At 34.5% G+C, this 72,089-nt stretch overlaps 1 protein-coding gene across 1 annotated transcript; it reads right to left on the bottom strand.

Annotated features, from left to right (window-relative positions):
• Positions 1-21,145: 21,145 nt before the first annotated feature.
• On the bottom strand, positions 21,146-51,837 carry LOC149566635 (leucine aminopeptidase 1-like). Its single transcript, XM_089819939.1, has 10 exons — positions 51,459-51,837; positions 50,708-51,113; positions 50,233-50,427; positions 49,430-49,655; positions 37,006-37,132; positions 36,631-36,726; positions 31,985-32,062; positions 31,651-31,711; positions 24,895-25,082; positions 21,146-21,600 (listed from the first exon to the last, which is right to left on the bottom strand). Exons 1-10 carry the CDS (start codon positions 51,780-51,782, stop codon positions 21,472-21,474), a joined length of 1,830 nt encoding a protein of 609 aa, XP_089676065.1. The 5' UTR covers positions 51,783-51,837; the 3' UTR covers positions 21,146-21,471.
• Between the last annotated feature and the right edge of the window lie 20,252 nt (positions 51,838-72,089).

Genomic DNA, 72,089 nt, shown 5'->3' with positions numbered 1-72,089 from the left:
ATCCCCCCTCTCTCTCCCTCTCCCACTCCCTCTGCCATTGCCTACTCTCTTTCTCTCCCATCCCCTACTCTCTCTATCTCTCTCTCCCCTCTCGCATTCCCTACTCTCTCTTTCACACACACACCCATCATCCCTCTCTCCTCTCCCATCCCCTCCTTTTTCTCTCACTCTTTGTCCCTCTCCCACTGCCTACTCTCTCTCTCACTCTCACTCTCACTCTCTCTAACTCTCACTCTCACTCTCACTCTCACACTCTCTCTCACTCTCACTCTCTCCCTCTCTACTCTCTCTCTACTACCCCCTACTCTCTCTCACATTTTCACACTCTTTCCTATCCCCTACTCTCTCTCTCTCTCTTTCTCTCTTACACATATTTCCATCCCCCCTCTCTCTCCCTCTCCCATCACCTACTGTATCTTTCATCTCCTACTCTCTCTTGAGCTACACTATCTTCCCCCTCTCCCATTCCCTACTCTCTCTTTCACACACATGCACTCCCATCCTCCTCTCTCTCGCTCTTCCTCTCCCACTCTGTCTTCCACCACCTACTCTCTCTCTCCCCCATCCCCTACTCTCAATCTCTCTCTCCCAACATGTACTCCCTCTCACACTTCCTCTCTCTCCCATCCCCTACTTTCAATCTCTCTCCCCCATCCCTTACTCTCTCTTTTCCACCTCTACTCTCTCTCACACTTCCTCTTTCTCTCATCTTGTACTCTCTCTACCACCCCTACTCTCCCATCTTGTACTTTCTACCCTCTCCCATCCCCTACTTTCTCTCTCTCACACACACACACATAACCATTCCCTCACCCCCCCCGCCACCCCACCTCCCACCTAGCTCTCTCTTGCTCTTGGGTTGCAATTTAGGTCTCAATACTGCGTGCGCACTATAGCAAGCATGCGTTATTGAGAATTTAAATGCTTCTAATAGCGTGTGCGTGCTATAGGGCACATGCACTATTGAAAGCTTTGTATTAAAACCAAGCCTAAGGCTTGGTTTTTCCTTGGAGATCCAACCCAAAGGTTTGGAGTTTATAAACAAGTCTGAGACGTGTTTTCCAGCAAACATACCAAAAATGATTGATTGTTCTTGTGTGCTGCCCTTCAAGATTCCTCGTGGTTGGGTATCGATAAGATTAGGTTACATAGCATTATAGGTCTTTGTGTTAGCTATCTAACCATATAATTTATTTTCAATTTGAACTATTTCAAGCCTTTCATCTATAATTTCTTTTGAATGTATGTTCATTTTTTGTCAAAAACCACCATGTACTAATTGGGCTATAGATTTTAGCTCGTTCATCGAATTTTGCAACAACTTAGTTTTTTAGAAACTAGACTCCATTCTACACACTTTGAAAAAAAAAAAATTGATTTTAGATTAGTTTTCAATTATTTCTAGGGAGAGCACACAGATATTTCATATTTTTGGGATGTTTCTAGTTAAAAAATTCATTAAAACAAAAATACACATTATTAAATTACTCGAAAAATCTGGGATAAACTACATAGTGTTAAGTAACTTTTGACAAGAGTGATTAAAGAATTTCAAAAAAAAGTTAAAATTTTAGGGGGGGCACACTTTGTACTGTGTTATGTTTTTTTGGAATAAATAGTACAACTTTTTGTAGCCCCCTTTTTTGAGGACCTAAAACTAAACCATTTTGCAAAAAAATTAGTAGTTTAGAAACTAGATTCAAAGGACTACGACTTTTGTTTTTGTCATATTTTAAAATTTTGAGCGTAACTATCTTCAAATTCTTGTTGAAGTTCAAAATTTGTAGATTTCGGGAAAAAGGTGTTCACTTATACCCCCCTTTTGGCACCACAACTTGGTGCACTTACCCATATGTTCTTCTTGGATCAACTCCACCTAGCCACATAGGTCTGAATTGGCCGTAAAAATCCTTGAATAATTGTTGATTCAAATATGACACCATGATTCACATAAGAAACCTTATGGCCATAAAATCTTGTTAGGGAAGTTAGTTTGCCTCAGTAGGGATTGTTCAAATCTTTGTTTTGTTATGCTTAAGTGGTGTTAATTGGTGACAACCTAATTATGATACATTATGTATTCCTAATCTTTATGGATTTGTATAAGAGTTAGTAGACCAATATTCTAGATATAATTTTATGTTGTTGGTATGTGTATATAGGCATATATGGGTGCACAAATATATGCCTATAGGTATACATATTTGAATGTGACTGGAAATAAATACGTGTAATTAATATGCAACCAATACTAAAGAATAAAAACATATAAAGAAAAAATAAATAAATGTATAAATAGACTAAATAAATTATAAAAGAAATTAATTAAATTATTGATCTAGCTAAATGAAATCAGAAAAAAAAAAAAAAATAGAACCATAGGAATTAAATAAGTTTGATTTAATAAATAGATTTATTTACTAAATCAAACATTCCCAACTTTATGGTTAGACAATTGCCTTTCATGATGCAACTTTTCCAACCATTTGAAGAAGAATTTAGGAATGAGCAATAGGGGGAGATGGGACAAGGGAAGACGAGGATCAATTTTGGCAAGACGAGAACTTATGTGTTAAGTCTTGAAATTGGGACAAGTGAATCTCCATCAAAAAAGTACCAAAGACAAAATAAAGTCAATTTTATTTTTTCCAGATTCACAAAAATGGAGTGATTTTTTTCCAATTTTTTTGTTGTTTTCAACTACAAACTATTCAGTTCATGAAGATCAAATGCTGAAATTTTCAAAAAAATCCATGCTATTTTCAATCTTTTGAAAATTGGTCAACTATACAATTTTGATGGAGGGTAGTTGTGTCCCTTGAAATCCAATTTTAACTCCTAGTGAACTGATGAGATAGAAAATTGAAATTTTCATTTTGGAAAGCTTTGTTGGAGAGGGAGTCATGTAGAAGATCTCCTCAAACATCATGTCTACAAGCTTCCTCAAGCCTTCTCATTACATCCAAGAAGGGCTTGGAGCCTTGAAAACATACTTTCATTGTTTGTTGCATAAGTGTATTGAATTTAAATTTAAAAATATACAATGATCTGGAAATGATTAAGCAATAGTAATTCTTTGTGAAGCAACAATATTTTATTCACACTTGCATGCTACCTAAGAAATCCATCCCTTCGAAATATTCTACTAGTTACCTTTGGATTCAATCAATCCTCATGCAGTTCGTATGTGTGTAGATAGGTCAAAAGCATAACAAATTTAGGTAAATAACCACTAATGTAGTCCAAGTTTTGAGATTAAATTTTGCTTTTGGGTTAGTAATAATATTAAATTAATAATATACAAAAATGTTTTAATTAAAATTCAAAAAGGCCATATCTATAGCGCCTTGCCAAAAAACATCTCATCCTAATCACATCGATACATAAAAACTACTAAGCCCACCATCCAACTATTCATACATGCATCAACCTTTCTCGAGGCATTACATTAGACTATATGTCACATATTTAACGTTTCACATCAGTTACATCTAAGAAAACCAAAAAAAACTTTCTTCAACTTTGGGTCTTGTCCTATCATCAAACACCAAGACATAATTGTTTTTCATCATTAACAAGAAAACCTTCACCTTCATAGTTTTTTAATTTTATATATATATATATATATATATATATATATATATATATAAGGGGCTATATTGATTATTTATTTAAATGATAAATTTAATTTAATTTAATTTAAAATAAGAAAAATATTTCTTATATTTACAATTAGGTAACTTTTGAATTCCCTCTTTTATAATTCACTCTTAACTTTTAATGATTCATAGGAATAAGGAGAAAGATTTCTTGTAATTTAGAATTAGGTAATTTTTTATTTTCTCTTTTATAATTTCTTTTAACTTTTAGTAGTTCCTAGGAATAAGAAAAAGATTCATATTATTTATTTTTTGATTAATAGTCATTTTTCTAATAATTTTAAATGAAAGTTACATACTTTCAAAAAAGGGGTTGGGGGATAAAAGATCACCCCATGAGAGTACACACAACAAGGTCGGATAAACTATAAACTATTAACCAAAAAATACTATAAACTACCTTAAACTACAAGAGAATCCAACCGAGGGTTAGGTAACCAAAGGATCATATGTATTTAATTGGTTAGTCGTGCTTATCATTGCATTTGCTGTGATGAATATTTCTTACAATGTCTTTTGTAAATCCTAGATGGTAGGGTTAGGGTTTAGGACTGTCTTATGGGTATGAGACCCAGGAGTGCTTCCTAAACCCATGATTGAGTGTTTTCTATTTTGTGATGAGTAGGGTTATTTAGGTTCCTTACGTGAGTAACTCACACTAAGTGCAAGCACCCAAAATGGTCACTGGAGGATCTTATGGACTAGAAGACTGGGGCCTTGAGAAGGTTGGCTTCTACATGTGAGGTTGTAAACAAGTGAAAACATTAATAAATGAAAGGGGTTTGGGTTATCATATTAATAAAGATAAAGATGTTTAAAAGGTTGTATATACCCTATTGGAGTATTGGCACCATGTGTCACTTTGTATGGTGGAGTGAGAGTGGTTCAAGAGGTTGATCCCAACATTTGATGGGTATGCATTGATACTCACCTAATCAATACTCTAGAACCCCCACTCTTGTTATTAATGCTTCTAGTTGTCCTATGTAGATGTTTAATCTTTTGTATTGCAATTTTTTTGCGAAGGGGAACCTTAACCCTAGATTTCCTTAGAACTTATGTGGATCATGGTCTTATCTCCTAGCTCGAGGGAGTGGACCATATGTGGTTTTAGGTGGTTGGGTGACATAATATTTCAAGGTATTATGTGTCGTTTAAGTTAAGCTTTTGAATGAAAATGAAGATTCCTTTCTATTTCACCATTTATTTGATGTGAAGTGAAATATAGTTATGTAAACCATAAAGGGGTATATTTGAGGCATATGTAACTCAATGAAAATCTATATAATTTGGGAAGGTAGTTTAGAGAAAATGGTATGAAGGGAAATTGCATTAGATATTCTTAAAAGTTGTAATGGAAAAGAATTATCTTATCTCGCTTTCATGTATCAAAAGTTTTCATGAAAAGTAAATGGTGTTTTACTTACTTAATGTAAACACACTATATAATGAAAGTTATTTTTATGGGTTTCAATTACAATTGATAAAAGCAAAGGAAAGGAATTTATAATATGTCAAAGTATACAGTGTTAAATCTCTATCATAATTTATATTATTCAATTCTTAAAAGGGAAAGAAAAAGTTAAGGTACTAAATATAAGGAATGTATAATATGTTAAAGTATATAGTGTTAATCTCTATCCTAATTTATACTATTCAATTCATAAAAAGGAAAGGAAAAGTTAAGTTACTAAATATAGCAGATGTATGTTATGTACTATTGAAAAATATCCTTTGCTTTTAAGTTATAGATAAAGAATAGTTAGCAAACCCAAACACGTTATTTTGAATGTATATCCCCCTTACATAGAGTGAATAAATGAACTAATGTAGTTTAAATGTTAGGGAACCTAAAGGGACTTGATAGTTTAATGTTATGAAAACAATGTGAACTAGGTCATTTCAACAAAAAAGAACCTCAATTTGGTCTTGTCCTTCCAAGTCCCCTATAGGGATATGACATATGGCATTAAAGCCCTAGTTTTCTACATTGGGAACTCTAGGAGTCATAGTTGTCCTATACATCAAACCTAATGTTTTAAGATGCCTCATTTTGATGATTTGAATCCTAGACTAAAATCTATGTTCTTTGTATTTATAAATACACATGTTCTTTGAATTATTGATCTTATATAAATTCCTTGTGGTTTTGCATTTTGTGATCTTTTACAAGATGTCTTTTTAAGGTAGCAATAAAAGTCTTAAAACTTGAGTTTCATTTTCTTACTCACATTTATAGAATAACTTTGAAGTACCAAGGAAATTTGTACCATATTAGTTAACCCTATTTCTTAACCTTGACTTATTGATTTTTTAAGACATCTTTCAAATAATATATGCTCTATTTTCCTTTAAAGACTAAGTTGACTTCATGATTGTGGTTTTACAAGTGTTTTGTACCCCAAATGGGAATAAAATATTAATGTAGGAGATTATGCCCTGATAAGGCTTAAAAGGGTCACATTGTTATAAAATATGTGTAGGAGATTCATATAGGAATTAGGATCTTGTATCTCTTCCCTAGGAACTTGAGATTGCAAAGATGGTGTACCATATTTTAAATTTTGAGAGTTACATAACTGATTAATGATAACATTTTGTTTTTCTCATTTATCTTTAAAAAAATGAAAATTCAAATAAAACAAAAAAGATCGTGTCTTACCTCTTAAAATTGTAAAAGGGCTAAATGAATATAGGTAAAATCATGATATGATGAATGACCATTATGGAAAAGAACAAATATTTTGATTCTTATATGAAAGGTATAACTATCACTTTAGTAGTAAGTTAACTATAATAGTATTTAAGGGGGACAATTAATAAATAAAATATTTGGGAAAGCTACATGGAATATACTTTAGTTAGAGTTGTAGTTGTTTAAAAGGAAAAGTTAGAAGAATATTGATAAGTATATGTTGAAAGAAATGAAGTGGAATTCCTACCTCTATTAGCGTGCTTAATGAATTATTGGTAATAAGGGTGATTTATCTTTAAGATAGTTAGAGGGAGTACACATATTAGGATTATCTTGAAAGGTAGATTTAGTTAATTAGGTTATGATCATTTAAATAGAAACAATTGTAGGAAATCTTTCATTTTTTTTGAAGAATTGATTAAAGCTAGGCATGGTATGAAACTTAACTTGAGGATTAATAGTTACATTTGTTTAAAGTTTTTACGCATGAATATTGTATCTAAATACTAACAACTATGACATGAGATGTCCTAGGTTACTTTTCTTCAAAGATGTGTGTATCACTTATAATGGTAGGGAGTAATCATTAATAATTAAAGCCTTCTAAAAATATTGCCTCAAGAAGCATGTTTTGAATACCTACTATGTTTTAAATTCACGATTCCAAGAGAATATGATGTCTGTGTTTTATACCTATATGGTATTTACCACATAGAGACTTAGAAGAAGAATCTTCAGAAGATACCCTATATATATGTATGCATGTATGTATGTATGTATGCATGCATGCATGGATGTATATATGTATGTATGTATGTATGTATGTATGTATATGTTGTGTCTTTTATTATTTTATGGCATCCTAGTTTAAATTAGAAATGTTCATATTGTAAAAGGGGTATCAATTTACCTAGTATGTGAAATATACACTTATGAGTTCTCTTACCCGCGTTTCATAAACTAAGCCAACAAGTCAAAGTTTGGATCTCTTATGTTAAGTGTAAGATACAAGACATTGAAATTTAATAAAGTATCCATTTTAATCTATTAATAAAGATATCTTAGACTTGTGTTATTAGGAATATCTATGTAAACGATAGAAAAATAGAATCATACACTATTTTTAGGTGCTTTGATTGATTAACCAATTTTTTAGAGTATAGAAATTATAAATTTGGTCCTTGCATTTACAGTATTCTTTTGAAACATTGCTATGTTCATGTATGTGTAATAAGTTGAGTTTCACCAAAGTCACTTATAATATGACCTTGAGTTGTAATAACTAAAATTTTGTACAAGTCTAGAACTTTATGATTTTCAAGAGTAAGTCAAAACTAGGGGGAGGATGTAATCCCCCTCTAACTTTGACAAATATTTTGAGTAACTAGGAGATATTGTAGGGAACCCTAGTGTGTGGATTAGATTGGGATGTTTAATTAGATTCAATATGTTCTAGCCATGATTTAGTTATGACAATATATTTTGGATTTCTATTTAATGAAGAACTCTTCGAGTGTGTTTGGATAACATGTTAGTATGTCATGACTGATTATTGTTTAAAAAATATTTAGATAGTGTTTTGGTTCATAAGTATATATCTTCATTAGTAATAATAATGTTTCCTTTCTTCTATGATTATGATACTGGTTTTATGAGGTAATAATACTAACCCCTAATTATTTGATTTATTAACTGACATGCTTGTGAAATAAGGGGATTCAGTCATAGTCACTCCTACAAGAGATCAAAATAATGGTGCGCTCTAAATCCCTTGTTTATTAGTATATGGATATTAATGTGTGTGTTCTTGTTGGATCAATGATACGAGTTTACAAGTACCATACATTGACTCCATTTGGCTACATAGGCCTCAATGTGCCTTAAAAATCCTTGAATAATTATTGATTCAAAGATGGCATGATTCACATAAGCGCCCTTATGGCCAAAGAATCATGTTAAGGAAGTTAGTTTACTTGGGCATGGATCATTCTAATCTTTATTTGATTATAGTTAAGTGGTGTTAATTGGTGAGAATCTAATTATGATATGTTGTGTATTCCTAACCTTTATAGATTTGTATGAGAGTAGATTAATATTCTATGTGATTTTATGTTGTTGGTATGCATATGTAAGCATAGATGGGTGCAAAAATATATGCCTACATAGGTATACATATTTGCATGTAAGTGGAATTAATTGTATTCATGCATCCACATGTAATTTGTTTAAATCAAAAGTATGAAAAAATAAAATGATAAATGTATAAATAGATTAAATAAATTAGAAAAGACATTAATTAAGAAAAAGGAAATAAAAATAATAAAAATAATCTCTAGCCTAGTTTGTATTGTTAAATATAATTTAAGTAGTTAAAGAAAATAAAACCATCTAGCCTAAGAGATTTAAACCTAGGACCTAATGGTTATTGGGATGGTAGTCTCGCCATTGATTATTAGTACTCCTTAGTGCTTAACCCTTAAGTACAATGTTAAGTTATCAATGAAGCTAAACTAAATCAACATAAACAAAAAATCACAAGAATTAAATAAGTTTGATTTAATAAATAGATTAATTTATTAAATCAAACCTTCTCAACCTTATGGTTGGATGGTTGCTTCTCGTGATGCAACTTCTCCAACCATTAGAAGAAGTATGATTATCTCCCGAGGATGGGTAATAGTGGAGAAGATAAAGCTCAATTTTGGAAATCTATCTTTCAAGGAAATAAATGCATTAAAGTCACCTCCTAGAATAAATAATTCTTGTTGATAAGTTTATGGGGTTACCAATGAAGTCTCCCTTTGAAAGATTTCCCACTCGTCAAATTTGGCTCATAAATATTTTGTAGATTGCATTTTGAATAATATTTTGTTGGTTAACACATTTGTGTTTTCACAAATATTGACAAAATGACCTTCAAATGTCCAAAATAGAAGACAAGATCCACAAACAACAGTTGAGCCACTAACACAGATTATAAGCAAGCACTCTAAATTTTAAAGTGAAGGTTCAACTCCCTTACTTTAATATGAAATTTATAAATTATTGGTTATGTATTCAACTAGAAGACACAAAGGCATGCTAAAATTCACCCATCAATATGCTATGAACACAATTTCAAATCAATTAATTAAAAGAAAGAAAGAAAGAGATGACACAAAATATGTCTATTCAATATTTCCACCATAGAGGGACAAGGGAGGAGATCAAATGCCTCATTTCTAGATAAATAAATGAATAAAAATCACAAAATTTATAATAGAATATGTAAAACTAAAGTGGGCAAAGCAACATCAAATATAATTGAAATGGCTCATAGACTAGAACCAAGCAGAGAGAGAAAATTCAAACTCATAGATTTAATAATGTTCCTTCTTCCCGCAAATACATGACAAATGATTTATAGACCATGTTGCCCATGCATGCAATTTTTTTTACTGGAAGTATTGCATTTATCTCCTCTCTCCCCCATTATAGTAAAAATCAAAATTCTCCTCACTATAGCTAACAAGTTTCTAAAAAAAACCCTTTCTCTTAAAAATCTTACAATAATAATCTTTAGTTGCGCTTTTTGGTTACACTAATTAATTTCTTGTAACTAATCATTCTTTTACTTTATATTTCTTCCCTAATATTTCTTCACCGATATTTCTATCCCTTTTTTTTTAAAGAGGGGTAAACGCTTTGACCTGGAGCTATGAACTAGTGAAGCCACAAATAGGGGACCTCATCCCTTTGAGATTTGAACCTTGATGGCAAGGATAACAACTCAACAACTTAAGCATCACAACATGCCACTATTGGCTTACTTATTTCTATCCTTTGAGGACCCTTTTGAATTATAATATATTTTTACAAATACTTTGTATTAAAGCATTGCAAAAACAACATTACGATAATGGGACATAGCATCAGATTTAAAATGGTTAATAGATAGTGGCAAAAGAAGTAAGGTATAATATATTTTATTAAAACTAGTTGTCACTTGTCAATTGGTCAAATATTAAGTTTTCTCTATCTTTTTTCATTCCTTAATGTTTCCACCCTATTGATTAACTCATGATGACCTTAAAGCTTCAAGAAATTGCCTCGTGTGAAAGTTTGTATAGGTTTAAAATTTTGTCTTTCCATCCATTTATCTTTTACAGTTACAATTGATGGTGGCACTTCATCATTTGATTCTTCATCTTCTCCATTCAAACTTCCAAATTCATCTTCCTTTTGAATAAATGTTGTATATCCACAACAGAAAAGACTACCCAACTTCAAAGTATGAGAGATCTTGGAATCTTTCACTAGTATTAAATCCATCCCAAGCTAATCACAACTTCTAATCATTATTTTATTTTAAAAGATGCAACTTTATCATCTAATTTTGACCCTTCCTTGATTGCTAACAATGTGCTGGAATCTCAAAGTGAAAAATTGAATTCTCAATGAATACTACTATTACATGTTATTATTTATCATGTTATTATTTTGTCACTAATGTAAGTATCATTGAAAGTTTTGATAGTGTTGTACTCAGCTATCCATAACTTTTAAACCTAGCATAATTTTGCAAATAACTCTAGTGAGGATTTAGAGAATCAGCATTTCTAAAAAATATCCAAAACTCAATAAGATCCAATAGTTGAATCGAAAGTTACGACCCCCACACAGAGATTGATTTTCTATCTTTGAAAAATTTGTGGTTGCAGGCTCTTCTAAATCTTATCTTTTACACAACCATTTCATGAATCTCTTGATATGCTTCTAATGCCCCAGTCTATTCAATAGCCGAGTCAAGTGCATTACCAATATCGATTTTTTCTAGATCTTGATTTTTAAGATTGTGAATGGCCCTATTGTTTTACATCTGGATTCCACCAACAAAAGTGTTGTGGGCTGAATGATCATAATCATCAAACTTCTACCCATCTTTTTCAAAATTGTAGCCAAGTGATTTGAAGTTGCATTTCTTACAGTAGTAATAGGAGTAGGGATATTTTTGTGAGAAGCATAACAAAGAGTATAACTCTCCAACACAATTTTGAAGAGGAGTACCACTTAGAGCCCACTTGTATCATCTAATATAATGCAATCCCATTTGAATACATAGTTGATGGTCCCACGCCATTTGATGAGCCTAGTACCTTATTTATACTCTCCTTAGCATCATCAAGGTTTGCATTTTTATTTTTTCTATTACATCTTTGAGATATCCCACCCATAGGAATCTTTCCTTTACTTTTTATCCTAAAGTTTACAACTATATCCTATGGTGTTTTTGTCATTTCTAATCTTCGTAACAAAGTGTACAACATCTTTCCAATTCTAAAGGGAGGAAAATTTGACTTGACCATAGCCTATGTAATTCATGTAATTTGGAGCAACAAACACACTAACAAAATGCTTTGCAATCTCCCATTATCGTTGGATTTTAAAATAACATATTGACAAGTTGGAATACTTCAATATCACTTAAATCACTTTAATTACTTGAGCCACTAACAATAAATGGACTTATAATAATTTTTCATATTACCCAATCTTGCAGAAATCTAACAACTCGAATCCTAGCTCCTTATCTAGAAAAAACTTTACCTTTGTTTGATCACACATCAAAGAGCTATGAGGATTTAGAACTTATTTAATTCATTAGCTTTGAACTTTTGAATTGTGTGAACCTACATGAACCTTGTTGAACCCGAGTCCAAAATTATAGAATTTCTTCAAAAACACTTTCCTTCAATACTCACCTTTTCCTTTACATTCTCATGTATGTTAAGTTGTTTGAATCATGACCTCTTGAACCCAACTGAACTTGTTGAACTTGAATGAACCAACTCATTGAGGTTCAAAGGTTCAAAGTGTTCAATGACTTGTTTCTTGAATAATATTTAATAAACAACATTAAGGAAAATGTCTATAGAGACATGAAATGCAAATAGACAGGCTTGACTTCAATTGGAATGTTAAGTTGTTTGAACCATAACCTCTTGAACCCAACTAAACTTGTTGAACTTAAATGAACCAACTCATTGAGGTTCAAAGATTCAAAGTGTTCAATGACTTGTTTCTTGAATAATATTTAACAAACAACTTTAAGGAAAATGTCTATAGAGGCATGAAATGCAAATAGATAGGCTTGACTTCAATTGGATAAAACGTGAAAATTGGAGGTACCATAGGTAGGCTAACAGATTTCTTGTCCTAAATTTGCATCCAATCAGCCTATACTGCACCACTTTCCACCTGAATGTTTTTCTCCTTTCATAGAATGACCAACCCCCTAGACACTCCTTAGAAGGAGAAGCTAAAAGTTTTTGACTTTTCTATTTATTGAAAGGTTGGACACTTTATTCTTTTGAAAATTTTCTTTCTTGAAGTAAAACATTTGTTTCCCTACGTTAATCTATTAAAGATTTAATGAGGAAATTTTCATTAGGGGTATTGGGGTCCCTAACGTTCTGGATCATTATTTTCATAGCTAGCAAGGATAGTAACAAGCCCTCCAAGGCCTAATTTTTTCATTATGAATGGTTTGATCCCTAATCTAATCTCATCCTTTCTTTCTTACTTTTTGAAGGCCACACTCTTTATTTTTTAGTTGTTTGTGTTCATATTTGTTATTTCTTTTATTTATTTTGAGGAATGGAACGAGATAAAAGATAAGCTAGGCCTGAACTTTTTGCCAAAACTTGATCTTTTATTTTTTCCATCATCTAATTGAAAAACCTATAATAACTTTTTTCCTATAAAAAGGATTCAAGCTTGCTTACGAGGAATTGACCTTTAATGTATGCTAAGAAAACATTATTTGATTGATTGTCTATTACATCTAAAACCTTTCTTTGGACTAGAAAATCTAGGATATTTAGAAGTAAAATATCTTTATTTTTTATTTGATAAAAGATGAATTTCACTTGTCCACTCATTTCTCGTGATGGAACTCTCTCATTCATTTGTTGAAAAACAATAGAAAAATGATTGATTTTGTTATTGACATTCTAAATACTATTTTATTATAAGGAATAAATGCATGCCGACAAGCTTGAGAAAAAGAGTATTGTTTTGTAAAAAAGGACCCTTTAATCCTACCCCTTTATAGTAACTAGAGTAGGCAAAGAGAGAATTCCTCTGTTAGGTCCATAAAGTTATGATATATACCAATATATGTTTGACAAAAAAAAATCTTGTCAAAACCACTACATCATTTTAGATAGTTCTATGATCACAAGGCACCCCATTTGTTGAAATAATTGAAATTTGATCTTGATTTAGTAAACAACTATCACCCATTCCCTTCTTTAAAAATTTAGAAATCTATGATCATATCATTTTTTTTAATGCAAACTCTACAACAAGATTTCACTATGCGAGCTACACAAGATCCCAAACAAATGTTTCTTATCTAAAAGTTTTGGCTATAAATTTCTTTCCTGCTTAAAATCATTAGAGTGGTGATTGAATATTAAAATGTTATTGAGATAAATATATTTATATTAACAATATTTGGCTATTCTAACTCTAGGTTTCGCTATTATTTCAAATTTTTAGCCTTTGTTAACATTATGTCAACCCTCCAAGCAATTGTGCAAATATATGGTGAATATTTTCAACCTTACTTTGTGTTATGCCTAGTGTTCTAAGTGGGTATTTTCTACAAGTGAAACCAATCATAGGCTTATTATATTTTCGTGATTTTTTCTCTTTCATGGAGGAGCTGCCAAGCATTTAATATTGTTCCCATAGCCATCATATTATTTGCGAGAAACTATTTAGTCAAATAAGTAGCCGTACAAAATTAGTTTTCTTGATTTGCATTTATTACAACATAATTTCACATTTATTAGGATTTCATACAAATTAGTTTTAGGGTTGGTTCTCGTCACCACAAGGCTCGGACTGATCACCATATGGATCAGGTTGATCGATTATGCCAGTTATGCACTCTGATGGAGGTTGAGACTGAGACTTATTTCATATTTCGTTGTCCTCATTACTATGAGATCAAAAGGAGATTATATTGCCTTTTCAGAGACTGTTCTTCGCTCTCGATGTTTTTCAGTTATATTGATCAGCGGTGTTTAGCACTTTATCTTCATGAGGCCACCCATCTTCGAGAGAATACCCTGCAATCCTTTCATCAGAGACAGACTTCTGATCAGCTCATTGCCACCTTTTTCTCTCCCTTGTCTCCTCCGCGGGGTTTGAAAAGGCCTTCCACTAGTTTACATTCCAGATCTGTCAGACATTGTACCAGTCTCTACAGGCAGCATCAGTCCTATAAGGGTTCTTCACGACATTCGAAGACTATGGATTGTCCGTGGATGTACCTCTCTATTACGGATTTCTTTGTGACAATGAAGGACCCTTAGTCCTTTCCTTGTCTTTCTTTCTTCTTGTTGCTTTGTTCCTTTTCAGTCACTATTTGGTGCCTTTGCTTGGCTGGCTCTTCTATTTGTATGCTCGGTCCCATAAACCATTTTGGTTTTTCGTGGACATTAATATTTTTATCTTATCTTATCTTATAGAAATTAATTGATTGGGTGGCCATAGAACCACATGACTTAGGCACTCCTTATTTATAAATCAAATTACTTCATTTTGTGTTAATCTTTGAGCTACACATAAATGGTTACAATACTTACACATTATTATTGGTTTTAATAGTCCTTATTGTAGCTTTAGTTATGAGCTTGCATAAAAGGATTATATATTTGTATCAACTAATTATAATTTACATCTATTATGAAACTATTCAAATTACACTTAATGGTTTATAAAAATATATAATTTAGCATTGTGGAATACGTTATTTTAACTATTTTTAAATCTCACAGTTAGTTAAGAAGGGTTTGCAAACACATTTATGTTGTAATACCCCGTCTAGAGATCCTTGGAAACAAGGATAAAATATAGAATAATTTTTTTGTTATTGTTAAGAAGTACATAAATACATGCATAGAAAAATCATAAAAATTACAACGAAAGACATAACCAATCAACCAAAGATTTCCCAAGCATTCACTACTTACCAATGAATACTTTCCATCTAGGCAATTACCCAAGCAATTTGATAAGTAGGAGATTCATTTCAACGTGTTCCCGCCAATAACAAAGAAATAATAAATGTTTTTGTTATGGGTAAGTTCTACAAGAGGAATTGGGGTCATGGCATAGGAATGGGTAAGTTGAAATGGAATATTGATTTCAACGTGTTCATGCCAATAACAAAGAAATAAATGTTTTTGTTATGGTTAAGTTCTATAAGAGTAATTGGGTTCATGGCATAGGCACAAAGAAAGTACATTATATCAACGAGTTTAATCTCATATGCGACCTCACGGCATAGGCACAAAGAAAGTACATTATATCAACGAGTTTATTCTCATATGTGACCAACTTCAAAAAGCTTACACAAGGGCCAATATATCATGGAGAGCATAAATTCTTACTGTTCAGCTTAGGACTAACTTGCATCAGCTTCATTATGAGACTTGATATTGAAAAGACCAAAAATAGGCATGGGATGAACAAACTTATTATTTTTATAGTTTTGGGTGAACACCATTTTTATTGTTGAATGTGTTGCTTGCAAGGACAAGGACAAATTTATGAATATTTTAAGAACTAGCTTGGCATTAATTATTCAACAAGGAGCACATTAAGAAGTTGGGTGCACTCATTATCAACTTAATTATATATATAACTAGTTTACCAAATTTGATAAGTTGTCCCTTAGGCTATGTTTAGCCTTATGGATGTTAAATCTTCTTCTAAGATCAATGCTCTATTAATATTAGATTTTAAATCATCATATTCACACGATGATAATTTGTTTATAGTTGATCAAGGACAAACACTTTTAAAAAAACTCATGTCCTTTAGTCATAATTAGAACAATTAATAATATTTGAAGTTGAACCCAATCACTTTACTTTCAAAAGAACATAAATATTATTATAGATTGTATACAGTACTCTTACTTGGCTTATTGCTCCTCTATCATTGTAGTGGATTTTGATCCATCCTCCTAGGCTCGTTGTTGGTTCGCACAGGCTTCGTCTTTGTTGAGCTTGATCGAGATTGATATTGACCACCTCCCCACCCTTCCAGTTCTCTCTCGATGCTCTCGCCCACCTCCTTCCCTCACAACAGGAGTTGAACTAGCATGTTAGACTTGACATTTATAAACAGTATATCACCACGACTTGGTGTAGCCCTACAGGCGGGTTACGCCCAAAGATGGCCTTTTATGCCAAGCATTTTCTGGTCATCAGAGACGATATTATTATGCCCTCCAACTACTTGTCTTAGCATTGGTGTCATGCCTTACGCATCTCTTCGAGCTCTTTTAGGGTTGGCTCCCATCGGCTTTGGATTCAAATAGATCACCACATGGATAGAGAGGATCAAACTTGTCACTTGTGTACCATGGGCACATCGAGACGGAGATCCATTTCATTTTTCACTATCCCACCTTGTACGAGATTCATGGGAAATTCTATTGCTTTAGGGAGTGTAGCTCCCTTGCGGCCTTTTTCAACTACACAAACCATAGATGCCTTGCACTATACCTCAAACAGACTATGCAGTTCCACGACCACACCTTACAACCTTATTCCCCAAAGAGTGACCTTGGTTCAGCTAATCGCTAATTTCTTCTCTCCTTCATCTCTTGCTCGTGAGACAAAGCGGCCTTCCAGTGCCACTATCGCCAACCACTCCAGATCTATGACCTTCTTGTTATACTCATCAACGACACCCTCCCAACTTTTCTCAGTGGCGATTTAGGGCACCTGCTTGCCCTAGTTCGTACCCTTAGTTGCTTGGCTTCTTTTTACCGAAGAAGGATCCTTAATCCTTGCCTCATTCTTGTGCTTCTTGCTTCTTTTTGTTTCTCTTGTTTTTCCTATTTGCTTCTTTCCTTGGCACCGCTTAGTGCTCTTGTAGCTAGTGGTCCTTTATCTTGTATGCTTTTCAATCCCATAGACCCTTTTGGTCTCTTGTTGGACATTAATAAATTTATCTTTATCTTATCTTTAAAAGATTAATGTAAATATTTTTGTAAATTTATTCAAAAGGGGCTTTTAGACATAACTTATATGTATTTTAAAATAGGAAAGTTACTTTAAAGAAGGGGCCAAAGCTTAAAAATAAAAGATGAAAGTCCCTTAAAATCCTTTTTATTTCCCAATAAAGAATTTTGAGATAAAAAAAACTTTGTATCATTTTCAATAATTTTGATTATTGCATTGCATTTGGACTTGCTAATTGAAAATTATAAAATTTGAAGCAAAACTAAAACCATGCAAAGAACCATTCCATAAACTTTAATCCAAAACATGTTTTTGAAAAAATAAGCAACAAGAGAGTGTTGGCTTGTGGTACAAGGCGCATACAAATACAAGGCCCAAAAAACAAGCCAACAACACAAAGGTCACACAAAGTCAGTGCAAAGGGTGTTGATGAAAAATATATCTAAAATAACAAGGCACAAAAGACAAGTCCAAACAGATTTGGCCAAAACTCACACCGCAAGTTAAGGCAGGTGAGAACACAAAGGGAAAACCCACAAAAAAAAGGGGCCAAACTCACACCACAAGAGGAGGGTGTGAGTTCTTTCTTCGCTTTTGATCAATTGTCTAAGCAATACAATCCTTGGGATCCCTAACAAAGGAGACATTGGTAGGGCAATTGGCAACACATCCACCTAAGTGCTAAAGAAGTTGAGCTACATTAGCAAGACCATGGTGCAAGGCCACCGAAGAAGTGGGAGCAGAAGTGCCCGCCAAACCAAAGGGTCGAGCACAAGCATAGTCGATGGCAACAGTAGGAAGATATGGAAGAGTAGTTGAAGCAACCGTAGCAGCCAGATCATGAACAAATGTCACAACAAGAAAATTTGCAGGGGCAACATCATCATCAACAGTCTAGGGGCCCTCAAAGGACTCCAAGAGGAAGTCATCAACATGAACAGTCAAATGGTCGAAACAAGTTGCCTTCCACCAAGTAGCAGCACCTTTGCAGTGTAGAAGAGCACAATCTAAAGCTAAGTGACTGGTAGTAAAGTAGCATCGACAATGAAAGGGGAGGCCCTCATAGTCCCGCACTTGTGTCCATGGTCGACCCCCAATCATGAGCATGATGTCACCAAGAGTGGTTGAGATAAGTCCAAGTCAACCAAATTACGAGCAAAAGTAAGGCAAAAGGCAACCGTAGCATCATCAGCCTTCAAGAACCACCCAATGGAGTTCCCAACATCCTCATAGCAAGACATCTCCCAGAAGTGCAGTGGGAGATTAGGAAGGCATACCCATACCAAACGCACATTATGTGGTTCTACGAGAGGGTTGAAAGAAGTTGTCCAAGGTTTGGCCAAAAGGGAATGATCCCCCTAAACCCACATCTTGCTCACAATGAGATCTCAATCATGAGAAGAAAAGAGCAACCATCGGCTAGCAACAACAAAACAGACTTTGAAGAGATTGCAAACACGAGGGTAGAAGCCCTAATCGCTGCGATAGCGGCAACAGCTGACATATTTAAGAAATGTGTTTTGTTATATTCAATGGGGGAAAAAATCCAAAACGTGTTTCTTATCTTTATACAAATGGGTAAATTTTTGAAGCAACTTAAACCATGCAAAGACCATTCCATAAACTTTACTCCAAAACATTGTTCTTATCATTATAGAAATGGAGTTCAACAGTGTAAGGACATTTGAGATTTCAATGCACATAAGTGGGCTTCATCGAAGAACATTAAGGTTGATTATGGGTCAATCAATAAGAGAAAAAATCCAAAACGTATTTCTTATCTTTATACAAATGGGTAAATTTTTGAAGCAAATTAAACCATGCAAAGAACCATTCCATAAACTTTACTCCAAAACATGGTTCTTATCTATATAGAAATTGGGTTCGACGGTGTAAGGACATTTGTGATTTCAATGCATGTAAGTGGGCTTCATCAAAGAATATTAAGGTTGACTATGGATCAACCAATAAGAGTAAAAACTTTCTAATTTTTGTTCAGTTTCTAATTCCCCTTGAGCTATGAAACTAGGTACTCCAAAGATATTTAACTTTTTTACGGGTTGGCAATGGCTGTCTTATACATTTTAAATTGCAATCTTTTAAAGAGGGTGTATACTTGTATTCTTCTTAACTGATCCCTCACTCTTTGGCTAAATTATAAATTGAAATGCAGATTTGACTCTAAATTCCAGATCTAGTAGAGTTTCAACCAATTTGAACTTCTAGTGCTCAATTGGAAAATAATACATTACAAGCTACCTATTGTTCATTTTGCCGGTGTGCTGAGAGCATGATACACATTTTTTGGGATGGTTTATATGCTAAAAACAGTGGTTTGCATAATGAGGTCGCAGATTCTATTAGAGAAGTTGATCTAAAGTATATCTAGCAAAACAGGTCTACAAATGTTTTTGCTAACAATTATCACCATAAGATTGACATTCTGAGGCTTTAACATACCTCTCCGTATGGCTTTTTCTTTTTGTGCAGTCCCAAAAGCTATGCAAGAGGAATACTGAGGCTATGGAGCAGATTCAGCAAATCAGGAGTACAACTGTTTTTGCTAATAATTATCACCATAAGATTGACATTCTAAGGCTTTTAAAATACTTCTCTTTAATCTTTCTGTGCAGTCCCAAAAGCTATGCAAGAACAATACTGAGGGTATGGAGCAGATAAGTAACAAGTATTTCAATTTCAACTTCATCGCAGGTCTAATCAATGTAAATGTGCAATTCAATGCAGCAAGATTACTAATCCTACAGCTGTCCATGTTATATGTAGCTCTATTGTGCTCAAGACAGCTACTTTGCAATTAGTGTTTTATTTGAAATATGGAACACCGTGCATGCAAGTTACAAATTCTACATTATCTAGGCTATTAGTAGCTAGAATTTGTACTCAGACAACAACTTTGTTATCAGTGTTTCATTCTTTGAATCTTCTCTCTGAAACCTGCTGGTTGACTTATTCTATGTAACTTCCTCTTCTTTCTTTCAATACAAAACAAAATACTAAAAATTGCGAAATTAAAAACGCAAATACTAGCAATCATCAAAAAACACAGAATGTGTCCTATTCCACAAGTTGATAAAGATGACTAGGCAGGATGTATTTTAACTTGGGAATAGTTATGACCAGACAGATGTATTTTAACTCTGGAATAGTTAAGAGTCATAACCATACCGACTATCATTTTTAGTTTGCATATTAGTAAAAAAGAATACAACCCAGCAGACAGAATAACACTTAATAGACATAAGAAACTTTAAACAAAACTAATGACCCTTTCCAAAATATCTGCTATATACATTAATTACAAAAACACCGTATGTGATTGAAATGAAGTGCCAGACCCATACTATGTTTTCATGTTTTTCAATTTACAATACACATGCAACGTAATCACATGGAAAATGTCAACCCCAAAATGAGCAGGACATTCAAACTCAATGCATCAACAAATATTAAGATGGCAATGGCTAGGTGCTTCAATTAATCATTTTCCTGAGAGCAAAACATCTTGCGTAAAAAACTTTGACTTGATCCTGAAAACATAAATCCTAAAATTTGAAGCATACAAAATAAAGCGTCCAAACAAAAAACATTCATTTATAAAACAGTGATTGTTTAAAGTGTCCAAACATGCAAAAGCGAAGCCATCATGTAAAATCGTGTTTGAAGGCATCATGTAAAATTTAAATGCATCATTCATTGATGCTATACAAATGAGAAAATGTTTAATTAAACCAGTCAACAGGAAATAAAGAAACTTAACCCATCGTTTATTTTTAAGAAAACCTTACTACATTGATCCTGAAGATTAATTCTGGAAATTTTTAAAATATCAAAATCTATACAGCATCGATATCAAAAACTCAATCCACATAAATAGAGCAGGCTTCATTACTTTTGTATGCTTCATTTTTTCCCTAATAATTTATACCTAAAGTGAGTACTTAACAGAGAAATTGGGATCCCGCATTTGAAATATTAAAAAGAAAAAAGACTGCATACTGATTCTTGCTAATGGGGATAATACTTTCATAAAATATGCAAGAAACTAGGTAGTCAGTCTTCCAACTAGCACTCACGATGAATTTTTCAATACCCATTCCACCAAGGTTGAGACAGCGAACCCTGTTGCACAGCGTTTCTTTTCACTCCAGACAGGGCCAGCCATGTCTATATGTAGCCACTTCACGTTGTCATCCACAAACTGGAAGGTAGTAATAAACAAATTAGCACATAAATTATGTTGTGCCCAGTCATTTTTATAAAATGCTCCTAAGCTGAAAGGGTAGACAGTAACATTTGAAACAAAATTTACAGCAAGAAGACAAATCTTTGAATGAGAGAAAAAATTACTTTGGAAACAAGAAATTCATCCTTGAAAAGAATACATTTTGTCATCAAGTCATATGGTGGCAGGGTAAAAAGAGGATGCCTGTAGTGTAAGAACTGCATATGCTGTACAACAAAATTGTCTTTCCTCTCTTGCTAATGATTGTCTTCCTAATCTGATCTGCAATAACAAGGCTCTGCCAACATGTTGTACTTTTGCTTGGCTAGCTGCAAGGAATCAGATTTAAATTTTGATAATTTTATGAGAAATATTTTTGGGTCTTCCAGGCATCTGTCATGCTGCAATGAAGAGGAGACGGTGAAATGTATGCTATTGCAGACTATGGCCGACCCATATGCTCAAAGCTTCTCTTATTGCTGAAAGTGCTCTGGCCTTTTCTGAGTGCGCTAAATCTACAGCTCAAAAGCTAGCAAAAAGGCTCGACTAATTGACAGACCTTGTGGCAAATAGTTAATGTGTGTATATTATGGGGTTTGTGGTTCAAAGGAATAGGTGTATTTTATGAGGCCAGAAGTTGGAACCCAATGTAACCAAACATCTTTGGAAAGTTGCAGGCAGCATTAAGGCTTTTCATGTTTTAACCAGTTTATTCAGCCTCTCTATTCATGTTAACACTGAATAAAGAACATGAGTGCAAAGAGGAATTGATGTGGCATAGACCAAGCTAAGAGGTGAAGTAAAACTTTCACACGGCATCCGAAGGAAACACTGGTAGGGTTGAGACTGGATGTGTGTTACATGATCATAATGGACGGTTTCATGAATAATTATCCAAAATGGACAGCATTGACTTTTCAAATACTGCAAGTTGAGGGAAACACTCAAATAGTCATTAATGAAGCAATAAATGGACATTGTCCAAATTGTTAGTAAATATTTTTGAAGCAGTTGAATATGGAGAACGAAAAATATCTCTTTCAAAACAATTCATTGCTACAGAGTCCAAAATGGCATGGGAGATTTTGTTTGGCTAATCAAGGGACATAACTCCAAGAATAACTTTAGTAGAAAGTAGGAACATAAACGATTAGAGTAGTTTTGCTACCTTCGTTATGAAGGATTAGTCAGCTTATGAATTTAATGAGATTGTTAGACATTATAATAAGTTATGTAAGAAAATGAGATGGATTGAAGTGCTTAGGGGCTCTTAGTATGTGGTGGCTCAAGGGAGTTGTGGATAAGCATCTATTAATAATATTGGATGATGTTATTCTATTTGTTGTTTGAAGAGGTAGAATTCTGGGTGAAGTAGATGGCTCTTTGAGTCTGGTTCAGGTGCTAGGCATGGGCTTCTTGTTGCGAAGCAGTCATGGGATCATATTTAGGATCATGGATAGTGTATGTGGAGTTATCCAGGGAGCCGCTTAAGCAGGGAACCACTCTGGACCAAAGTTTGAAGGGATATTCAATTGTGATAATGTGATTAATTTGCAGCTGGTAAAGGCCATATTAGGCAAGGATACTGGATGCATTAGGTCAGATGCCATGATTCTTGTTGAGTTTAAGAAGAAGATCTCTAAGGCGACGATGAATGAAAAAAATAGCACTTGTTTGATGGAGCTCTTGATTATGGTCAAAGACGAGGAAGATGTGCAGGAAGGAGGTCTTTTCTCTATGAGCCAAGGTATGTAGTGTGTCAATATCAACCCACAAGTGTTCAGCTTGAAGTTTACATAATGCAGCTGCAAGAAGAATTGCACGAGTTGAGAATAGATATTAAAGTCTTGTGGGAGCTCTTCCAGAACCTAAGAATGGCAAGGCACCATATGCTTTAATCTTTTTGTGTTTAATAATTAATCATTCATAATGGTGCTCAGAATTGTCTGGTGGCTTCATGCTCAAATTGAAAAAAGCTCTGATGACAAGGGTAGTGCAGAAGCCGGAGATCATTGAAGGCATCAAGGAGCACTGAATCGGTTGCACATGAGAAAACAGCTAGACCACAAAGCTGTTTATATCTATTCCAATGATGTTCTTTTCTCTAGGCACAGGTTTTAGTTTTTTGGGTCTCTTCTGTAAGTTGTTTTCCTGTTAGGGCTGGTTCTGCATGATCTGCTCTGTTTTGGAAGGCAGTTCTTTAAATCCAATCTTTGAGCATTTTGCTGTCAGTGCTTGGATAAGGGTGGCTATGTAATTTTCATGTTGTGCTTAATTGTGGCTATACAATTATGATGTTTGAACAATTAATTCTATAGCTGGAATGGGACCCCAAAGTTGATCCCTAATAAATAAATTCTAAGTTACCAATTCGGATGCAGATTCCGAAGTGGATTCCGGAAGCGGATACGGGATGCAGGACGAAACGTGTATATATATATATAGGCTACATCCTATAGAAGTGGGGTATCGAAATGTGCCAGGATGGACTCCTGCCCCTGAATCGATCGTGCAATTGATGGACTCCTGCAGTTGCAGATCAGGTATTATATATTATTGGAGAAAAGTCTTCCTCAACGATGCTGGGTAATTTGATTTCAATCGGGCCCCAAGAAAGTTCCATTTGATAACCAAAGTATTGAGCTGGAAGTTTTTTCAAAGGGCAACTGCTTATGTTTTCCCATGGGACATAAGGTAATGTCATCCATTCTGGTAGCGTTTTTATTGCCGACTTGTCTTATGTTCGGGATTCCTCCATAAGCTACGACGAGTCATTATTCCAACTTGAACAGTGAATGCTTGAATGGTAATAACAGTGGTAAACGTTATTCAAGATGCCACCTCAGATCTGTCGTCTTGGCTTGGATCACCAACCTGATCTGCAACCGCAGAATGATGTTTTATAATTCATTTTCTTTTCTGTTGATGTATCGTTAATGGTTGCAGTCAGATGACCTCTGCATGCAATGGGAAAAAGGGTATACCGATGAAGACCCCGGCACCATCCCATCTTTAAGATAGTCTGTTGGTTACCTGGCTTCCAGATGCATCTGGGAGCCTGTGGCTGGCTTCCAGCCAGCTTCCGCAGGACTTCCAGATGCATCCAGAATCCGTCCGCATCGGATGCAGAAGCCTAGCCCATTCCAGACGCATCGGTATCCTAGAATAAACTTAATACATTGATCTTGATGCTGGAAACCATGAGGACATTTACTCAATAAAGTTTGCAACTAAACCACCACATCAACATTTCAAAGCAATCTAGTATACCTGCTTCAGAAAAAGTGCTGCAGTGATAGAGCCACCTGGACGACCTCCAGTGTTAACCATATCTGCAATCCCTGATTTCATGCTTTCCCAGTAGCTATCCTCCAGTGGCATTCTCCAAAATTTTTCTCCTGCGGCCTCTGAAGCTTTGGATATTTCTTCTGCCATGTCATCATTAGGAGTGTACATTCCTGGAAATACCAAGAGTTTGATAAGATAATCTTGTACATAAGCTTACTGTTTACACAAAAGCTTATTGTTTGCAATCTACTGTTTATACACAAATAGTCATTTTATCAATACAGATATCTTAGAAGACAATGCTAAATGTTGACAAAGCATCATTCTATCCATGCAGGTATCTTCAATAATAATGCTAAATATTGACATCTGCAAAGTAATTAGACCTGCTGAAATCATATGCAAATGTTTTTTTAAATTGAATGTTTTTCCTTGCATGTCTTAGAGTCAATTTTCATATCATCACGATTAGCAATAATAGAAAAAAATTCCCACAAAACTGGATGAAGAAAAATTCCTGGATGTTTTCACAGATCATTACAATATTTGTTATTTGATCAATTCAAAGCTTGTATTAAGGCAGGAAAATCGGGATGAGATATTTGAATATAGAGATATAGAAAATCATCAATAATTAAAAACATGATGAATTCTAGAGGATTTACTATAACGCATTATACTTGAAAAATCTCAAAACCGTACTGACATATCAAAGGTCCTGACCTATTGTCTGAATGATTTCATAACAGTCATATATAAGAGAATGGATAGAATTGTAAGGTGAAGAATTGTGGCTGTTGACATTAGTCACCATGAGTACTGCTTGATAAACTTTAAGAAATCAAAGAATACAAGAATATGAAAAAGTGCTTGCAGACCATCAATAAGCATATAAAAAATAATAAGGCCTCTTCTCTACTACTTGTTATGGTATAGATTTAAAGTTTTCCCATTGCTTGAGAGTATCATTCTTTTGCACGCAACTTGCCACTTTTGCAATATTTTAGACATAAGGTATTCATTGAATGAGGAATACCAAAACAGATTTCCAGTGTAACACCAATACTGGGGTACGTCGGGATGGCAGGACGAGTTTCCAAGACGTGGAGAAAATGGGCCTCATTTTTGGGACGGTGGGGGGGAGGGGGGGCGCAGCAAGGGGAGGACGAGGCAAGGAGGGGTGTTCTATAGTATACATATAGAACTTGAAATGCTAGTTATTATGAAATAGTGTTTCAGTAGAACATACCAAATTAAAATACTTGAAGATAGCAAATTGCAACATGAACTAGAACCATTGAACATTAAACATAGTGACATACCCGATAGTAACATTCAAAAATCAAAATTCAAGTACCCATCCCAGCAGCGGCATGGTTGCGGAATGGGGTGGGGGTGCTTGAGTACTAAAGTACCTGGTGCGGGGACGTCTGGGGGACGAGTACTTTGAGGTTTGGGAGGGGGTGCAAGTCCCCGTTTTATCTTACATGTAGAGTTGCTCTACAGCTAATACAAAAGAAACATAACATAGATATAAATGGAAGGCAACAAAATCGACTCAAAATAGTTAACATGGCAATGTCAACTAACCTAGATCAGGCCATGTACATAAATGAAGGACAAAATTTATACTGCAAAGTACTTCTGGGTAAGATGTGCTGTGTGTAACCAAACAGACTGCTTACAAAAATAACATTTTACATGCCTTTCTTAACCAAAAAACGAGTGAATTTCTTGTATTACTCCCATCCCTCTACCTTTATCTTTTGAGTAGGGAAGATGAGTTTGACCCACACTGCAACCTGCCAACCACCATTTGCAGTGAAATTCATTATACTAAAGATAACAATCAAACTTCAGTAAATTTTTCCAGGTACAGACACTTCCTGGCTACCTTTGAAGACAGAAATTGTGGCAAATCTGAGCCAGAATGTTGCCTAGTTTTTGTGTGTACTTAACTCAGACAAGGATGGAATCCATATGATCAGCCAATGATTCACAAACATAATCACATCCAAATATTTCAGTGAGACTGAATCATATACATGCATACTACATGTTGAGATCACAGGCTCAAACTAAACAATCGAATCCTATGCACATATATATATATATATATATATATATATATATATATATATATATATATATATATATATATATATATAATTGTCAAATCTTTTCTATAAGCCCGATCGGGCATGTATTACCTTTTGCTTATAATGTTTCATCTGGTTGTCTATGTCTTGGCAGACCCCATGATTTGACATATAAAAGTGACGTGGGTTATGTTATGATTGCTCTTGAGCAATCATAAGAGGAGACACACGATGGCATCGAGCATAGTTTTATTCTAAGGCATGTCACTACCCACATGTGGTCGGGTATTCCTTGTACGTCTGTCATGCCATGTTGACATGAGTTGGTAAAGGGTTGTTTTTTAATATTGCATTGACCAGATATGATTTGGCATTAATCACAATTGTTTTTCTTGTTCGCCAAACCCTGTCAGTTATCGATGTGTCGGTTGAGTTTAGCAATGCACATAGGGGTCACGTCCCCTTAGTGCATGCGCCCCCAACCCCCCCCCCAACACTTACTATATATTTGAGATTATGCCGGTCACCTCAAATCATCAAATACGTTTTTGAATTGATTTACTAGTTCTGCATCAGCACCAAGTCATAAGGAAGTACGGGCTGTTTATGTGAGGTGATAAGAGTGGTAGGTCCTGCAGTAAATTGTGTGGCAGGTCAATAAATTAATAAAAGGAAGACAAACAAGATTATTGGAGATACAAATCACATTCAATATTTATATATATTTTGAAGTTCCTTCATATGCAAATTAAAACCTTTATATGTTTTAATATAAATCTCTATAAAGACTTAACCATCTTTATGTTAAGTCAAGTGAATTAGATCAAATAAATCTGATAGAGAAATTTAACAGAAAGCATCAGAAGAATCAAAGAATATACAAGCCAAGAAAAATTAAACATTGAGAATTATAAATCAAGCGGGAACACTTCAAATGGTAAAGACGTGGTTTTCATATTTGGAGTTCCATGTTCTATTTCCCTGGAGATGTGATAAATCGTTCAAATAGTGAAATCCCACAAAGCAATCATAAATTCCAAGGAGGCAATAACAGCTAATGATAATTGGCATCTAATATGGGCCCTACTTATCTTCCTAGATATTTTTTTACAGTAAGGCACTGAGAATGCTAGTGATAACAATATAAACAATGCGTGATGGTTAGACATCAGAACAAAAGAAGAGGAGTGATCTATGTGACTAAGTTACTAGTCAGTTAAAGAGATGCATGTTTTGCATCTGAAAAATGTAGACCATGGGAAATGGCTAATTAACAACTGTCTTTTGCCAAAAAGGCAAAATTTAATTTAATATAATATTGCTCCTAATGATGAGACCAAGAAAGCAAACATCTCCACTTGTAGATTCTCCTCCACATTAAATCATCATTCATGCCTTTTAGGCACATAAAACATTTCATTTGTCTTGGGTTTCATGTCCACCTCAACCTTTTTGATTTCATTAAATCAATGATGACAAAATTGGAAGCCTGAGAGGAAGAGAACTGACCCTCATAATTGTGCCCTCTACTATGCACCAAAACCCTTCATGATAAGCTGACTCATGTGACACATACAAATGGATCTTCTTGTTCCAGATCTGAGCTACTTTATTGGTATTATGTTCTGCATTTTACTACTAATGCTGAAATTTGTCAATTTCATATCATAGCCTAGTTCATTTTACAAGTTCCATAATCTCAAATCTATCTCGTACACTACAAAAAGAGAATCATAAACAGACACATTCAGCTCTACTATTAGGACTTCAGCTGAACCTGTTTGTCAATACCCAATGTTATATGATGGGCAGTTGTGATCTTAGTTTATGTTCCTAGGCTACAACCTCAAAAGAAAAAAATTCAGACACAAGCTCATACCATCTATTTGCAACTATAGAATGCCTCTCAATGTAACAAGCATTGGTAACTTTGAGGGACCTTAACAAAATGAACTTTGCACACTCTTACAAGTATTGCATATGTTATTCTCTAAGTTACCAGATTCACTCCTAGACCTAGCAAAGTCAAGTTTGGTTCTGCACAAATTCGGGCCCTTGTCAAATTTGTAGGTAATTCTGCAGCAGAGAATAAAATTTTCTGCAAATTCTGACAAAAGAACCCAGGAGGACTTTGTAAGAATTTGAAGTGAATTTGATCCAAAAACAAAAAACTTTGACTATTTTAAAAAGTTTTTGCCTAATTTGGTCTATTCAGCCCTCCAACCCTAATAGTGACCACTGAACAGACCAAAGAGGTTATTTTATGTCATTTGCACATTTGTGAATGAAAAAGCAAGCATCTTGCCTCAATTGCTAGGAATTTCTTTTGAGATAAAAGAATCAACATGTCCCAAAGGATAACTAGAATCCAATGCTCATAGAGCATTGTAATGTCCCCAAATTATGAGTAGCCAAATTTTGCCCTACATAAAAGAATCAACGTGTCCCAAAGGATAACTAGAATCCAATGCTCATAGAGCATTGTAATGTCCCCAAATTATTAGTAGCCAAATTTCGCCCTACATTAGAATTTTTTTATTAAAACAAATAGGGTTTAGAAATTACCTTTCACTTTGATGGAGATCCTGGAAGTGAGGAACCATTTACAACCATAATTCATAAATAGGTTTGTTAAATTAGAAACAAGAATATATTTGAGATGGGAAGAGGATTTATACCCCTTAACATTCAAGTATAAGTTACTTCAAGTTATATTTGTATAAATATTGTCAAGATGTTTGAGATAGATTTCAACTTCATAGGAGTTAAAATGCAAATTCTACATTTTGGGGTTTTCAAAAAATTCCAGGCTTAGCCAAATTTCAGGATTCAGAGCATTCAACAGTGTTATCTCCCACAACTTGTCTTGGCTATTTGAGGTCAGCTTGAAGCTGGAACAAGGATTTTCTAATGAATCCAACTCATTTTCTCACAAACCACTTGGTTTCAATTCTATATTCCTGACAGACTTAGCTCAACCACTTGCTCACAGCCAAGACAAGCATTACTTTTCAAAAGGCCAGAACTGCTCGAAGTCACTCTTGGACTATTTTGCTATGATGTATTTACTTCTAGTTTAGAAACTATTTACTATGATGTATTTCCTTCTAGTTTTATAGAAACTAACTACAATGATGTATTTACTTCTAGTTTTGTAGAAACTATATTATATTTTGCTTGTTGCCATCAGCATTCTACATGAATATGTGATTTTGTATCCACTTTGCATTTATATATATATCTAAACTCTGCTTGTTTCTTTTGTGTTCTCATTAATTAAACTTAAGCTGTTTTGCAATTTTGCAAAAACAAAAATGTATTTTAAATTAAACTTAAGCTGGTTTTCAGTTCCCAAGTTTTTTTTGAAAACTGGCTGAATTTTCCCCGAGTTTGTTTTTGGGGGGGCTTGGCAAGTTTTTAGCGAGCAAGGGTTTTCCATCTATGCCTAAAACTAATCATGTGACTCTACATTAGCATCATGGCTATTGCTTAATGTTTGGTTAAGGACTTAAGATTGCCAATAGCAAAGAAATATTGTAGATGAGTAATTTAATTGGCTTCATGATTAATAAGTCAATTTCTAGTATAACACATATCTGGTTTTATCCCATCAGATCTGTCATCTATCTCAGAACCTCACTTCCTCCACTGGTGAGCTTGATTTGTGAGAAATGAAGGAAGCTTCATTCTACAACTATTACTTCAATTGATATCAGATTGCTAACATGGATGTGAAGGTATATTTTATTATAGCGGAAATTGTGAAGTCTTCACTATTATGAGACAACTTCCTATCAGAATTTGGTCAGGGTGATGAAGATAGATTAATTGAATGAATGAATTCCTTTGCTTTGATGATTTGAGGTATTGGTGAGTGATGATTTCATAGATTGATGCTTGACTGCTGAATTGTTTGTTTCCTTGATCCCAAGTTGATGTGATAATTGTTTGTTTCATCTTGCTAATTGGTTGATATCATGAGCGATTAATGATTGTTGGATTGGCTAAGAAATTGTCTTGATGGATTCCTGAGTGATGACTGATAAGTGATCCTTTAATGCTTGGAAAGAGCTCTACTTTATACTTTCTTGGTGAAAGGGTCACAAGTTTCGTAAAATTTGAGTCACCGCTTATTCATCGTTGCTTTTGAGAATGATAATAAATTCTCAAACTTCATCTCCCTTATTCAAAGGCTGACCTAATTTTCGTTCCAGTGCCACCTTCTACAGTGAGTTAGCCTCCACCAATAGTCAACCACTTTTAATTTTATTTATTGCCACCTCTACAGAAGAGAGGTGACTCTTCACAAGGGACAGCCTTTACAAAAATAATAATTATTGCTGCCCTAACTGTCTTAATTGATAATAATTTATAAATACGTTCTTAATAGGTGTCAGCCTTGCTCATGTTATTAGGCTATTGCCCTATACATGTGCGTGTGTGTGTTATTAATAGTAGCTGTTATGGTGACCACCCTTAAAATTGCTGCCATGATGCAAATTATTAATTAATAATAACTGCTGCTTAATTATTTACGCTAAATGCTGCAATTAGGGTTTTCAATGGGAGTCATGAAAAACATTCTATTCACAATGATAATTATAAGAGAACATAACTGTGCATGATGAAGGCACATTACCAGCAATTTCATTTCCTAGTGCTATTATACAAGCTCCGGTGAGAGTTGCGAGATCAACAATCTGCATAAAGTTCGAAGTAAATTTAGGAAGTGATTAATTGCTCCAACATATCCTCTGTTTCTGTTAAATAACCTCTGTTTCTGTTAAATAAAACAGATACGTTCAGAATGTAACAAATATTTTTTTATTGCCCCACTGTATGGTTTATTAGTACACTTTCTAAAAACTAAGCTATTGCATTGCAAATATTCTGCAAAAATTCATATGGCTCAATAACAACTGACAGAAGTTCATTATAGCATTCTAGAGTTAAAGGTAGCACAAGCAAAGTACCTTGTCAACACCTTGTTTACACGCATATACTAAAGCATCTGCGAGTGTCAGCCGACCTTCAGCATCTGTGTTATTTACCTACAAAATTTTTTTTAAATTACTTTAAAAAAAATCTTAAACAAGAACATCACAAAATGCTCACATTAAGAGAAGAGAACTACTGGCAAAAGTATAATTCATAGTTACACTGCCCTGGAGGATGGGGAAACGGCAGAACTGGGGGACAAGTTTCCAGGATGGGGGGGACAAAGAGGCCTTAATTTGGGGACAGTTGGGGGACAGGGGGTGAATGGTGGCAAGGGACGGCGGGTGTATACTATACATATGGTACTCAAATGCTAGTTGTGAAAAGATGTATTGCAATATAAGATATAAAGATGTAAAAAAGTAAATACTTGAACATTGCATTGAATTGGAACATCGAACATTGAACATAAATAGTTAAATCAGCAAATACTCAACACTGAGACATCCCCCATCCTCGGCAGTCGTGGTGGAATTTGGTGGCGCCACTGTGGACGGGGGAACGAAGTCCCCAAGTCCCCAGTGCGTGCAAGTCTCCGAGATGTGGGGCAAAAAGAGGGGGGACGCATAAACTGTGTTACAATGGTATAATTAATTGGACCTTTTCTTATCATTTTCACAGGATCATATTATATGTAAATATAAATAAACTACATCACAGTCCAGAACCCTGTATGAATGGTATCATGGTTCTATGTTTTGGCCACACAGAATTCAGAAAACCTCAAAAGTTCAAACTGTAAATTTCTGATTACAGATGTTAAAACCCTTGAAAAATTGTACAACCAGTTCTTTAAAACAACATTAAAAAATTAACATTGAACAGAAAAGTATCATCAATAACTAAAGCAGTTGGTATTGAAAACAATAGAACAAACTTATATGCCTTCTGCTGCAACCCAAGGTAATTTTCAGTGCTTGTATATATGCAGTTTAGTGCTTAAAAAAAAATGGTTGTGGTTTTGTACCAGTTGAGTATTTTCTTTTCTTGGGGAGATTTCTTTAAAACAATTATCAACAAGAACACCAACAAATGTAGATTAGGAAGATATTCAAAATAACTAAGGCAGCTGCTGGAATACAATGCTAACCTAAGGGTCCGTTTGTTTTGCAGAATTGGACCAGAATTGGGATAGCAGTAACCTTATTTTGTCAAATTTGACGTTTGTGTCCAAATTGATAGTGGATAGAATTTCGGAATTCTAATTTTGCCTCAAAAGCAATTTACCACTCTTCCATCTAGATAGGTGGAATTGGGAATTGATTTCACTTTTTGAGGATTAGAAAGAAATTAGAATGTATTCATTTTTCAAGTCCAGTGATTGTGAACCTAATTTGTTTACAATTAAACCGTTCGAACTTCTCAGTCGTGTTTACCATTTTACATTTGTGCGTTCATCGATATCGGTGGTCGCGGGATTGATTCTCGCTTACGACATCACTCTTGCATAGTGGATTCCTTTGCTTGCAATCTACATTTCAACAGCAGTCCCAGCCTTTAATGACGTAAAGTTGGTTTCAGAGTTTTTGTACCTATGCCCTAGTGCAATAGCAATTTTTGTTGCCGCATGGTTTATTTGGAGTTTTTGTACCTCTACCTACTCCAAGAGTTGTCACTAGCAACTGTGAGTGAGAAAAAACCGCCTTTCAAGCTCATGTCCGAGAAGCTCGGCAATGTATGTGAGCGACCAGATCAGACCAGATGTTGCGCGGATCTGATGTAAATCACCATGTCTTTGACAGAATCACAGATGGAGCTCGTGTGTGCCTCCAATCCCCATGCCCTCACATTGGATTGTTCAGCATTGGTAATGGGTGTATGCAATAGACGAGCTCAGGTGTACGCCCGGATGCCTTGTTTGGATCTGGAGTCAGGTGTGCCGTAAAGCCAATGTGCACAAGGACAGATCGGATTGAGTTGATGCAGAGAAGAGGATCTGAGCAGTGCAATGATGCTGTGAGTTGGATCCTAACGAGAAGGAGTAAGCTCATGCTTGCTTGGAATCAGATTCTGCAGATGCTCGATGTCACCAACAATATTAATGGTTTTGTGTTCTTTTGGGATCCAATTTTATGGTTTATTTTTTCGTGGGATGCAAAGTTGTGCTCTTTAGTTTGTGTCAAATTGTGATTTTGATGCAGAATTTGGCCTCTGAGGACAAGCTTTCGTGAGTTCCCATTCCAATTTCACAAATCAAGTGCAAAAGATGTATCTTCCCAGTCATCATCCAGGTGAACCAAACGAGACCAACTAGTTTCACAAAATCCGATTTCAAAAAACAAAACCTAATTTTGAAAAATTCTGGATATGAATCAATACCCAATTTTGCTAATTCCACTAACCGAACAGGCCCTAAGGTTTATACACCACCCATCATGACCAATGTAGATCTTGAAGTGCTTAAATATGGATATTCATGCTTTTGCAGAATCTCTACTGTGAGGTTCTATACTAATAGAGCATCTGCTTGTCTTGGGGAGTCCTTTCTTGCCAAAAATGATTCCCCCAAAAACACATCATCACATCAGACCAAACTTATGGTCAGTTTCATCTAGTTACTTCAACCTATTAAAATACCTTAAGTAAATCAAACAATATCATATCGCTTTAAAAATACACAAGGATATATTTGAAGACTCTTAGGTTCAAGTGTTTTATATTATTATTTTGCTTATCTCGTTTCTTTTTAACATAGCCAATTCTTCAATATGGATGAAGCTGACCACACTTTTTGAGTAACTGGATCCTACATCCTGCAACCTTGATCATCAAACCTGACACTTTCCAAATTTGGAAGAGTCTTGTATCTCTTCTTTCAACAAATTATACATAATCCATACAATCAAATAAAAGAACCACCACATCCTTAGGGATGTTCAGATTGCTTTACATGGAGCTAGAGCAACTTACATTCAGTCATAGACAAATAACAAATGCTTAGAACATTTTTATATTATACTTGGTCTCTGAAACAAAAACATTTTCTATTATCTCTTTTCTTTCAACTCCCACATAGCAGGAATTTTAGTTCCTTCTTCACATTCTGATTATGCATTTCACCATTCACTATAAGAAATAGAGTATACACATACTAAACAAGAATGACATCGAGTTAGAGAAACTTACATTCAGTCATAGACAAATAACAAATTCTTTCAATATTTGTATAATATACTTGGTCTCAGAAACAAAAAAACATTTGCTTCTTATCTCTTTTCTCTCAACTCCCACATAGCAGGAATTTTAGTTCCTTCTTCACATCCTGATTATGCATTTCACCATTCACTATAAGAAATAGATTATACACCTACTAAACAAGAATGATATGTTTGATACCCTGAACTTGAATATACAGAGCATCATATGATTCACCAGAGGAAAACCATAATGTTGTCAATAGCCATCCATCTGAGCAACCAAGCCCTTTGAATAAGGTTTTTTATCAGTTTGATGCCTTGGACATGGCACTAGAAATCTCAAATCCTTGAGATTGAGTCACATAGAGTTCCTCTGCAAGGAAACCCTTTCAGAAAAGCATGCTCGAAATAAAGAAATGACTCGCCCTTGCTAAACTTTATTTATATTACGTATTTCTTTTTTATCTGTAGTATGAGAAAATAGATTGATATCTTGTAAAATATTCGATGAACTTCACAAACATCATCATACAATATAGAAAAATCCAATATTGGAATTTCAAACAGAAAGTTCAGCAGACCCAAAATTAGAGTATAGCAATAAAATAATGTAGTCGAAATGTATGGTCAATGGCATAATTAGCAGAATTTTAAGGGGAATTTCAAATGAAACCTAGATGATTCCTTTTAAAACTATATATTCGTACCAATATTTTGAATTTCAAACAGAATTTGTCAGTCCTGGAAACTTAAGCATATGATAAAATTAGAAAGCTATGAAATGTGATCTTTTAAAAAAAAATGGAGCCTCTTTGAAAACTGCATGCTCCTTCGAAGGCAACCAGCTAATTATACTATGCAGCCCATCATAAGACATTATTAAAGCGCTAGCTATTATCATTGTTTAGTTACTACATAAACTGGAAGATTAGTCCCCAATCAAGAACTATGGTGTCGCTCACAGACATGTTCAGAAAAATGGAAAATAGCCAACACTGGAAAAAGGTGTCATTTGGTTCACGTAAAAATCAGGAATAACTTCCAAGAAAATGACATCAAGTTGTTTATACAAATCTTAAAAACAATGGCTTTCAGAAGCCAATCATGGCTCTTGACTTGATCTTAATGCACAGGAACCTAGATCCAAACACGAAAAAAAATGAGCCACTGCACAATGAAACCTATCTTTGAAAACATTAAGTGAGGAACTGCTAAATATAATTCCCCAATGAAATTTAAAATGAGAACCACCTAAAGGCTCCAGACCTAAATGAGGTGCAACTAAAGGATTTTCAAAATTTGTTTCCAGTAGCTTTTAAGAAAATAAGTTCAAACATAACTTTAGTTTAAACTAAAAAAACTTCATTAAGTGATATACTAAAAAATTAAAAGCAAATAAAATTTTCAACATTATGTTGTTGTTGACATTAAATTTGGTAGAGAACCACTCATTTGCAAAGCCCGTTGTTATTCCACATGATTACCTCAATTGTCTTCCCATTTGAAGCTGTAATTACATCACCAGGCCGCATGCCAGTGCCACTGATCATGTTTTCGCATGCAGCAACAATAAAATGAACCTGCCAAAGATTTAAAAATAGCTGAATCATTCGTGTCAAATAGATTTGCAAGTTTACTGCAAATAGTATTTGTGCTTCAAAAATTTACATGCAGATCATTACAAATAATAAAAGCGATAAATTATTATGCCTTGTGCTTCAAAGTTCAAACTCCTATTCACACTTAAGTTTGAAGCAAAAGATGCTTTGTGTCTTAAAAAATATAAGCTGATGATTATTAAATAAATAAACTATAATAAAAATTTAAAACTACAAGCTATTCATATAATTCATACTCACCTCCACCCCTAAAGGCTTAATTTGACCAATAGCTTTTGCTGCACCTAAAGCTGCCGCAGAACCTCCCATGTCAAACTTCATCAATTCGATACTGCAGCCTGGTCCTGTCTTGAGATTGTAACCTCCACTGCTCACATATTAAATGAAATACATGAATAACTTCATGAACGGGAGGAATAGTCTTGATAAAATGATGTAAAATAAGAAAGTTCAGACATTTAACCTCATGTATGAATAAAAACTCAGGATTACTCCAACAGCATTTTCATGACAAATACTTGAATCACGCACGAAACAGAAGATACAGAACATATGACCGCAATATCTACAATAAGTTGGGGATCACCTTGTGGTGTAGTGGTAAATTGGTTGCACTGTTAATGGTCCAAAAAAAGTTCAAATCCCTGCTTGGCCCAAAACAAGTGTAAATGTGAACGTGTAGGCATTTGTCGTTCGGATATGATATTGGTGATCGTGCTGACTGATTAGACCAGACTCTCACTGGGCTGGAGTGCTTGTGGACCTGTGTCAGACTAATGTAGGCTGTGTGTGTATTTGTCCCATGTCCTACAGGCTTGGGGTCCGTGCTCACTGGGTTTCGCTCTGATGTCGGAGAGATAAGGAGTATGTCAGCAACAAAACAAAATAGGAGATCTAAGAGTGTTACTGTTAATCATCTATAAGGATGAGGTCCCTCAAAATGTGGCCTCACTGGTGCGTAGCTCCAGTTAAAGTGATTACTGATTACCAATCAAAAAAATATCCACAATAAGTTGGGAACAGCCCTACAGTTCATTCACAACATGTACATACATAGAGTAGATTAAGTCTTATATCCTAAAGAGTCCTTTTCAGAGTATGATTTGTCAATGCTCCTGCAAACACTTTTTCACAGTAACAATGAACTGCAGGAAGGTGATAAAGGGAATCTAGAAGAGGAGGATGGGCAAGGGAATGGGCATGAAAATAAAATTACATTTAAAATTTACAATTAAAATGACCACACAGCAACATAAGTGATTCTATAGAGTTACTAGTATCACAACAGGGAGCAACACAAAATGCTAATGCAGAAAATATATATATCAAAATAGGCTTGAACGAGCTTTGCAGATGATAAAAAGGATGTACATACGACCATAACCTCACACACAGCTCCAACGACAATTACAGAAGTGAAAAATTACATTTTCCAGTTGTGTGAAGAAATAAAAATCTGTTTCCGCTAGATTTTTTTTCTTTTAGGGAAACTTTTAGCTGACTCAAAAAATAAACATTGGGTGTGGTTGGGAGCCTAGAGGGTTGATGAGTTCCGATGGAAAATAGTAAGTTAAGACAAGAAGATATCCCCAAGTTGACCCTTCAAAGGGAGCTGCTCAGGGAATTCACCACCACATCCCCCTGCCACCTACCCATGGTAAAGTACTTGTAGAATCTATCACCATGGTGCACAGCATGTGAGCATTCTGTTTGCTCTGTTTTGCATATTCCTATAAAAATAGCTCTTTTTATATATTCAATTAATTTACAAATTTCCATAGACATTATCAAATAATCCAACAATAAGCTGCTTGAAGATGTGGAACTTTTTTAATGCCATATACACTGCGATCTTTGCACATAACATTTTACAAACTACAAAGCATTCCATCACCGATAAGATACCTGATAAAGCATAAAAATTATCGCTCTTTACTGTATGCCAAATAAATATTTATTGGAGTATATTAGACAAACAATATAAAGAAGAAAGTCTAAAAAATGATTATCTCTCAAGGAATTTTCTTATCTTCTGATTCTCTGAACAAGAAAAGGTGCATTGAGAAAACTGTGATTTTCTGGGAAAAAAGCATTTATGTTGTATGGCTGCCTAAGCATATCTTGATAACTTTGAATATAAAGTCAGTTTACAAATTTTAAGTGCTTGATCATATGGTGGAATGGAGGGCACAAAAAAGATTGCAAAATGAATTCTACAAAAAATACTAAACGAGTCTTTTTTGGAATTATATATTTATATCTGTCCCAAAATTATAAAGCTTCCTCAAAAACAGTGAATAACAGTTTTCAAATCACGTTCATGATCAATAACCAAGATCAAAGTAAGAAGCCAACTTTTCATTTTCTTAAGCCTTTGGGTGATAGCACATCCATGGACCAAAGCGAATGGACCTCACTGTAATGCTTATAAATTATAGGTAATGTTTTAGTTGAAGTTCATATTCCAAATGAAAACCTACAAAGTCTGAGTTGTTGACAGTTCCCACTAAAATCACCGTTTCTCTTTTTTTGGAAAAAAAAATAGATTAAAATGGTGGTTTACTTGAATAAGGAAAGATCCACATACAATCTGCTTCCTGAATGCATTTTCCTATGTTAGCTACCATAATGCCTTGTCTACAACCAAAGACGAGTTTGACTAGGTCCTCTGGTCTCTACTACAAATGAAGGCAATCAGATGTTAGCTATTTCCAAATATAGGAATGAGTTGCATTTTAGATAAAAATTTAACATGTGGTCAACAGTGACGACACACATAAAAGGATACTGAGATGAAAATTTAACAAGTGATCCACATCTTCCTTTGTCATTCTTCCTTTTAGCTTTCTTTTCATACCTTGAAATCATGTTTATGCTATTGAAAGTCATATATAAGTATTACAATTAATTACTAATGCTTAAAGAAACTAATGGTAAAATAATATGGATTTTCCATGTTAGATTTGTCATTAACCATGTGTTCCAAGCATATTCCGGCTTGCAGTAATTTTACCAAGAAAAGAGAGAATCAGCATTAAGTGAATAGTTTACAACAGACAATGCTAATGTCCATGTTCAAGTTACAATGTGAGCAGAAATATTGATTTTGAGGTCATCCACAGGTTATACTGGTTCAATGTAACTGTCAAAGGAAAAACATAGTTGACAGCTAACAGTCTACAGCTGACAGCTGGTATGAAAGGTTGTGCTGTAATTTTATTTTCACATGGATGAAGAAGACAATTTTAACATCCACAAGGCTAAGCATAATATTAATTTATAAATTTATATATTCTACAGCTGGCAGATGGTATGAAAAGTTGTGCTGTAATTTTATTTTCACATTGATGAAGAAGACAATTTTAACATCCACAAGGCTAAGCATAATATTAATTTATAAATTTATATATTAAATATTTATTAATTATAAATTTGATTTAAATATTTTTAAATATTAGATTTTAAAATGTTTGAAAAGCTAAAAACAAAATAAACCAATGTCCTTATATTTTTATGTATTTAATTTTATAAAAAGCAAAGAGATAAAACAAAAACAAACAATACAAAAATACAAAAGCTAAAAACAAATGAGATGTATCCCCTATTTCTACCTTCCATGCCCATCTATTTCAAAGCTGGACTTCACTTCTCCTGCATTTATGTCCTACATGGGGACTCCACTCATTCAAACATGAGGACAAGTCCCCCCCCCCCGCACCATTTTCTTGTTGTTTCAATGATGGGGACATCCTGAAAACAAGAATGGGGTTGGGATGTCACCCTGCTGGACTGCCACCACCGCCAAGGCAACACCAAGACATTGAGGACAATGTGACATATCCAAGCTCTTATTATGTCCCCAACTAGGCCTTGCTTGATTTACCCTAGAATTTTCAACTAGGGTTTGGATTGCGTTTGGAAATGGCAAGTTGTAATGTTCTCTAGAAGAAGATTGCCAATGGTAAAATAAATCACCATACATTTAAATCAAATTAAATTAGGAACAATTACTGATTCATAATACATACTCGCACCCTGATTCCTTCCTTCTGTCCTAAACATAAAACTTAAGCAGGATGGTGATTTACTTGTCCTTAGGGCACTTGGAGACCAATCTACAATAAGGCTCCTTAAGGTTTACTATTCATACCTATCTCGAAACTTCTCCCTCAAAATTTCATAATATGCCCTTAACCCATCTTGGGACTTTCCTCCTACATTGTGAGGTTTTACTCCATCTTTCTCTAACAAAACCAACGTATCCTCTTAATGGTATTAATGAGTGATTAAGGAATGGCTATCTATGTATACACAATAATATATATAATTCTAATTTCATTATTATTAATAATAATATATATATACACATTAGACCATATAATGGTTCTTTATCCTTAATTGAATGCAGAAATTATATTCTATAATCAGTATTAGCTCATTGATGCCTGCCAGCAAAATATATGATTGATTTCCTTTCTTATCTCTCCATTGTGATGAGAATAAAACATGCTATACATTTTCCAATCCGATGATCAGAATCAATCATAAATTATCATTCTGATCCTTTCCTAATCCTTTTCCTTCTGAACAGAAATCTTCATATTTAAAAACATCTGATTTAATGCCCCCTTCTAAATGTGTTTGATCTCAATTTTATATCTTTCATGTACCTTTTGCAACAGTTGTGTCAAAAGGGTTGTGACTCTTCTTTAATAAACTGTCACTCCTTAACTATTATCGCACTCCTTGACCTCATGCAACTAAATTTCTGTTATTCTTTTGACTCAGTATTGTCATCATTTATTAAATCGCTGAATCCCTGTCCTTCATGAATCAATTAGCAACTCTCAAATTTGATTGCTGATATTTAGTCTCCAAAAACTTCAATTAATCAAATTCCAAAACCTTATGACCGCACCTTTTCTTTCATCAGGTTTCCCTCATTTTCTGATTTGAAAATTGCTGACACATATTGCGCAATGTACACATGGAATATCTATTAGGTGTGATAATGCCATATCCCCATTTTAAGATAGAATTTTAATAATATTTAGATTATAAAATGTTATTAAATAAATAACAATAATGAAGTTATATTAAAACTAATACTAAATATAAAAATATGAAATAATAATTATTTAATCTATATTATCAATGAAATAATATTTAGTATGATATTTTAAATAATTAAAAAATAATAAAATTTCAATGAGTAAATAAAGAAATAAAAAATTACTATTTGAATCAAAACAAATTTTAAAAAATTACTGATTCATAATGCATACTAAAGCCCTAGTTCTTTACTTCAGTACCGAACATCAACCTTAAGAAGGATGGGGATTTAGGGCACTTGGACACAATCTACAATTAGGCTCCCTCAAGGTTTACGAAACACATATTATACCTGTCTCAGAACTTCTCCTTCAAGGTTTCATGATATATGTTCTAACCCCATCTTGGGACTTTCCTCCTACATCTTGAGGTTTTACTCCATCTTTCTCTAACAAAACTAACCTATCCTCTTAACAGTATTATCAAGTGATTAAGGAATGGCTATCTATGTATCTACAAATAAACAATAATATTTATAATTCTGATTTCATCATCATTATAATAAGAAGATATGATGGTTCTTTATCCCTAATAGAATTCAGATGTAATATTTTGTAATCAGTATTAGCTCATTGATGCTTGCCAGCAATATACATGATTCATTTTCTTCCTTATCTCTTCACTGTGAAGAGGATCAAATATACTTTATAACCTCCGATGTATTGTCCCATGATATTTTTAGACTTAGTAATTACATACTTAGCTCATGCTGATCTACACTGTATGTCCGAAGATACAATGGTTCAAGCTAAGACATTCATAGTAAGAGAAATTATTTATTCATTAAATCAGATTAAATTATATGTATGGAACATCAATAGCCCATGTCCAATCTTATTACTACTTCAACTTTATGACAAAAGGAGTAGGTGTTATCGAAGGTGCCTAGAGACCAACTGCAATAGGTTCCCTCAAAGTTTACATGTCCAAGCCGATATCCTATCTTGGGGCTTTCCCTCAAGGCTTCCACGATGCTGACCCCTACCCTGTCTTGGGATAGATTCCATTGCCTAGATTTAGACAAGCCCCTCCTTGGAAACATTATAGCCCCTTTCATCTTAGACAAAAATACTAATAAGTCTAAATATCATTTTATACCTTAGTTGCTAGATTTGTCCTAGACAGACTGGATCTAGATTCAGGCTTGGATCCTTAAGGATCCAAGCAAGATCCTTGATTCTGCCTTGAATCAAACTCAGGTGAAGCATCTACAAATCTAGGTAATCTTGCAAGAGAAGCTAGAGGTGTCTGTACAAGGATCACTAGTATAACTGGAGCTATTGGAGCCCTCTCATTAGGTGGACCTAATGGAAGCCTAACTCCCAAATCATGAGCCTTCATAGGCTGCTTTGCTGGATCACAAACAGGAGAAATAGGCATGAAAGGTCCTCCCTGCTCATCAAAGACTACATCACGATTGTAGATAAGATGAGATGTCTCAATGTCGATCAAACGATAGGCTTTGTGAAGACTACTGTATCCAGAAAGCATGAGTTTCTAACTCTTGGCATCCAACTTGGTGCGTGACGCATCAAGCATCAAAACAAAAGCAAGGGAACCAAAAACTTTCAAGTAACTGATTCTGGGCTTGTGACCTAACTAGGCCTCTTCCGAAGTTTTACCTTTGACCACCACTGTGGGAAACCGGTTCAAAAGATAAATTGCAGTGTTGACTGCTTCTTCCTAGAACTCCTTCAAAACATGTTTGTGTTCAAGCATGGATCGAGCCATCTCGATGATTATTCTGTTTCGTTGTTCAACTACATTGTTTTGTTGTGGTGTGTGGGGTGTGGCTAACTGGCGTTTGATGCCATGAGTATGCAAGAAGCTAGAGAAATCATTAGAACAGATTCCCCCCCCCCCCCCCCCCCATTCTCTGATATAGGAGTAATAATAGATTTCCTAGACTCTTCTCAACTAAAGGTTTAAACTTCTGAAATACAAGAAATGCATCTGATTTCTTTTTAAGGAAATACACCCACATTTTTCTACTGAAATCATCAACAAACAATAGAAAATACCTGGACCCAAGAACAAAAGGAGTGGCCATAGGGCCATAGATATCGGCATGAACAAGGTGAAGTACCTGGGAAGCTTGCCATGAATCGCCACTAGTGAAAGGTGTGCAATGTTGCTTCCCAGCCTGGCATGCATCACAAACTCCAAATTGTTGTTTCTAAATCTCTAAAATCCGACAAAAACTCATCTCGAGCAAGCTAAGAGAGATAATGCACATTTAAGTGCCCATATCGCTAATGCCAAAATGTGCTAATAGAAGACCATCGAGCAGCCATAGCTAAGTCCTGAGAATCACCAAAATTAGTAAGTCAAAAAAGACCATGATCCTAGAGATCTACTGTAACAGTAGACTGAGTCGCCCAATCAGTGATGGTACACTGATGTGAACTAAAGGTGACATCCAAGTGTGGAAGATGTTGCAGTAACTGACTGACTGAAAGTAGATTTAGTTCCATCCCTAGAACATGGTACACATTGAGGAAAATGAGATTCCTCCCAGCAGACTAAATCTAAATGTTGCCTTTGCCGACAACAATGTACTTTTCTCCACCACCAAAAATAAAAGAATCAGAATAAGGTTGGTAGTAATAAACCAATCTCTACGGTGAGTAAAATGATGAGATGCACCTACATCAATGTACCAAGCAAACAACTTCGCGTGATCTGCAAATCTTCTAGCCATGAAGGTGTAAAAGGCAAATTTTGTTTGCTCAATGTGCTCTACACTGTTTGCTTTGGGCTATGAACCTGATTGCTTAGATTGTATAGCTAAGTGTTTCCGACATTCAACCTTCATGTGCCCAAACTCGTGGCAATACTTGCATTGAATGTTTTTCTTTTGAAAGTTGTCTGAAGCTACAGCAAAAGACTTCTACTAAGACCACTGCTAAAACTTGCCTTTATCCTTCTAAAAGGATTTAGCAACAAATTCTTGCTTTGTGGAGGTGGCACTGGAACTGCTACTGAACTGTTGTTTCCACTGATCTTGTTAAAGTAGAAGTGTGCAGAGATCAATGAACTGTAGATCAACACCAAAAGACGTGATGTTGAGAGTCTCGATAAAAGTCTCATAGGACTTTCGTAAACTCCGCAGAGTGATAACGACAATGTCCTCTTCCTCCATCTTGCAACCAATGGCAAGCAACTGATCACGGATTTCTTGAATTCTATTCAGGTGTGCCTGGAGTGAGGTTCACTCATCCATGATAATAGAAGATAGAGTGTTCTTCAAGAAGAAAGCTTTGCTTTTATCAGAAGACTCATAAAGACCTTTGAGATGTGTCCATATCTCGGCAGTTGTCTTGTCAGATGGAATCTGAGAGAGTTGATCATTAGCCACGGATAATTTGAGAAGCATCACCACCTCTCAATTATTCAAATCCCATGTATCCTGATTAGTTCTAGGAGCAGTCAGACACTTCATAACACCCAGAACAATTTGATCGATATTCCAATATTAAAAAATTGCTATGATCCACTACTTCCAAGTGTCATAATTTCAACCATTGAATTTTGAGTTGCGCTCGAGCAAAATGTTTGTCAAAGATGCCATGGCACATTTTTCAATGAAAAGACATGAAAATCTGTTAAGGTGCATTCTTCGAGGCAAAAAACAGAAGACCCAAAAAATTTGAAGGATGACCTAGAGGAGAACTTGAAAAACCCAAAAAGAATGTGTTGTCGGTTTCTAGATCCGTTGGCTCGAAAATTGAGGCACCAAAATCGAGGCACCTAAAAAAAGGACGACAACCCAGCTAAGCTCTCGAAAAACCCACAAAGAATTTGGAACCAAAAAAATTTGAGTTCAAAAAACCTAGTCGATGGCTATGGAGGTCAGGTCTATAGAAAATATGGTCGGTTGTTGGTAAAGAAACACTCGAAAAATGAACAATTTTGTTACAAAGAGGGGCGGCTAGGCTGGATTGGGCAAAAACTGACACCAAACATTGCGTGAAATCGCGATTTTACCAAACGTTTGCAGGCAGAAATCGCAATTTTACGAGACATTGAAGGTAGAACTCGTGATTTTACCAAACACTAGATGTTGCAGGCCAAACAAAGACCCTTTCGACTCCACATATGGCAGTGTAGGATGCATTGCAGGAGAAGATAGCAGAGGCATCCGTGTTGGTTGCGATTTACCAGTTTGCAATTTGCAGATCCGAGCTAGAAAACGATTTGCAGACTTGTCTACCGAAAACCCTAGCCAAAAACTAATTATAGAACAAATGAATTCCTCAAAAAAAAACGAAAACACTAGATGGGTTTTACAAAAAATCTTAGAAACAATTTCGAAAAATTAAAGCAAATAACTTCGAAGGAAATTCAATTTTTTTGGAAAAAATTTGAAGTATTGGCTCTGGTACCATATTATGAAGTAATTGGTAAAATACTTGCTTGTTATTAACAGAGACTGAGAGGTCAATATCTACAAAAGAATAAAACAGTGTTTCCTTAGGAAACAATCGTAAAGAATGGAAACAATCTATTCTCACTAAAAGAAAGCTAAAAAAGCTAACAGATACCTACAGCTAACTAAATATTATGAACATTCTAATATTTACAATAGATTACCATTAACTAATAATAGACATTAATCTATAATCACAATAGACCGGATCTGGATTCAGATCCAATCAAGATCCAGATTAAAGCTTGGATCCTTAAGGATCCAGGCAAGATCCTTGATTCAAGGCAAAATCAAGGATCCAAACCACAGTCCAAGGATCCAACGCAGATCCGCAGCAATACAAGGCACAAAAACAAAAAATCGTGAATGTGAACGTGTTGATTTTCTTTATAATCGTGAAAATAGATCGATTATTAAGTATACTAGATTCTCTAATCCATCCTAGAAGTATGTATGTATGTATGTATGTATGTATGTACACATGAATTCTCCATGAATCATAATTGGGGAAAACAAAAATCCCGAATCCACGGATCCGACTCACATGCCCGAGTCGGATTCGTCTCATGAATCGGCAACTAAGTTTTATGCATATCACTGATGTATAATTCAGATGTGTTCTAATTATTCCTTTTATTAAGTATATATTACAGTGTATATATATGCTTCTGATTTACATTAATATATATATATATAGACCTTTATGATATTACTCTATATAGTTGTATAAAATGTAACTGATGATCATTAAATATCTATGTAACATATATGCGCACAGATATATTAGAATATATGAGGATCTCTGATCCTAATAATATTCTGATTTCTAATTCATTCCTTCAACAAATAATAACTTCCGATTGTTTTCCCATATCATCTGTATCACACATAATAAGAATGCCTTTAGTCCTTTTCCAAAATACCCATTTTCTTCTTTTTCCCCCTTCAATGAATGATGGGAAGTCCTCCTTGTATCTACCAGTACAAAAGATAAGAAATGTTGAAAGGGCATGAATCATGGGACTTCATACTCATCTTTCTTCCTTATGCCTAATTGCACCCTTCCCCAACAATAACCAATGAGTTCCACTTCTCACTAACTGATGTCTTTATTAAATCATGATAATATTTGTGGTCCTTAATCTTCTAAATCCTGCCTCTTAATTCCACCAGTGATGGTATAGATAATTTACTTAGTAATTAATGTAGTTCACTGACTGCTCAATAGTGAACCCAGACTATTCTATATGCATCATAATCCATTATTAAGGCCTCCATTTCATCACAAGGATATTGAGCATGGTGTCACTGCACATATTAGTGTTCTGAAATCAATTGTTTACTTATTATTATAATGCCAAGGGTCTGTATTGCTTTCCAATTTCCTTCTTGACTAACCTGTACCATGGGCATTGATTTTATAATGAATTTATACCGAGTCTCTAAGTGACGATATTTCCAAAGACAACCTCAATGCTATTATCCTTGGTATCTTAAAAGGGATATCCAGTGACAGGTATCTTTATTATTATCTATCACTTCTCTAAGTCACTGTCTTTTCAAACTGCTAATCAATATCTTCTTTAAAAAAATTAAAATATAATTTATTTTATTAAATATTTATTTTGCAATTATTTATATCAAACTCTACGACGGAAGCATCACATCCGACCCATTGATCAGCGTCAATCATAAATAATAATTCTGATCTCTTCCTGATCCTTTTTTTCTATCAGGACTCCTCATATAACCTCTAATTCCATGCCTCCCCCCTGAATGAGTTCAATCTCTATCTTATATCTTTCATGTACCTTTTGCAATGGTTGTGTCACAAAAGGATTGTAACTCTTCTTTAATAAAGCCACTCCTTAACTATGATTTAGTGGAACTATATCTTTATTATTCATTTGACTAAACATTGCCGTCATTTCAATGAATTGACGTCCTTCATGGATCAATTAGCAACTCTCAGATATGACCAATGTTGTTTAGTCTCCAATAACTTCAATAAATTGAATTCTGATTGCATCTTCTCTTTGAGGAGTTTTCTCTTTATTTTCTGATTTGGCAATGCTGAATTATACTATTTGATGTACACATGGAATATCTATTGGGTGCCATAATCTTATGATCATGCTGTTGTAGACTGCATAGTGTAGATAAAGGTAGTTGGTATATACTGTTTTGATGGCTAATTGATCAATATATCAATGGTACGGCTTCCTATAATTCCTGTCACTCATTCCCCGATAATTTCCATGCCAGTCGCAACTACTCATAGAAATGGCACAATACCAAAAATTTAATCTCTATTGCTTATCTCCTTCATCCTACATTAAACAAATAATCAATGCGGTCTTTGCCAACACAGCAGACATTGTGGGGGTTAATATGGAAAGTAGCTGTTCAATATCAGCTCAGATCAATTACACAACAATCTATCGGAACAGTGTAAAAGACCACAATCTTGCAGTCAAATTCATATCAGTAGGAGACTACACAAATTTTGTAAAGACAAGAACCTATATATATATATATATATGAAAAAATAATAACAAATTATAATATAATATAATGAAATGTTCCAGTTTTGATTTGTCTGTAGCTGTTCAATATCAGCTCCAATTGATTATCAGTTTGAACCACAACAACCTCTCAGAACAGTGTATAAGACCACAAACTTGCTGTCAATTTCATATCAGTGGGAGACTACACAAATTTTGTAAGGATGGGAACCTTTAAATATATATATAGATGAAAAAATAATAGCAAATTATAATATAAAGTAATGAAATGTTCCAGTTTTGATTTGTCAGTAGCTGTTCAATATCAGCTCCGATTGATTATCAGTTTGAACCACAACAATCTCTCAGAACAGTGTATAAGACCACAATCTTGCAGTCAAATTCATATCAGTAGGAGACTACACAAATTTTTAAAGGACGAGATGAAAAAATAATAGCAAATTATAATATAATGTAACGAAATGTTTCAGTTTTAATTTATCAATGACGATAAAAGGAACAAATTGAATAAGATGTAATCATATAACCACTAAATGATACAAAAACATAAACATGTGATCAAATTTGTGCAAGACGAAATAAAAATGCATAAGCATACCTGTCAAATGTCAACCCTTTTCCCACTATAGCAAGCCTGGCCTTAACATCTCCAGTTGGTGGTGAATAACAAAGGTGGATGAATTTTGGAGGGTTTGCAGATGCTGCAGCCACTCCTAAATATGATCCCATTTTCAGCTCTTGGCATTGTTCTACATCTAATATCTTTGCAGTTAACACGTCGCTGTAGGTAGAAGCAATAAAAGAGGCTTCATCTGCAAGTGCACCTGCATAAGAAGGGTGATCAAATTAAATGACTATTATTTGCATGATCAATTTGGGAAGATAATATCCCTATCAACCCAGACAGCTTAAACATCACAAACTAAGGCTTGATTCCTAGGCTAAAAGTGTTAAATAGTCAAAGTTGACTTATTTTTCCAAGCTTAATTTCTTGCCTATTGTGTGATGTTTAAGGGCGGCCCTATCAATTAGAGACCATAGTATGCATCTCTGTGGACTTCCCTTGCCATGACACCGTACAATTATAGATTTTTCAAAGTTTTTTCATTGTATCAAAATTTATGTTCATCAACAACAAAACTTTACTTTTGTAAAGTTCCTTCCTTCTTCTTTTTTATTACTGAATGCTTCACATGAGCATGCAAAATCTTCCAGCACTAAAAGGTTTTTTAAGTTTTTTGTGTTCTGCGCAAGCCATTTACTATTACACTTGTTTTATTAACTTATTTTAAAATGCATGCCTGCTACAACCTGGTAATTATATACTGATTACATTGTGAACTCGCCTCTAAGTCAGAGCAAGGAAACTGTCCACAACAGCTGCAAAAAAAGTTGACTTACTTGGTGTAAGTACATTTGCAGGTGCATTCACAAGATGCCTGGTTAGAAAAACACCAGAGCAAACTTGCTCTACGTGTTTAAATCTCTGCTCAAACTCAGGACCGCTGCCCAGTTCAAGAAAATCCAAGCTCTTCAGAAGAGGCTGTTTTGCCTCTGATTTGAAACGATTGTCCTCGTGAACACCCAGTAGCACTCCTGCACATGCATCGAATGCAAAAACAATAGATTGATAAAAAGGATCCAGATCCACACTGCAACCAAGTGAGATAGTGGATACTTGAAATGAAGATTGAATTCAAAACCACAAGATCCCAAATGCATAGACTATTGGTAAAAGCTACAAGAATCAGGGCATTGAATAAGCAATGAAACACAAATCTCCATTGAACCCACCCTAAATGACATGACAAATGAATCTCCAATTAAACACAACATAAATCGCATGGCAATACAAAAATTAGCAGAAATGCAAAACCTGCTGAGATAGCGGATAAAGAGTCAAGCTTGAGAGTAGTTGATAGGTCTTGAGCGGAGGGTAATATGACGCCCACACGAGTAGCCTGGGCACTCTTAGCAGCCGCAGCAAGGGCCTCTCCAAAGCCCTTGAAAGCCTTGCTTACCCCGTTCTTCTTTCCAAGCCCAATTAAACCGACCCTCTGAAATCCAAAGCCAGAGAGCCTTACAAATGTTACCTGCCCGATCTTGCCTGAAAAATCCTCCTCCTTTGCAACTTCGCTTAAAAGGCCATTAACATAGCCATCGAGCTCTTTCAATCTTACATTCTCAAACACACCGCTCGATACATCCTTCTCAAATACACCCACTGCCAAGATATCCCCCTTCCATTCTTTCAGCTCAATTTCCTTTGCAGAAAAGGCAATCTGTACCGCTTACAATCAAAGCAAATACAATCAGTTAAAAAAACAAATGGAAAAAAAAACACACCGTGAAAACAAAAATCATCACGCCGAAAATTCCAACAGCGCAATCAACAGGTGGGGATGGGGATCAGATTGTGCCAAAAGTATTACTACGTGTGCCCCTCAAACAACATGAATACCCACATAAAAAGAAGTTTGGCAGGCATGAAACAAATTAGAAGTGAGGGAAGACAGCTATAATAAAGATAGAAGCATAAACCCATTTCTCAACATGAACGACAAGGACTAAATAAATTCAGCAAATACTTCATTAAGAAACAAAAGAAGAAGAGATGTGGAGCTGACCTGCGGAAGAGATATCTCGGCAGGCTTAGTTAAGCCCAAAGTATGAAGAGCTTTGGGATTTAACACTCCCCTGTTTCCCATTTCTCTGAAGTTGCGATTGATATGAGGGCTTAATCCACTGAATGGGAATCTGGTTGAGCCAAAAGTCCTATTCCTGTCACCAGCAACAGCAGTGGCAATGGCTCGAGTGCAACAGAATGAAAGGGCCGAGGTTGATGAAGCTGATTTCAGTGTGACGCCAACAGGATGTGTTATCAAAGCCCCCCGAGATGCAATGAGTATTGATGAGCACGATGACACCACATTTATTCCTAATCCAACCATCCCTGTTCCCGCCTATTACCTAGGGAGAGAACACAGCATGATTCATGGATTCCATGTTTTGATTTATTCCATTTCCTTCCTTATCACGCTTGCTGCCATGTAACGCACCATTTGGATGTATACACATCAAATTCTTTTGTTCTCCCATTTAAACAATCTTTAATAAAAAATTGTTTTTAATATTATTATTATTAATTAAATTTATCCATTTTGCCTTTAAACATTTTGAAAAATCCTTAGAAGATTTTTTTCTTAAGATTTTGTCTTCTTTGTTAATCTAGAGTTTCCCAAGTCAAATCAATTTCAAGGGGAAAAAAAAAAGTTTTAAATTCTGTCTACTTCGCTAATCTAAGGTTTCCCAAGTCAAATCAATTTGGAGAAAAAATAAAATAAAGTTTCAAGTCATAATAGCAGATGTTTTATTATTAATGTTTTTGTTGAGAATTTGTTTTGGGAAGATAATTTCAAATAAATCTATAGAAGATCAATTCTTCATGAGTATGAGGTTTCATAAAAGATGAGGTTATGATTGTGTTCTAACCATATTTGTGATAATGGATACCCCTCACTTTTTGGCTTTTAATTGAAGAAGTTTGAGCATGGACTCGTGTGTAAATCTAAACCTCCACCAAAAAAAACTCATATAATTTTATTTTATTTTAAATTATATAAGATTTTTTTCGTATTTAACTATTTTAATCAATTTTATAAATTATATATATATTAATATAATTTATTTATTTTATCAAGTAAAATAATTAATTTAATTATTATTTAAAAGTATATTATTATGTATAGTTTAAATTAGACTTGTTAATAAGTCAAAATGGGATAATCCAATAATTATTAGGGACAGTTTGAGAGAGTGGTCGGTACCTGATAATGGCTAGACTAAAATCAACTTTGGTGGTGCACCAAAGGGGAATCTAGGTTTGTTAAGAGCAGGGTGTGTCACTAAAGATTAGAATGGAAATATGTTGGTGTAGTGTATGCAAAGGCTCGGTACAGGCATAAATAATGTAGTGGAAGCAAAAGCATCTTTCGTAGCATTGAAAGCCAAATTGGCAAAGGGATTGTTGATTCCTTTGTTTCATATCTGGGGAGATTTACAAATCATAACAAATATGCTAATTCAAGGAGTGGAGAACTAGTACCTAGATAAACTAGTGCAAATTAAAAGAAAATGTTGGCAATGATATAAACATTTAGAATTACTCACATGGAATGTGAAGGAAACGCGAAATTGAACAAATACTCTGAGTTAGCAATAGAGTTAATGCAAAGGGTTGATCAAGAGGCGTAGGAAAATCTATGAGGCAGTCGTTTAGGAGAGGTGACAGCATGTGAGAATGGTATAAGAAGACAAATTGCAAATAAGTAATTGCCTCACATGATACTTGTCCTTGTTGGTAGGTGAAGAGTGTGCAAAGTAAGTTTAAGATAGTATCAAAGAGGATGCATTTACTCACTCTTTAAATTGTTATGTATACTCTAAATTACAAGCAGAGCACGACAACATTATGTATTTGTGCTTTCATTTTTTGAAAGCATATTAGGAGTCCAAGGTAGAAAAAATGCAAGCTAGTTTCTCCCTATAAACCTTAAAACCTATATTTGTTTTTTGGGAGAAAATATTTAAAGAAAATCTCTTGCATATATTTATATTTAAATACATTGACTTAGTTCACACTATGCCCATTATTGGGGGACAAATTCTTGAAAATGTAATACAAAGATAGAACGAATGCAAATATTGCATCTTTATTTCTAGGGTGCCAAGGAAGATGCACACTAGATTATGAATTAATGCATTTCAAAAGAGTGGCAATGGGGTTTAGCATCTTTCATCACCATTACAAAGAGGGGGGGGTGTGGATTTTGTGGCCTTGGTTGATTAGTTACACATGGGGGAGTTCATCCTCTTACATTTATTCTTCATCTATAGTGTGTTGGGTGATTGTAATATCCTCAATTATTTGAAAGTGACTTAGTTAAGTAATGGATTAAATTCTACTAAACTTTAATTACTATCATAAGGATTTGTTTAATTAATTAATCTCATTATATGATAAATGGAATTAAAAAAAGCCACCCTATTGTAGTCTTTTGAATATTTCTTGAATCCCTTCATAAGGAGGTGGTTGGAAATTGTAAAGGATCATTAACCATCTCATCTCTTATTTGTATTTGCATTCTAGTTTGAAATTGGATCTTTAGTTTGCAATTTCCAAGGGTGCAAGATCTTCCCTAGTCTAGTAGGTTTGCCCAATTTTTTGAAGCCTTTAGTTGATAATGAATTTGTAGAATACATTGGGTAAAAAAGTTATTATTTGAATCTAAAAATATGAATATGAATATTGAAGGGTTTTGTGGTGATTCACTTTTTGTGTTAGTGACTTTGCTAGTGATTATAATTCTACATGATAAATTAATGGTTTCATAAGCTTGGACTTCAATATACCATGGTAATTATTAATATTCAATCATTTATGGAACCAAATCCCATCTCTAAAATTCGTCAAAGGATGTCAGTGATAATAGTATTGAAAGTGAATCATCAAATCCATAACATTTATTGGGATCCCTTATTCACAACAAAAGTGGGAAAACAATTATATGACTCTATCAAGTGCATTATGTTCACCTATCCTTGAAAGGAAAATATCTATTGTTTGTGTTCAAGTAATGACATCTAGTATTTGCAAAAGTCCTCAAACAAGTTTATTGTTGCTCGAATTCATCCAATTTACCAGAGTCCCCTACTCCTTTTGGAAGAAGACAAATATATTACATAAATAATCAAAATATTTCTCTATGTGGTTGGGTAGCTATGTTGAGGCACAATATGTAACAAAAGCTCTAAAGAGCTCGAGTCTTGCCTCGTGTAAAAAGGAGAAGCTTGAAGCATTGAAGAAAAGGGAAAAAAAAGTAAGTATTTATCATTGTCAAAGACTTCCTAACATATAACTAGGTGTCCAATAGAGTTGTCTTTTGTTAAAAAGAAGGGTAATTTCATTTTATGCTTAAATCATTTTGATTGGACTAAGAAAGATAACCATTATTGATTATTTTATTTTAATTACACAAAGGGAAACCAAAACCTTAAAAAATTAGAGCACTTCTAATGAAATGAGAGTTTTAATTTTACAATGAAATTAGAGTTTCAATTTTACAAAAATGTCTTCGATGTTGATGGATATACTAAGAAAATGCCACAAACTAAACTTTATTAGATGTCAAACAATGACCTTTTGAAAAGGATAAAGCAAATTGTAAATGATTTAAAGCAATTGTAGCTACAATTTTCCTGAGAAAGGAGAGTTCATATTAACATTAAAAATCAAGAAATATTTCTTTTTGCTTGTTTTTCATTGGCCCCACAGAAAATATTTTTAATGTTTCAATGAAAAATGAAAAAAACTATAGCAAAAATATTAAGAGCCAATTAGAAAAAGGATTATTCTTTAAAATTTTGAAAATAAAAATAAAAAGATTGTATAATGTATTACAAATATAATTTAATAATTTTGGAACGCACAATATTGGAGGCAAACTAATGGTAAAAAGACAAGTGAAAACATATGTCTCTGTTATATAGGCAAGACTAACTAGTAGTTGCGCAAGTGTGGGCATGCAACAAATCATTAATAGGATGAAAAAATGGTGAAGCAAGTACATGCAATATTTAGTTGCCCATAAAGATAAGTAGAGGAGGAAAGACAATAATAAGAACTATCTTAAATGTGTTTATTTAGTGATTTGTACAATAAAAAAAAGTATTAACTCTACAATGTCTTTGAAAATAGAAATTGTAGTGAAATACAATAGGAAAATAACAGGGAGAAAGTGATATTTGTATAATGTGTGGAAAATCATTTGCATTCTTGTTTTCTTGACATCAGTGTTAAATTTTTATTTGTTAGACTTGCAAACAAATAGTAAATATTATAGTTAGGAAGCATTTTGTACCAGATAGATTTATGACATTAAAGTGTTGTTCATAAACAAATTTACTAGCTATGAAATGTTGGTAAAAGGAAAACACATAGTGCATCTTATGTTTGCATTATGTTCCATGGATATTTTGATATGTGAAATACTTTTCTATTATCATTTGATTATCTATATGATGAGATACATTGATGACTATTTCTTATTTCGAATACCAATATCTGGTTGTTAGATGTTAGACTATATTGTTATTTTAGTTTGATCATATATTTATAATGATGTTAGTGATGTGACATGATGCTTGATGATGATGACTGGTTTATTTTGTACTCGAATTTTGGATACGCATAATGTATCTAGAGGATGTTCATTGGACTCCTGATTATGCTTATATGTTGTGAATATTGCTCTCTTACTTTTAGTTGATGCATGCTCGTAATAGCCTTTAATTATTATTAGAATGTTTTCCATTTGATGCTTTATAATTATGATTATATATTGTGTGTTTTTTCTTTTTTTCTTTTTTTCTTTTTGTTATCGATAAACGATCGAGGCCTAATTATTTATATTAATAAATTAAGATTTACAAGAATCTTCATTCAAACAAGCACTAGTAGGAAAGAACAGAGAACAAAACCTCCAGTCTTGCCTAGGACTAAAGTCCTTTTCATAATACATATGTAAAAGGGGCATACCGTAGCTCTAAATATTTTGACCAAGGTCAATTATTTCCTTTATACAATGAAAATTTATACTTTTGAATACACTAGAGATTTAGAAATGAATTTTCTCTTGCAGGAGTGAGGGGAACAAATATCCATAAAGATTAGGGAAGAAGAAATCCAAAATTTGAGGATAAGGTTGACAAGGCTAAGTACCAATATATTGAGTTTGTTGATCTCATATTTGTTTTGACAAGTGTGTGTCTATACACTTGAGTCATTTAATTAGTTCATGCCGAACAAGTAGCATATGTCAAGCACAACATGTGTAAGATAGAGCATGTCGAGTTCACAGTGAGTGTTGAGTCACTCATGTGCCGAGTCACTCAAGTACCAAACAGACAGTATATGTTAAGTGATACAGGAGCCGAGCAAGCAGTGCATGCTAAGTCAATAAGATGTCGAGTCACAATATAGAAATCAGTATATGCCAAGCATCAAAGACTTCAAATACCGAGTAACACAGTTTTGTCATAATTGTTTGTAATGGCACAAACTACTATGTAAACCATTTTTTAGCCAACTTAAAGATTGAATTATGATATTTTGGAGATAAGGACAAATCTTAAGTTGGAATCCCTATGAATTACATGCATCCAATCAGGTAAAAGGAATTTTTAAACAGCAAAATGGATGAATCGTAGTCATTGATTCATACCTAACCCTAAGTCACCTATTTCTTCTTAAGGAAGACAAACCCTAAACTTCATGTGTGTGGAAGGAGTGAGAAGAGAAGTTTGTATGCACAAACAGAGCATTCATGGTGGCTAAGGAATTGTGAATTAAGATTTCATTGTAGAATCAGCTAAAGGAGAATAGAGGAAGGAGATAATGTACAGCAGAGAGACATCTAATCAAGAAGGATCAAGAATACATCAGTTTAGAGGTGATATGTTATCAGGCAATAAAGTGCTAACTACAGGATCAATGTTAAAACATTCTAATAGGTGAATCAATTAAATCTCTTAACAGAGTAGTCCTAACTGACTATATTGAAATCCTTTAACAGGGTGCTTACTTAATTATGAGTTAAAGTCCTTTAACAAGGCACACTTCTAACAGGGTGTTGAACTCCTTTAACAGGGTAAGACCTAATAGTCTTTATAAGCCTTTAATAGGGCAGACTTTCATAGGGTAGATCATGTTTCATGATCAAACATTGTAGTCTTCATTGGATACACTTTATTATTGTAGTAGTGAAGATTTGTGAGTGTCATCCCCACCCCAGTTTTACCTTCTCATTGGAGGGTTTATGGGTAATCATATCTGGTGTCATGTATGTGTGAATGTTTTCTTGTTTACATGATTTGGATGTACATGCTTTGCATGGTATTTCAGTTTACTTATTGAATGTATGAGATGGATGTGTGGTGAATGTTTTAATGGTCAAAGTTTAAAGGATTGATCCACTCGTCCCCCCTCTCAAAATTTTACCTTTCCTATTGTAATTTCAACGATTGGTATCAGAGCTAAGTTCTTTGAAAGAGAAGCTTTACAACTTTAAGGAAAGATCTTGGAAATGGAAGTCTACAAGTTGGGAAAGATCATTGAGAATCGAGGAATTGAAATACAACTCATTCTACATCAACTGAATGAAGTAAGAGAAGAACTAATGAAATCTTTAAAGAGAAGGAAGGAAATTGCTATTAAGGAGAATGAAACACAATACAGAGAGATGGATACTACTAAGCTATTTGCTAATGGAGACTCTAATGAATTTGATGCAGCAGTTGCAGACCTAATGGAAAAGAACATAGCCTAAGCTGAAGAAATAAAAAATCTCAAGTTAGAGCAAGAATCACAAGCCATGCTACTATGTGAGGTAACTGAATAGAAAAAAGAAAGCTATGGAAGACAAAGCCATGATTGAAGATGACAAAAGAGTTTAAACCAACAAAATGGAAGAGAAATCATCAGAGCTAACGAAGATTGCTAACATGCAATTGGATACTTTGAGTCAAATAATGAATGCCAACAATGAGTTGAATGTCAAGGACATTGAAATAATAACATTGAAGTTGCAGAATGAGAAATTAATTAATGACCTAAGAAGGGCAAAGGAATTTGCTGAAAGTCTCAAAAAGCCAAGTGAAGTCATCGAATACTTTAAGCAATTAATGAGATCCCCTAGACCTAACAATGATACATCTGGATTGGGATACACAAGTACTGAAGAAGGAGAACCATCCAAAAGTGCTAAAGAAAGGAGTAACAAAGGTAAGAATTATAAACCTACTTGTCATAATTGTGGTAAGAAAGGACATATTGCTAATTTGTGCAGGAGCAAGACTGTAAATCAAAATGTCAAGCATAAGAGCATGGTCCACTGCCATAAGTGAAACAAACAAGGTCATGAGGCACATGAATGCATAACTAAGACCATGAACATACAAAGATTTGAAAGATATTGCAATAATTGTTAGAAATATGGACATAGAGCTTTTGAGTGTAGATCCAAACCCATGTGGTCATCAAACAAGCAAACAAAGGTGAAGAACAATGGCAACTCGTAATTGGGATTATAATACAAGGTATATTTGTCACTATTGTCAAGAGTATGGACATGTTCCTGAGAATTGCATTAGAACACACTTCAAAAGCGACTACAAAAGGTGGTTGAGTTAAACCACATGTTTTAGTTGTTTGAAGATTGGTCACATCAGTCGATATTGTCTAATAAGGTCAAAGGCACCAAGTTGTGAGTTTGATAAAGGCAAAGGCAAGGCAGATGTTGAAAATGTCATAAATGAAATGAACAAGAAATAGAAGAAGAAGGAGGACTGCAACATATCAAGTGGAGAAGGGATAACTTCACCCAATGGGTCAGGTGATCACACCTCATAAAACTAAGCAATCAAGAGGTATGTGGGATTTATATTCAAAAGTTATATCATACATCACTTCCAAAGGATTTAGTACTGAAAATATTAGATAAGCATGAACAAAGATGCAAGATGTTATCAAGAATCAAAGAAAAATCTTCAAGTTTTTCATGTTACTGACAAGCATGAAAAGTTTCCTATGATTGCCAAGCGAGATACTAGAGGATGCCAAGTTGACAGATTGGCTAGTTGATGTCAAGCTTGTAATGGTTGCCGAACAAATGAAATGCTAGTGGATGTCAAGTGAGCCTAAATTTAGTTGATGCCGAGCTTACAATTGTGTAAGCACTCAGCATTACTTGCAATACTTCAAAGGGGTATTTGATCAATTTCAACTCATTTTACATCATTTGAAATTTGAGAAAGAGCAAGAAGAGCTAAAGGCGATCAGGAAAATTCATCAGAAATGATTGCATGAGATTTGAACAGCGACTCAACACCATCTCATTAGATTTTTCAAGATATTTATTATGTGCTGAGCTATGATGTTTCTATTTTCATAAACCCTAGTTTCGTAAAATGGCATCTAGTTCAAAGGGTGTAGATGGTAAGGAGGTTTTGAATGTTTAGTTAGTCAACAATGAAGTTAAACAAACGATTTTCAAAGCCATACCAGACATTGCATACAAACAAGAACCCTCTAGTGCGCTATCTACGATACCACCAAAAGTTTTAATGGTTCAAGATGTTAGGAAATGTGACAACTGTAAAATTGGGGGTATTGGAGACATGGAGACAAGAGAGGCTTATGATAGAATTTGTGAAAATGGGGTATTAAGGGAAGAATTTAAAATTGTAGAAAAGAAAGGGTTAACTCGTGTCCTAGATTTCTCAAAAAATTTCAAAACTTAATGGATCAAGATTGTATTGAGTAGGGTTCATGATAGTTTACTATGGTTAGACAACGGGCCTATCAAAATCACCAAAAAGAATAATCCATAGGGTAACAGGGTATCCAACCCTAGATTGGCCTAAGACTTTGAGGAGTGCTTCAAAAGAGGTTATTGAAAACAATACAAGAGTTGTGTGGAATAAGAGAAGAATGACAATTGACACCATCACAGATCCATTGATAGACTTTGCAGTGAGGGTAATTGCACATAAGTTTTACCAATCAAGCAGATTGAATAGTGTGCCTTGTGTTCTAGTAGATGTGGGTTATAAGATTGTGAAAAAGGATCACACATATGATCTTGTTGAGCTACGATTACAATAATTCATTGAAAACCTAGGAGCAATAAGGAAGACAAAGAGTGCTCAGTGCAAATTTGGTTCTATCTTGATATGTATCTTCTTTTATGTTCAAAAAACATTGCCTACATATGGCACTATGGCATGGACGACAAACAGGTTTGTGGTAGTACAAATAGGTGAGTTCATTGAACAATTGGGTGAAAATTTTGAGTCAGTAATGACAAGTTACTTTGAGGACTTCAAGCAATCTAAGAAGAAAAGATTGAGGATTCCAGTATCATTAGTGGAAAAACATTATGATGATGTTTGTTTTCTAGTTGATGTTGATTATAATTTTGTTCAAGCAACAACTCCAAGGGTAAGATGGATAAGGCCATTAGGCTATGAAATTAATGCAGATGAGGCCTCTACAACAATAACTGCATTACTTGCAGAAGGTATATATAAAGATGCCAAAGCATTTGGTAATTATGAAATGGCTAAATCTAAGATTACCATAGAACTGAAAACTGCCTCGATCATAAAGAAGAAGAAGTTGGTAAAGAAATTGAAAGATAAATTTGGTGAAGGTGTTGAGCAGGAAGAAGATGAAGAGGAAGAAGACAGTTAGAGCCAAGCACCACTTACATTACCATGAGGAATGGGAGAAGATCAACAAGAGGAAGAGACAAAAACTGTAGAAGGTGTTGAGGAAGAAGAAGTCGAGGCAGCACCCACTTCTATAGATCAAAAGAAGAGAAAGATTAAGGCTCAACTAGTGATAAGGTCTAAGAAGACTACAAAACCAAGCCAACCCAAATGTACAACACCTACCACAAGGGCTAGTGCATGTGTCACTGCACAAAAGGCAAAAGAAGAGATTAAACCAATAGAGTAGGAATGAGGAGCTTATAAAAGGCCAAGGAGAAAGTACATTGCTCAAGTTGAGTTTGATGAAGAAAGAACAGAATTTGATGACAATAGCTAATTCCAAGTGGTGAGTCATAATCCAGCCTCAAATCTAGAAAACAATTATGAAAATGTTAATAGTGCAGATTTGTCTGAATTTTCTCATATTGATTTTGACAATCTTGGTAAAGTTGAAAAGAATCAAGTGGAGGAGGCAATCTATGCCATGATGGCAAATTTTAAGAAAGCCCCTCTGGAGATTGCAAAATCTATTCCTAAAAGTTTATACGAAAGAGTGGAGCAAAATGGCATATTGGTTGAACTTAGCAAGCCACATTAGGGAGACATCCCTTGCACAAGTTATGCCTGAAATCGATAAGGCACAAATTGCTAAAGCCATGAAGAAATATGTTGTTAGATTTCTTCCTAAATATAGAGCATTCAACATATTGCAGAACAATATTGAAGATGTTGTAAAGAAATCTACACAGATGTGGAAAGTCACATATGGGTTAGCTACAATAAAAGAAGGAAAATAGGAGCCTATTGAGGTTAAGGATGATGAAGAAGATGACAAAAATGAAAACACAGTTGAGGGAGGTACAGAAATGAATGTAGATGAATAGGCAACAGTTGAGGTAGAGCAGCGAGAAGAACATAGTGTACAAGATACATAATTGCCAAATGTCAGCCCTCAACATATAACAAGTGTATATACTAAAATAGTAACAGTGAAGGATTTTTTTGATCTCACTACTTAGAACATCAATCCCCTAACAGAGAAAGATCTAAAAAAGATACTAGATCAATCTACACTGCAGGCAAAATTGTGTGATAATCCTGTGTTAGTGAGTGTAGATGAAATTCAAAAATCAGTGAGTAACACTACAAGGGAAGAGGTGAATACACAAGAACCACCTACCATCACCCCTCAAGTCACTAATGCACAACCTTTAGATAAATTACCAGAAGTCACATCTTCAAAGGTTAATACAGTTGAAGTAGATAAAATGGAAACTCAAGCCATTACTGATACATAGAGTCAAACAAGTCAGGTAGATTTATTTGCACCTCTAACACAAGTTCAAGGTGCAATTCAAGGCATTGTGGTAGAGAAGGACAAGCTTGAAGAGACCGAGTTGACACCCAAGTTGAAGGAGCAAGCAACCATTCAAGCCCTAGTAACTTTACCAGAATTTGGCACTCCTTCTAGTCACAATCTTTAGAAGTCGAGCACAGATGCAACACCATTGCAGTTCTCAGTGTTGAGTCCAAGTTCATCAAAGGTAGAAGAGGTAATACAATATAGATATTTAAGCCTTGATGAAGAAATTGTTTTACCAAAATTTGATTATACCATAATGACAATAGAGCAGATGGGCATACTACAAGAAGCCCTGGCTAGAAAGAAGCATCATGAACTGCTTAGAAGGGAGCATAGGCAGAAGCAAGCTTTGCTTGATATTAAAGACATATTCCTAGATGCATTCAGTCTACTTACTCCAGATGAAACCAAGCAACTAATTAAACAATTCACAAATATAGTGGAAAAAGTAAGTGATGCAAACCTTGATACAAATGCAAAATTATTAGAATGGTTTGAAAATAAATTTCAAATTAAAGTGAATGAGAAAATATCAGGTGACATAAAACTTACACAAGTTGCATTGGTAACTAAGGTAGGAGATGTGAAGAAGGTACTTGAGAACATTTTCTCACTATACACCAAACTGTGCAACCCCACACTCTTCGCACAAGAGACAAGAGGTCACATTTTGAACTTTGAAAGTCAAGTTAATTCACTAGGTGCAAAATTGCCTATGAATCTAGCTCAAAGTGAGAACCATTTTAGAACTTTATTGCAAAACCATAATCAATTAGTAGCATTATCTGACGAAGAAGCCAACATAAGGGCCAAACTGATTAACATCCAAACTACATTAACTCCTCACATGGAGATTTTGCACAAGGAGTTAGGCTATATAGAAAATATTATGAAGAAAGATTCCAATCTTTCTATATTAGATGGCCTAGTTCACCTTGCTGTCGAGCTGGCTATCCAAATTAAGTCTTTGGATGTAGCTTGTGAAAATTTGGATGCAGCTCTTAAGATAATACTAGAGGTCTATAAATATTTCTTGGACAAACACATTATCAGTGTATAACCCATTGACATTAGTATCAGAAAGGGGGAGATAGAGAGAAAAGGGGGAGAATAAGAAAAGGGGGAGAAAGGATAGAGAAAAGACAGAGTATCAACAAGAAAGCAAAGAACAAAAAGCAAGTCAAAGAGTATCAGTTGAGACATATCTGCTCAGTAGGAGTACATAATTTTGAATACAAAACAGAGTAACTAACAACTTAGGGGGAGTATAAGATTTTGAGGTATATAAGTTGTTGCAAAATTTTGAAGTTTTGAAATTTTGAACATAAGTTGAATAAGAGATATGTTATGCTCGTATGAATAAGGATATTAATGCATGACCAAGTGTTTTTGACACTCATGTCAAAGGGGGAGATTGTTGATCTTAGATTGGTTTTGACAAGTGAGTGTCTATACACTTAAGTCATTTACTTAGTTCATGCCGAACAAGTAGTATATGTCAAGCACAACATGTATAAGATAGAGCATGCCGAGTTCACATTGAGTGCCAAGTAGACAGTATATGCCAAGTGATATAGGAGCCGAGAAAGCAGTGCATGCTGAGTCATTCAAATGTCGAGTCATAGTATAGAAATCAGTATATGCCGAGCATCAGAGACTTTAGATGCCTAGTAACATAGTTTTGTCATAGTTGTTTGTAATGGCACAAACTACTATATAAACCATTTTTGAGCTGATTTAAAGATTGAGTTATGAAATTTTGGAGATAAGGATGAATCTTAAGTTGGAATCCCTATGAATTACATGTATCCAATCAAGTAAAAGGAAGGTTTAAGTGACAAAATGAATGAATCACAACTGTTGATTCATACCTAACCCTAAGTCACCTATGTCTTCTTAAGGAAGACAAACCATAAATTTCATGTGTGTGGAAGGAGCGAGAAGAGAAGTTTGCATACACAAATAGAGCATTCATGGTGGCTAAGGAATTGTGAATTGAAATTTCATTGCAAAATCAATTAAAGGAGAACAGAGGAAGGAGATAGTATACAATAGAGAGGCATCTGATCAAGAAGGATCAAGAATACATCAGTTTAGAGGTGATCTATTATCAGGTGAATCAGTTAAATCTCTCAATAGAGTAGTCCTAACATGCTGTATTGAAATCCTTTGACAAGGTGCTTACTTAATTGTGAGTTAAAGTCCTTTAACAAGGCACACTTCTAACAGGGTGTTGAAATCCTTTAATAAGGTAAGGCCTAATAGTCTTTGTAAGCCTTTAATAAGGTAGACCTTTCAAAGGGTAGATCATGTCTCATGATCAAACATTGTAACCTTTGCTAGATACACTTTATTACTGCAGTAGTGAAGATTTGTGGGTGTCATTCCCACCCCAGTTTTACCTTCTCATTGGAGGGTTTCTGGGTAATCATATCTGGTGTCATATATGTGTGAATGTTTACTTGTTTACATAATTTACATGCTTTACATAGTATTTTAGTTTACTTATTGAATGTATGAGATGGATGTGTGGTGAATGTTTTAATGGTCAATGTTTAAAGTATTGATTCTTCCCCCCCTCAGAAGTTTACCTTTCCTATTGTAATTCCAACATATTTCATATCCTTTTGTTTTGCATTTACCACACTTCATACTCCACATTAATTGTTAGTACTAAATAATATATTTAATATTTTAAATAAATCTCGCTCAATCTAGATTTAATCATAAATGAATAACTAAGTACATATATTGTGTATTGTTGTACACCACCACTACTATGCATTTTTCTTATTGGTGTTGGTACAAAGTGAGATTAATTTAAAGTCACTTGCTTGCAAGATCTATACTATGTGTCATTTTCATTCACCATGGTTATTTGCATTATATGCAGTTTGATTATTTATAGATTGAGCATCTACACTTGATGTATTCATGTTTTACTAAACAAATACTAGGTAAATTCATCCCGAGTTACAAGATTTGAATGTATACCTATATTCCTGGTAGTGACACCAAGAGATAGTTATGTTGCCCTTGCATATCGAGCCAACATCATCCATGCATGGATGATGTATCAGTGTTATTGTTATTGTCATCTCTCTAGTATGTGTAGATAATTCTAGACTTTGTAATACATTATGTAATTTTACCTCTAAGGGTGTTTGTTCCTTTTAGCTTTGTAATTGTCATGGGAGGTTTTAAAATTTAATGTTAATGTTATTGTATTTGAGCATTTTTATTTATTAATTTGATTCACTTGTCAATTTTTCATAGTAGGATTCCAAATTCGTATAATTGACTTTATTATATTGTAAAATTGGCCAATAGATTATTTAAGAGGATAAATAGTTAATTTTATAAGTTGATTTGAGTAAAAGTTCTTATATGGGCAAAAGTGAGTTATAATCCTCACTTCTTTTTTATTTTAGATAATTTGTATTTTGCTCCAGAAACCCTCTTGAAGCAATTGGGTATTATGCTTGTTGGGTGATATTTTTTCATTGGATATTTGTGAGGAGTGACTTATTGGATTTAGGATGTGATTCCTCATCTTTGTTGAAGGTTTCATTCTATTTGGCATACTTCATGGTTTTCTCTAGTCTTTCTAGTTTTTGAGCTTTTGCAATTGAGGTGGAGCTCTTGAGATCTTAATATTTGCTTGGTTATTTCAAGTACTTTTGATTGTTTTATGTGTGTTGGGTGATATTTGTTCATTGGGTATTTGTGATGAGTGGTCCATTAGATTTAGGACGTGATTCCTCATCTTTGTTGAAGGTTTCATTCTATTTGGCATACTTTGTGATTTTCTCTACTCTTTCTAGTTTTTGAGCTTTTGCACTTGAGGTGGGGCTCTTGAGATCTTAATATTTACTTGGTTATTTCAAGTACTTTTGATTGTTTTAGATTCACAAGTTGAGAACTAGTTTTATCCCACTATTTCATTTATTTTCATTAACCTGTTGGACAAGAATGAGCATTTTATTGTTTTCATGCTTGGAGTTTGAAGTTTTCACCCTTTATATTGTTGAATTTTGTATATGTGCCTAGATTCTAGTTTTCATTTGTTTTTTAGAAGTTTGGGCATGAAATGTAAAAAGGGTTTTATTTTTGTTGAGTTATGAGGTGTTTGAATTTTGGGAATTTTGTGTTTGCATAGTTTTGTGTACCACAAATATTTTGTCAATTATTTTCTCAACATGTCATTGGCATTATAAGGGATTTCTCTACATGTTATGACTATTTCATTCTTCTACTTTATGTTTCTTCATACTTGAATGAGTACTGCCCCTAACAAAGTGATTGGTTGAGTTTGTCATGTGCATGTATATGTGGTTTTTTGCCTTATTATGATTTTGCCTCGATGCTTGATTTGATGACATTTGGGATGTGTGGTGATGGTGCTTGAGATCACTCCACAAGCACATTGAGTATGCTAGATCAAGATCCTGCAAGAACCACATGTTTGGCTTTGGGCTAATGAAGTTATTTGATGTATTTTGGTGATTTGGGACTTTTGAGTCTATTTATTTTTGTGTAATTTTTTTTATTTTGAGAAGTGGGTTGGAGTGCATCTTCAAGGTGTATCCAAGCACAAAGAAGCTCCAATATATCCTTTCTTGAGTTCCTAACAAGCAATTGATAACCTTAAACAAGAAATGGGGTAGAACTTAATAGAAGTTTAATGAGAGTTTTAAGAGTATCTTATTGTCGTATGAGGATGTAGGTATGATATGTCTTGCCTTTCCATTAATGGATGTTGATATGTCCTAGTGCCTTGTTTACATATGAGGACATGGATATGGTACCAATCACCCTTTCCATCTACGAATGTTGATATGGTTCGATAGAGTGTCCTTGAGAGAAGAATAGCTCAAAGTTACATGAGCCCTATTGTATTGTGAGATAACACTTCATTCCCAAGAATCCACTTTATAGTATGTTGGTTGAGTAGTCACCCCTCCTTTCTTGTCCAGTTTTTGTATGGCTTTTGTCACCTAGGGTTGTTGTATCACCCTAGAGTCTTGCATATTGCATGATATGTGGGTATGTTATTTTCTTGTGTGTATTCTCTTAATATGGCTGGGTTACTATCTCCATGAGCATGGTAGGTTGGGCTTGCGAGTATGACATGGTAGGGAGGTGTTGTTAAACTTATATCATTTTAGGGGACTGGTGAATAGAGACATGCTTCCTCCAACTACGAGATTTGGAGCTTGTATTCTTACTCGCTCTATTGTATATATACTTCATGGTATATCTATTTGATGTTTGATTTAGCATTATATTTTTTATTTATTTACCATTTCATGTATATTGATGCAGTTAAGTGATCATAGCCTCAATATGTGTGCATATGTACTCCTAGTGAAGTTGCACATATTTAGTCATGTGTTGATGTTGGATTAGTAATTGGCTTTTTCCTTGTATAATTTAGTAACAAAACTACATCATCTGTATCTAACCAAAGGCATATACTAATCTCAGTTCTGAGACTTTTGGTCATAGACTTTAGTAGTAAATTTTTGTTTTCCAATCACTGTCTATGTAGATTGACATTTATGCAGACTGATGTTTGTAACTAGGTATTGTCATCTCTGGCTCACTCGACAAAATCTTTTTCTATCTTAGTTCGCTAGTTACCAATCAACATCTCTACAACCCAATGAGTATCTATTCCTTATCATCGACATCTTTGCCCAGTTTGGTTTTGATATGATTTTTTGGAGTTAGGTAATGTTTGAGGCTTTTTTAGTTGGTTCTTTAAGTGTTCCTGGATGTCCTCGAAGCCCTGATAGGCTAATTTCAACACCATGACCATACATAAAATGCAACATTTAAGTTACACACTCTTCGTTTCTTACACTTAAGTTACATTTTGTGGATATACTTTTAGAATATTTTAGATTAGTTTTAGCTTCTTGGCACTTAAGATTAAAGTTTTGGTTTTTGAGGATTTTTAAGAAAATTTAGACTTAGCCAAATTTTAAGTAGTAACATATTGTTTTCAACATGATTTCTAGTTGATGAATGATTATAACCTTAATCCCCTAACTTGTGCATGATCATTTGAGAGTTGTCACTTATATTGTTTATGTTATGGTTAGTTGGTAATAAACATGTATGTATAACTATGTTAGGAACATTTGCTTTGCGTTTAAAATGAATATAAATTATAGAGATTGATGATGATAAATAGTCTCCTCCTAATGTAGTCTTGAGTTCTTGTTGGCATTTCTTCTTGTGGTTTATGGATGATAGTTGAATCCATGAAGGGCATTCTTGGGAATGTGTATTCTCCATTCTAGGTAGATTGTTGTAAAAGAAAATAGAATCTTTGGAAGTGTTAGAAAGACTTATGCTAATGTGTAGACAGATGGTATATGTCATGTTCCTCGAGTTTGTTATCTTATTTAGATTCTTATTTGTTACACGTGGTTAATATATGTATTTTTTTACAGCTATCTTGTTATAAGAAAAAAATATTTAGTGCATGTTTTATCCTTGTGTTCCAAGGATTCTTGAGAAAGGCATTACATCTAGTATTAGATCTCATGTTCATAAGTTGGGATCTCTGTGTTATGCTCCTATTATGTTTTGTGCAAGTGATGTGTTGTTATTTTATGTCTTGATAGTTATCACTCCTTGATTATGGCCTTAGTGTGGATATTGATGCTTAATATATGAGATTTCAACTCATCTCTTATTGTGCTCATAACACACCCCTGAGATATGTATGTGGTTAGCAGAATGCTGGTCAAGATGATCACAAAGAAGAACATGGTGAGGATGATCATTGCGAGGAAGAGAAAATAGAGGAATAATAATGTTAGGATCATTACATTTATTGTAGAGAGGGTCATGGTGGTGATGGTGGAAACCCCCTTTTTGTTCAATTGATGCAGGAGATTATAGCTCAGTTAGAGCCTCAATACAAGGATTATTACCATGGAGGATTGTCATATATATGAGTAGGGAAAGCATGAGGAGAGGAGAGAGTGTAATCATTATATTACTCCATTGTTCTCTAGAAAAAGACCTAGAAGAGACAAGGTTGCAAGAAATGAGGATTCCATCTATGGGAGATTGATGAAAAACCTTATCCAATCTAAACACCTCTATTTAATGGAAGAGGTGGAAACAATAAGATTATGGTTGTTGGACATTGAGCATTATTTTTCTATGCATCCATATGTGATAAACCTTATATATCATTGTGATTTCATTCATCTGAGACACTTTGGTTCTTCTAGGTGGCACATTGAAGAGTAGAATCTCTAGCTAAGCATGTTGATTGTCACTTTGGAGATATCTGAGGAGTGGTTTTGTGAACAATTCCTTTCTAAGTATCATAGAGAGACATGCATTGATGAGTTACATGAGCTCTAACAATGGACCATGTTTGTAGATCAGTATGACCGCATGTTCTTTGAGCTAAGGTAGTATACCAACTATGAGCATATCAAGCCTTTATTAGTTTAGCATTTTTTTTTATGCTTTAATGGTCGCATCGTTGGAGATGTTCATATGCATTATCTTGGTATACTTGTAGTTTCCATTGAAAAGGTGAGAGTTGTTGATGGCAATGTTACTAGGGGGTATAGTGGTAGATAGGGAGTGCAGAGTCACAATGCACAACCTTCAAGGGTAATTGCTCAAGGTACACAAGTATAAGTCATAGGTTCAACTAAGGTATATTTGGAACCTCCAAGGTAAGACATTTGTAGGACTATATGAAACAAATAGTAAAGTGGTCATAGTTTAGGTACCCTAGCTAGAGAGCATAATTAGTACTACACTAGGAGGGCTCCACATAACTAGTCATCTCAAAGCATTTAGTCAAGTGCTAGTCAAGGGAGTTTTCAACGGTCTAGTACTCCTTGAGCATGATGTGGTTATAACCCAAGGGCATGGTTTACTTGGAAATAATTAAAACATAAGGAAATAATGTGTCCTTATAGGTAATCTACAAGGCTAAGTCAAATGGAAGCTACATCTAAGCCTAAAGTTGGTGACACATGTAGATCTTATAGATTATTAATGGTTATTGATAATTATTAGGAAAAGCACTAGGGCACCATTTTAGAGACTACACGTGTGTTGCATGGTATTTATACCACTGTACTATTTAATTACGGTGCTTCTAATTATTTTATTCCCCCCTGTTGTGTTTAGTAATGTAGGTTAGTAGTAGCGACGTAGGTTGATATTTGGAAGGTTGAGTTAGCCATAGGTTCCAAAGTGACCATAAACTCCCTTCTTAATGATTGTGTGTTGGATCTGGGCACTCTCACCACCACCATAGATCTTCATATCCTACCCTTGGGTTCGTATAACATTATGTTGGGTATGGAGTAGTTAGCCTCTCACTAGGAAAGTATTGATTGTTGGCATAAGTTTGTACAATGTGCCAATCACACAGGTGGGCAAGTTGAACTCATAGAGGTCCAGAAACCAATTTCACTTTGCATGATCTCAACTAAGTAGTTGAAGTAGAGTACGTGATAGGGAGGTTATTTATTTGTAGTCTATATTAGTGGCCTAAATGGGGTTGAGAGAGTGGAGGTGTCCATTTACCATCACCCACTTCTCCCTAAGTTTGATGATGTATTTCCAGATGAGTTACCTCATATGTAACCTCAGTGCTACATTAATTTCTACGTTGATCTCATTCCTAGACTAGATCATATTTCTCAAACACCCCATTGTATGAGTGCTTAGGAGTTGAGTGTTCTTTGATTTTAGTTAGAAGACTTGTTTTCCATGGGCCATATTCATCTTAGTGTATCTCTATGGGGTACAACAATCACCTTAGTGAAGAAGGACATATCCTTGTGTTTGTAAAAATCACCTACCAATAGTTGAATAAGATAGTGGGAAAACTAATATACCTTGTTGAGAATAGATCATTTGTTTGATTAGATGAAGGAAGAAAGAGTGTTCTCAAAGATAGATGTGAATTTGAGATATCATCAAATTCATATCCATGGTGTTGACATTCATTAGGCAGTTTTTTCATACATATTATGGGCATTATGAGTTTATTGTTGCACCCTTTGGGTTGACCAATGCACCATAAGTGCTCATGATTTTGATGAACAAGGTGTTTTGCACCTACTTTGATTTGTATGTCCTTGTTTTCCTAGGTGGCATACTAATTTATTTAAGGACTATTGAGGAGCATGAGGTCCAATTATATCAAGTTTATAGTGTCTCCAAGATTACCACTTGTATGAAAACTTGGGAAAGTGTGAGTTCTTTTGGACTGAGGTGAAGTATTTGGGATATGCCATCTTTGGAGAGGGTATTTATATGAATCATTCAAAGATTCAAGCTATTATGAATTAGCCACCATCTATTAGCATCCTTGAAGTTCATAATTTCAAGGGTTGGTGGGTTACTATTGTTCATTTGTGAGGTATTTCTCTCAATTTTTTCACCTATCACTTCTCTTTAGAGGAAAAGGAATAAGTATACTTGGTCCACTAAGTGTGAGTTAATACTTCAAGCTCTCGTGGAGCATTTTACCAGTGCACCTATCTTTGCAGTGTTAGGTCCTGCAAGA

This window comes from Cupressus sempervirens, chromosome 3 (assembly GCF_028749045.1).
Source record: "Cupressus sempervirens isolate cs-2001-9-10 chromosome 3, ASM2874904v1, whole genome shotgun sequence".
Taxonomy (NCBI): domain Eukaryota; kingdom Viridiplantae; phylum Streptophyta; class Pinopsida; order Cupressales; family Cupressaceae; genus Cupressus; species Cupressus sempervirens.
This window is presented reverse-complemented; position numbering and strand designations above follow the sequence as displayed.

Bases quoted from the DNA above. Each gene is read 5' to 3' on its own strand.
- LOC149566635 (XM_089819939.1), bottom strand. From the start codon at position 51,782: ATGGTTGGATTAGGAATAAATGTGGTGTCATCGTGCTCATCAATACTC. The intron at 37,133-49,429 runs GTATGCTTATGC...ATATGTGAGCAG, and splicing joins AAAGGGTTGACATTTGACAG to TGGAGGTTACAATCTCAAGA. The intron at 32,063-36,630 runs GTAATCATGTGG...AAAATTTTGTAG, and splicing joins CAAATGGGAAGACAATTGAG to GTAAATAACACAGATGCTGA.